The sequence below is a fragment of the Lutjanus erythropterus genome, chromosome 8, assembly GCF_056507025.1.
Source record: "Lutjanus erythropterus isolate fLutEry1 chromosome 8, fLutEry1.hap2, whole genome shotgun sequence".
NCBI classification, from domain to species: domain Eukaryota; kingdom Metazoa; phylum Chordata; class Actinopteri; order Lutjaniformes; family Lutjanidae; genus Lutjanus; species Lutjanus erythropterus.
The window spans coordinates 19,646,751-19,705,000 of NC_139324.1; the positions used below are offsets into that span (position 1 = coordinate 19,646,751).

The window sequence follows — 58,250 nt, forward strand, 5'->3', positions numbered from 1 at the left end:
CACAGACTGAGAGTTCACACCAGGCAACAGTCGGGACAAAAGGCCTTTTTTCACTGTTGCACTCGGCCCAGAGTGCAGAGTGAGTCTGTAATACACCGGCAGTGGAGACAACAGCAGGTACAGGCAGAGGTGTGGACATCAGATATAAGGAGGAGGGGCTCATGTACTCGTACTTCAGCTCCAGACATACAGCATGTAGAATCCGCAGGAGGTCAAGAATGAGCAACAAACCGTCCCAAATGAACTCTCCTGATTAAAGTTCCTGTTAAGGTTCATTGTTTGGGGTCAGCTGGGTCAAGAAACACGATCAGGCAGGCAATCGGAGTTGAAAACAAACCAACGCATTATCAAAACAACTGATAGTAGTGAATATTACCTGCATTGCCTATTTCTTGCCTCAAATATTTTCAGAAAAACATTTTTGTGTAATTTGCGACCGGGATGCCATTTTTTTTCCTGCTTGAAAACCGACCAAATACAGCCCCGGCTTGCATGTGTCACTCAGTACCATGTCACATGTTTCATGGCTCTGATTGGCTGTAGACCAGTCCTAAGTTGTGCATCTTTTTGCTCAGTGCTCCAGTAACAGTTGAGAAAGCTTGGTACCCGACAGACCCTCAGTCGGTTTTCTCCTTTCGTGTTTCCTGTACTTGGATATGTGCTAGGCTTGTCGATGTTGAAAGGAAAACAAAACTTTAAAGATGGTTAACAGTGCTAGAGAAGCAATAGTCACATCTTAAGTTAGCTATGGTTAGCAAAATGCTAGCTAGCTAGCTAATCTACATCAATCGTTAGTTAGCTTGTTACAGAAAATGTTATCAAAATGCTAGCTAATGTTTAACATGTAATGTGACCTTCCATATGTGTTTGTTTTACTCACTGCTATTGTTGTTTTTCATGTCTGGTGGACTGCATACAGATTAGCCCACCACCTCAGCAGACAATAAAGACTAATTCAATTCTATTCAACTAGCTAACTAATCTACATTATTCGTAACTAGTTATATATGATAGCTAGTATTAGCAAAACTCTGGCTAACTAGCTTACTAATTTACAATTTATCAATCATTAGCAAGCTGGTTAGCTACTGTTTTGCTAAGTTTAGCTAATTTAAGATGTGATTATATTGCTTTTACAGGTCCCCTTAGAGACAACCAGCTTGAAATGTTTTCTTTTCAGCAAAGATGAGCATAACGAGACAAACAGACAGGGGGATCGTGGGACTTGTTGACATTAACAAATACATAGAATACCATCAGCCTTGTCTTTTCCTCTTTGTTCACTTTGTAGTTTGGCTGTTTGCGATGCTGTATGTAAGGAACAAGTTGAACATGAGTGCTGGGACGTCTGAAGGAGGACACCTGGGGGATTATTGTCCAGTGTTGATATGACATGACAACATCTGCAGTATTATTCGTTCATGGCTAAGGACGTCTGCTGAGTTTTCTGACATCAGGTTTGTGCTGGTTAGTTCCCCCAGTGGGAGGAGGAAGAGCGTCTTGTGTTCAGAGATTTGTTTGGGCAGAACCAACCCCTTCCAGACCAGACATCTGGTCTCCACACAAGCTGCAGCAAAACTCAGCAAATTACTGGCACCGGGGTGTCATTGTCACTAATTTGTCAGCATTTTTACCAGGAGCAAGTTATAGGATTGACTTTTTAGATTCTGCTTGTTGATTTTGGTCCTGATTCTGATTCTTGTTGTCTCAATTAAACCCATATATTAAAAAAGCTTTATTTTCAGTAGATTCAGGCTGCCACCAAGAGTCATGAATGACGAGGTACTTCGGGGTTCTTTTTGGTAAAAAGGTCGAGGAAAGAAAAAATTAAATATTCTTTATGTTTCCATGCACAAGTTGAACATTTCTCTTGTTTTTCTTCAAGTTGTTTTAAATCTGGAGCATCAAAATGACACATGGAGGTGACAAAAAAGCTGCATACTGATTTTTTTTCCATACCACTTGTTGCTTTCTACAAACTCGGGACAATTATGTCATTTTTCCAGGATTCTTCCATTACTGCATTAAAGAAATCTCAGGTTTTCCAGGATGTGTGGGAACGTTTCAGCCTCTGTTCTGTTTGGCTTCAGGTCTGTGGTTTATTTAAAGCAAAGAGTCCATTTCTGGATCAGATAAAATCATCAAAGCTTGCTGTCAGGTAAGCTGATGAAGAAGACGTCAGATCCAGACAGAAGGAGGAGGGTGAGGAGAAGGTTCTGTCCTCTCATGTCTCTTTTCAAAGCCTGTGTCAGGTGACAAGGTTGCAGGTTTGAATCCGTGCAGCCATGATGGCAGAGCTGATGTCTCCTCTGGAGGTCAGAGGACGCCGGTTCGACTCCCCACAGCCGACGGTGCCATCAGTAGGGTGTGAAGAGAATTGATCCTTGGCTCGTTCTGATTGGTCCAGGAGCCGGACGCAGGAAGGAGGCTGTGAAGAGGGACGAGGAGACTGGAGGGCGAGGGTGGAGAGAGATGGCAGCGGGGGTGAGGGGCGAGGAGGTGGTGGTGAGGAGAGGAGAAGAGGAGAGAGAGGAGGGAGGAAGTGAGATGGTGGAGGTGAGGGAGGAGGGCGGAGGAGGGAAAGGGGTGGAGAGGAAGGAGGGAGAGAGGGAGGGCTTCACCAACTCCTTCTGAAGAGAGGAGAGGAGAGGAGAGGAGAGGAGAGGAGAGGAGAGGAGAGGAGAGGAGAGGAGAGGAGAGGAGAGGAGACAATGGAATAAAAAAAGGAGAGGAAAAGAGGGGAGGAGACACGGAAATGGAAAAGAGGAGGAGAAAAGGAGAGGAAACAAGATGGTGATTAGGCAGATGAGAAAGGAGACAAAAACAGAAACCAAGGGGATTAGAGAAGGAAAAAGAGAGGAGAGGAAACAAGGAGGTGAGGAAACAGGAGAGGAAAAAAGAAGAGAGAAAAGAAAAAAGAAAACAACAAGAGGAGGGGACAGGAGACAAGGAAAGAAAACAAGGAGAGCAGGAGAGACAAGGGAATAAAGAGAGGACAGGAAACAAGCAGAGGAGATGAAAAACAGGGTGGAATAAATCCAAAAGTAAATAAATGGATAAATGGATTAACTGATTGTGAAATTATTTTTCACATTGACTTATATCATCATCAATCTATTGTATTGAAGAACAATACTGTGCAGATTGGTTCTTATCAATAAAGTTTAAAGACTTTAAATTAGCCAGAGAGTGGTAGAGAGACACTTACAGTGAGTGAGCTGCGCTGCTGTTTGTTATAAGGGCTGTATTTGGGTTTGCTGGGTTTTCCTGCCACTCTGTCTTTGTGCCTCCTGCTGGAGATGTGCTGCAACAACAACAACAAACACTGATGACAAAGCTCGAGACAGAAAAGCCTGTGACTCGTCATCTGGCTGAGTTTTGGAAATAACAAAAGTGCAGAAAGAATGAAATACCAAAAATTCAACATTCAATATTCACTGATGTTGGCGAAGAAGCAGCAAAATATGAAAACATCCTAGCCTGAAGATTAGAGGTAGGGCTGGACAAGCATGTTGCTTCTTCCTACACATTTGTGTACAAGAAATGTTAGTTTTCGTTTGTCACTGAAAGTCTGTTCATTATTTTGTGTTTGTTTCTGTTTTTTTCCACATATATATTTTATTTGTTTAAATGTTTGAAATGAATCAAATCAAAACATAATTGGACTCTTTTTGATTTTCATTAGATATTTACTCTTCTTTTATGGTTCTCACTATTATTATTTTTAATATTATGTTATTATAATGACACTGTTAAATGGAAAGTTCAGATAATATGAAGTGGGGTTGTAGACAGCAAATTATTGCTTTCTCACTCTTCATCGGCAAAATCACTAATTTTACCTCGTAGAACACAGGAGTTGCTGATCTACCGCTGCCATGATCTGTTGGTTTGTTATTGTGTGACTTAAGTGAATCTGAATTAACCTCTTAAAACACTAAAGTCACACAGTAACATTGTTTGTGGATCTGAACAGGAACAGTCAAAGATTTGATAATGTTATTAACCGGTCTCTGCCTGCTGTGTTTCTACCTGTTTGAGCTGGATCTCAGAGTTGACATGGACATCACATATCTGGCAGTGGAAGGTTTTGTTCTGCAGGCCGGAACCTTTCAGTCCGGAGGTGCTGCCGTTCTTCATCTTGGCGCCGGGTCGAGGATAGGCCTTGATCGGCCCAGCACCGCTCCGAGCCTCCAGCATCGTTTTGTGCTTTGAGCCTGCAAACAGGGAAAACAATGTCCATGAAATAAGAGAAATAATAATAAACAGCTCTACACAGTCTTTCCATACATCATCTCGCTCATCCTCACCTGCATTATGAGCCTCCAGCTGAGACAGAGAGTTGACAGCGACTTTACACAGAGAGCAGTACAGTAGCTTCTTCGCCTTCTCCTCCTCCGACTCCACTGAGAGAGGAGCATCCTGGGAGGAGGCCTGGGAAGGAGCAGGAAGAGGAGGAGGAGGAGCAGGGGACAACGTGGAGGTGACAGGAGCTGGAGGAGGGGGAGGCGGAGAGGCTTTGGAAGAGGAAGAGGAGGAAGACGAAGAGGAGAGGCCCGGGGCAGGCAGAGCGGAGGGAGGACTGGAGGGAGGGGGCTCACTGCCTGCTCTGCTAGAAGAGGGGGAGGATGAGGAGAGAGGGGAGGAGGAGGGGGGGGCCAGGAGGAAGGATTTTAGAGGAGAGGAGGAGTCGATGAGGCTAGATAAGAGTTCTGGATGGAGGATGAGTAAGAGGAAGAAGAGGAGAAGACAGAAAAAGAAGAGGAAGATGATATGAAAAACAAACCCATCCACCAAAATAAAAGCATCATTGGTAACAATATCCAGATTAGTGTTATTGGTAGATAAAATCAACCTGCGTGCTGATTGGTGCTGCTGTTAGTTGAGACAGGAGGGGCGTGGCCAGCAGGACTGTTCCCATTGGACTCTCCAGTGACTGACAGCTTGGCCTTGGCCTTGTTCTCCTGAGACTTGAGCTTCTTGGCGTGACGACTGCCTCTGTAATGAGCTTCTGCCTGAGACTGAGCAAGAGACAGACAGAGAGACGAGACAAGTTTTATTTTTATATTTGTGCTTGTCTGTCGCCTGGATGTTGCTGATGTCCTGATGTCACTTCCTGTCTGGTCAACTCTTCCACTGGTTTCTGAGACAATCCTTCATTAAGGGTTTCTTTCACCAAGATTGTGCCACGTTCCTGAGGTTTACAATCAATGTTGTTAAGAGTTCTCCACCGATTTAAAACTGCATTCCAACAACATTGTTGCGCTGATGAACAGTTAAAAAAAACTGGCCCCTATTAAACATTATCCACAATGCAACTCAACCACCACCACCTTTTGTAACATAAGGCCCACTTCTGATTGTTCAGAAATTCTGAGGACCACCTTCCCAAATAATTGAGAAAAAACATGACAAAAACGGAGGAAAACAACTGTAAAGACATTCTTACTAAGACCTACATGAGCAGCAACTATAAATTTTGATTGAGGTGTTAATCTTGTAATGACTTTCTGTTGTGCCTTAGGCCTGTCTCTTTTCCTTCAGAAAAATTATCTTCCCAACACATCCTAGGTACTTAGTGTCTCTGAAGCATTTGGTGCCTCATTTGACAGGATATCACCACATTCAACACACTGTACCTTCAGCTCAACATCACAGCCTGCCATTATGAATCCAAATTTAATGCATTCAGGGTCATTCCTCACCGCACACTATCTCTACAACGTATCTTGCAGATATTTATAATTTCACAGAGCTTCCTCTGGAGACCCAAAAGGTTTTCTACAACCTTTTTTACATATGCAGTAGTACGCTTCAACACATTTAAACAGACTTTGGTGAAAAGGATAACTACTTATCAACTTCTGACAAGGTATCGCTGGTATCCACACAGTCTCTGCTGTCTAAACAAGACTAAGACTCTACAGTGTCATCATGCTAGCGGGTCTGTGAGGTTGTGCTCGAGGACGACAGTACTTTGAACTAAATCCCAATGTCAATGTGCTAACTTGCTCACATTGCAAGCATGTACCATTTACCCAGTTCACCACCTTGATTTAGTTAGCATGCTGATATTTGCAAATTAGCAGCTGATGAAAACGCCTTTTGCAAGCCTTATGCCAAAAACCAAAGCACTGACAAGGGCACAGATCTCATTACAACTTACATGTTTTATGTAACAAGCCAAGAGAAGTAGAAAATAGTTTGGTTTTAGCTCCAGGTTTTATATTTTATATGAGTATATAACTCCATTCTATAAACAGGTTTTTTATGGTAGGGCCAGTATAAACTTCAGTCACACCATGTGTGTATTGTTTTGATCCAGATAAGATATTAAAGTACAGATGGCATGCTAATACCAGGTGAGATTATGTCATATGGTCTGCTCAGTCACTGGGCCAGTATATCATTAACAACAAGAGTCTGAGTGCACCTGTGTTGGGATGTATATGGAGCCTGAATTGTGATGCATTGTTGTGATGTAGTGCATTAAGAAATTATCTCTCCCCTTTAAAAACTGTTCGTGTTAGGTGTCACCACACAGTGTAACAAGCCCAGAGTAACAGTGTGTCAGCACACTGTAACAAAGCTCCAGGTTAACAGTGTCCTCATGCGACTGTCTGGAAGCGCCATGACTCAACTTGTATTCGGCTTATTAAACTGAGTTAATGCTGCCCTCTCTGACTCCTCTCCTCTCCTCAGCACTGATTCCTGTTTTCATGTTCACTCATGAATAATTTTACCAGCTCATACATTAGTCATGATTGATTGGCATGCCACTAACGAGGCAGCTTGTTACCTCTCAGCAGTCATTATGTGAATGAACTGAGTGTCACTTACACAGCACTGTGTTAATATAGACAACGGATAGAGGTTACACCTGATTATACAGGTGCTATTATTATATACAGTATTGGCTGTTTTGTAGGAACATCTGAAAGAATAATTTGATACATATAAACAAAATAACAAGTATCACCCAGTGTCAGCTGCATTAGACATCATAAGAAAATATATTCATTAGTTCTCTGCAGATAGACATGTCCTCTGGAAAGCTCCTGGAGCATGTTGTGTAACATTTTTGCATTAAAATGTCTATATGTTTTGTTGAATTGTGTACATTATCCCAAATGTGTCCAACAGTGGTCAAACTCAGAGAAATCATGTGTTTAATTTGGTCACCTGTTGCTATACCTTCCGGGGAAACACGGGATGAAAGGTGGATAAAGGGACTAAATGTAATGTGAATAAAACCTTAATACAAAACCATAAAAATTATTTCTTCCTGAGTCATGCCAGATAGATTTTCATTGGCTATGGTGGTTGTTAAACAACGATAATAATTCCCATGATCCCACACTACTTCACAACGTCATCAAACTATGCCTTTTGTTATGTTTTTTGGTTTTTTTTTGTGAGTGAGACCCCGAGTGGCAGACATTACATATACTATATACATTTCAAGCAACAGTCCAACATCAGCTTCAGTCAGTTTCATCTCTGTGTATCTAGAGGTCCAGGGTGTAGCCTGTTTAGCCTATCTTAGCAAAACCTTGTTGCAGGGGAAACTGTTAGCCTAGCTCCAGCAAAAGTTGAGAAAACTGAACAACTTTTGGCATCAAAAAGCATCAAGAAATACAACATTATGAGATAGTGACAAACCTGCAAGAAGTACAAAGATACGCTAATATGAACTAGCAGGCTAATTGGTGTTTTAGAGCCTTGATGCTATTTTGCGATCAAGAAAGCAGGGAAAAACTGCTAGCCTAGCTCCACCGACATTGAACAAACATGCTTACAACAACCTCAAAGCCATCTGATTTGTTGGTTTTAGGCTTGGGCAACTGGATGAATATATTGGATATCAGCAATTGACTGAGTCCATAGGATTCATCAGCAGTGATTCTCTCTCTCAAAAGTCCTGTCTACATAGTTTAGTTGCCAGATTTGAGAAACAACATGTAAATCAGGCAGCTTAGGAGCTGCTGGAAAGTGGAGTATTCAGACATACTGATAACAGATGGATCACATGACAGAAAGTTGATCACAGAAACATGATCAAACTAACTGGAGGAGTTTGAAGAGGGATCAGATCTAAACTTCACATACAGGGAAACACAAAGATGGACACTCACATCAGAGTTGAACCTCAGCTGGCAGACATTACACGAGATGACCTGTTTCTTCTTGGGGACCAAGGTAACACCAAATGTGTGGTTGATGACAGCCTTCTGCACCGGGTCCATCTGCAGGAGACGTACAGGGGTCAGAGGTCACCAGCCTGCTCAGGATTGGGTGAACAGTGATGACAGAGTGATGCTGACGGAGTGACAGGTCTCTTTATCACAGTCGGGCTGTACTCCTGGCAGCTACAACACCCTGTCACTGTTACTGTCCCTCACACACACACACACACACACACACACACACACACACACACACACACACTCACACACACACACACACACACACACACACACACACAAAGTCATACCGTGTTGAAGTTTGGGAAAAGTCCAACTGGCGATGTCGTCTCGACAGGAAATGACAGGAACGGCTTCATCATCACCGATGGACCAGTGGCGCCTATGAGCCCCGGCAGCGCTCCGCCCACTGCACTACACCCACTTCCTGGAGAAACAGAGACACTGGGAGTTTGAATGATTGATTTGAAATACCTGAACTGATGACAGTTATTGATGTGAGTGCACTTCAGTCCCTGTGGCAACAATGAAGGGGACTGATAGTCAATTCAATGTAAAAAAAAAAAAAAGTAGATGATGCCCTTTTAAAATGTCTAAACCACTGACAAAGACGGACAGCATAAGAGATCCCCCTGCAGCTCCAACTTTGATCACTACTGCACAGACTCTGGCTTGAAATTACTTCACCTGTTTAAGATGACAGGAAGTGGACACTATACCATTCCCAATGGGTGATATATCATATTTTTTAACCCAACAGCAATGATCAATTATTGTGAAAAAGGTCTCAAATACAACAATAAAGGGTTACCTAATGTAGGCAGGACCAACCTGGGGGTGAGATAGCAGAGTCCTTTATTGGATATTTACAATTGAGCCACGATCTGATTGGACTAAATCCCCAACAGGCTTGTCTGAACTGGAGATCCTGTCTGACTGCAGTAACTGGTTATTTGAAGGGACAGCAGGAGTGTTTTCTTCTCAAAATAACTTAAAGCTACAACAAGGAGTTCTTAACTGGTCATGAAACAGTCTCAGTTTAATACTGATGCCTCAATATGACCTACATAAGCAGCCAAGAACATCAGTGAGAAGACTTATTAGTTCTATATAGTTGTTCTTAATGGGTTGGATTTTCTGTGAAACCAGATGAAAGGAGCCTGGGTTTATGCTTTCTGAGCCAAAGTGACAGTGAGTAGTACGTTTGCCCGTTAAAATTAAGCAGGAGGAGATTTTTCTTTACACTTTTTTATTTTTGATGTCATATTTTCTGTTTATTACGGTGGAAACACCACAGATTTTGTCTACTGGAGCCTCAAAATTCCTTGTAGTAGCTTTAAGTTCAGCTAAGACCCCAGATGAACAATTAGTCTGCAGTGATGTACAGTGCTGAGTAGTGGTTTTGATAGTTGACTACACTGTGAAACCACTAGTGGAGACGTGTGGTCCATCTTTATACAATCAATGATCTCAATACATTGCCCTTTTCCAAGCTAATTTTAGAGGCTCCACCTCCTCAGTTCCTTTTCTCATTTCTATTTTTATTTGTGTCTTTCTAAAAGAATGCCGCTGGAGCCTTCAGAAAATATCAAAAAACACTTTGTGAACTCACAGTTGTGTACTTTCTGGCCGAAATGATAAAATATTTGCCCAAGGCAAAACTAATGTTTAAATGTAACATTTCAACAGACTGCATTACTCCGCTCTTTTTCTTTAATAGAGTGTACGTTATATCTGTTCAGTCTGTGGAAGTATTGCAATTAAATGTTGGTTTTGCCGCAAGGAAAACAGAAGACACAGACTGCTGCTAGATAACATGTAAAAACTAAAGTTTAGACTATTCCTCTAAAGTTTAAATAGGAATGTATAGCTGAGGTAACAGATGGGACAATATACACTGAGGTTTTGATGATAGAGAGAAAGAGATTATTTAAGGTTTAAGATAAACCGCTGGACCAGTAACCATTTATGTTAATGTAAGCAGGTCAGAAAGTGTATCCTGAGCTGGTCAGTTAGCGACAAAGACACTGAGTTGGGAAAGCTTTTGAAGAATGGAGGATGGAGAAACGGAGGAAATCCATCGCGCTCTGAAATTCATACCATTTCAACCTGGAGACCTGAGCAGCTCATCTGCTGTACAGTAACAACATAAAGAACATATGGAGCTGAGCAGCTGGAGGCAGAGAGAGGTAATAATACTGAGAAAAAGAGCAAGAGGAGGTGAATGAGTGGCTCACATAATGTGTCCATGTGTCCAGTTGCCACAGGGCCAGTAAGAGTTTCTCTGTGCATCTGAACTCTCCTTCCTCTCCATTTAAAGAAGTGGAGAGAGGCTTTCCCTGCGTCCTGAGTGTCATTCAAAAAGGACTTATCATAACCTGAACTAATACGTACAATACACATTTAAAAATCACCAAGAACAATATTAAAACATTACTATTGTGTCAGTCAGGTGTCGTGTGGTGGGCTGTTTAAAGGAAAAAATAAACTTGCTCCCAGCTGTGTTTGTTCCCAGCTGCATATGAGGTGTTACATATACATATACAGTATACACAGAGAGCAGATCTGACGAGGGAATAAGCGTATTTCTTCTGTCCGTTTACTTTTATAGTCACAGATTGTAGAAGCCCTGCAGTGAATTCTTTCATAACACAGTGTGGGTGGAAACACTGAGAGCAACTGAATCAGCCCTGACAGAGGAGGAGGAGGAGGAGGAGGAGGAGGACGAGGAGGAGGAGAAGTTTTGGTCTTATTGGTTTCGTCCATCTGTCCAACTTAATATAGGTAAACCCATTCTTTCCTATTCCATTTAAATACATCCCAAAATGCATTATTAAATGCAATATAAGCCATTTGACTACCATTTAAGCCATTATAATCCCTCCTAAAAGCATTATAACATGCCCTAACCTACTGTAAATTTCTTATAGCTCATATTAACCCAATCCAAATGCCTTATAACTTGTCCTAACCTGAACACGATCCCATTCTACCTTACTGTAAATACTTTGTAACCCATCCTACCTACATTGAAATGTCTTAGCATAACCCAACCTTAAACCCACTCTAACTCAATCTAAATGCCTCATAACACATTTTAACCCACTATAAATGCCTCATAATTTATCCAAACCCTCTAAAAATACCAAATTTTAATGCCTTTTAATTCAACCAAACCCAGTATAATTGCCTTATAACCCATCGTAACCCAAATTAAATACCTTATAACCCATCCTAACTCAATATAAATTCTGTATAACCCACCTTACCCCAATCCAATGCTTTATAACCTATCCTAACCCACTCATAATACCTTTTAACCCATTCTATCCCAGTCTAAATGTATTAAAACCAATTCTGACCTGTCTTAGCCCTTGCAGATGAGGATTTCTGAGACAGATTTATATGACTATCCTAACAAACTGGATGGGGTCTTAGATTTTGCATGTACCCGGACAAGGCCAAGTCAGGTCAGTGTGTGTGTGTGTGTTGTGAATGATATTAGGTTAGCCATGGATTAGCTGTGTGCCATGGTACTGCTCTCTGAGTTTATCCTCATATAGCAGAGCTGTGAGTCAGTGTCTGAATTTATCCCTACAGCTCATCATTAAGTTCAGAACAGCATGACACAACACAGTGTTGTAATCAAACACATGTAGCTGGACACACAACAGCTCAGATCAGTGTCTGGATTAGCTGTTATTAGCAGGGAGATTATTTATTATAGTAAATACAGATTCACGTCTATTTTCGAAGATGGTGTAATGTGAATATTGCTGGACCTGCCAAAATTAAGGCTTTGTCTTCAACAATAGAATCCATTTTATCACCAGTCTGACCAATTCTAAATGCTATAAAATTAATCCCAGTTAATTCACATCCTACAACTCATTGCACTATAATTCCCTCTGTTCCTTTTTAATGACACTAATCAACTGATCCTAAATTAAATATAACCTATGGTATTACTATAGCCCATTGAAATAACTGCAAACCATTGCAAAGGAACTAACCTACTCTAAATTATTCTAAATACACTACAACCAATTCTAAACCATCCTAATTTCTTTGAAACTACATTTTACCAATTCCAAATACATTAAAAAACGTTCTTGCTAAATTAGGAGGTGAAGGTGTAACTACAGTACACCACCACTGGACTTTATTTAAAATTATTTTTATGAACATGTGAGTATGTGCATGCACATTATGCATTGCATTGTGGGACAAAGAAATCTGTGCAAATTCCTGAACGACCATGTACACCATCTCCGGAACATTTTTTTTTTTTTTGTCATTTAAGATTTTTATTGATTTTAAAGATGCAATTCCATATATAGAGAGAGAGAATTTACATGTGTGTTACAAAGCATCTTATCTCCGGGAATATTTTAACCACAGTACAACCCACTAGAAGAACATTTCACACTCAAACGATAGAAAAAACAACTGAACGACTGAAACCACCAGGAACCCTCTAAAACACTATCTGAGATCCCTCTACTAACCTGGAAACTTTCCTTCAAGCAGCCGTCACCTCTCAGTCTTCCAAACATAGCTTCACTTTTCCCCTGCTCCCAGCTCCAAAGACCACTGAAACCACCTAAAGGAACATTTGAATTTAGGGCCTGCTGAGTCTGCTCAAGGATTACTTAAACCACCTGAAAGACCATTAGACTTCCTTTATGAATCCCTGAAATCTCCTCAAGGACGACTTAAACCACCTCGAGAACCCCTTAGAACATCCTGAAGGACTACTAGGTCATTCTCCCAGGCTTCTTTGGCCTTTACAAACCATTTCTCGCTGCCGCCTGACCTTTTTTCAGGGTCAGCGTTTCAGTGTCAATCAACACCACACTCAAACATCCAGTGAGTTTTAGTTTAGTCATTTTTTACAGATTTAATGTTCTACAATCTGAGTTATATTTAGTCTGCAGTCAGACATGGTTTCCTATATGATCAGTTTGAATTAAGGAAATCTTTCAGTGTGTGTGCGTGCGTGTGATGAATGGCGTGGTGACAGAGTCGTCTTAATTCTGTCCTTCTGTCCTCTGAGATCTGGTTACAACACACACACACACACACACAGAGAGTAACCCTTCTGTCTTACAGTAAGTTGCTGTTCTAAGAGGGTGCTATAAATACTGAAACACATCTGCTACTGCTTTCACATGGAAACAGTCTGTAAACCAGTTTGAAAATCAGCCAACAACGAAGTAACAAGCCAGACAGTTTTATTTCAGGCTGTTGGTGATTGGCCAGAAGATCTGCCACCTGTAAACAAACACTCTCAGTCTCACAATCTCGGTTTAAAGTTTCTTCACAAGTTTATTTAAACAACACTTTTCCATCTGCAGTCTACAAATATGAAGAATGAAATAAGCAACACAAGTGCTGAGAGGTTTCCTAAGTTACTAAAACTGATCAGTCAGACCAATTTGATACTAGAACTAAAGCTGAGCATTTTACACCAGTTTGATACTGGAACTAACTGGCTTAGATCAGTCAGATGGAAGCAACACAGTTTAGTCTAACACTGGCAGAAGGAGGTACTTGTTTCGACCAGTCCGATACTAGAAAACAACCTGACTGGTTTAAACTATTCACTGTCCACTCCACTCTTTTGTGAAGCAGTTTATACCCCAGAGGAGGTTAAAGGCCCTGCACACCCTCACGTGTCCTGGCTGATGAAGACCTCTGCTCAGGATGAAGATGGACATAGCTATGCTGGGCAGCAGGTTATGTGAGGTCATTGGGCTGCAGGCACCAATGCAGCTCAACAGTGAGGCTCCAGAGGCAAAAAAAAAACTCCCATTCATATTATTATGCTGCTTTTTTCTGTTATTCAGTCTTTTTTTTTTTTTTGCATGAAATTAGATGTTGTTAAGGTCAGGATTCATCTTGTAGTTAGTTGGTTTGTTTCCAGGCTTAAAACTCTTTATATAAGGATTTTCTGAAACATCATTGGAGTGAAGGAATGGGAAATTCCCTCCAGATACCGGCCTGTCACGACTATATTGGTTGATAATTTGTATCTGTGTATATGTTTTCTGAAATGTACTGTACTAGAATATCCCATTAGGGGAGATATAATCATCATTCGTCTTAAACTGATATAATTTTCAACAGTTTTTAAAGGATGACACCAAAATTTGACTAACATTTATTGAAAAACTCCAACAAGTCAGGGGGAAAAATAATGTTATTTATAATTTCATATGAAATAAATAACATGAAATGAAAATAAGTGTCAAGCAATGAAGATAAATCTCTGTTATCTCTGTTAGTGGTACAAATTCACATGTCAAACTTTTAAATAAAAAATTTTTGGAGCTTTTTATGCCTTTATTTGATGGACCAGCCGAAGTGAGGACAGGAAAGAGAGAGAGAGAGTGGAGAGATGACATGCAGTGAAAGCCTGTAGGCTGGAGTTGAATCCACAGCCTCTGTACATGGGGCATACTGTCTAAATGAGCTACCAAGCCACCACACCACCAAAGTTAACTTGATGATAAGAACTGACGCGAGAGAATCCACTAATCACAACGATTCCATTGAAATTAATAGAATGTGCCACTGAACCACAACGTTTGAAATGCTGGTGTGAGCTGGCTTTAAATAAAATAAATAAAACCAGACCATTTCACCATTTCAGACATGTTTCACATTTCTTTGATCTCTCCTGGTGCACTGTTTGCTGATATCAGCAGCTGCTGAGATTAAATGCTCTATAAATTGATTCTAAACCCTTTCTAATTCCTAGAGTCCCGTTTCCTGCTGGTCAGTCCAGTTTTATCTGCAGCGGTGCGATTTATGATTCTGGCTGAGGTCAGAGTCATCTCTGGCATTCACACCTCATATACACGCGCAAACACACACACACACACACACACACACACACACACACACACACAGAGTCAGTCAGTTCTGTTTGGAAGCTCATATGATAAAGAAGCAAGAAGTAAAATCTCACACAGTGCTCTGCTGTGCCGTCAGCTGCAGACTGAACCTTCTGTAACTGATCTGAGCTGCAGAGCTCTGTGTCATCTGTCACAAACCACCCCCATAATTTAGCCAATGGGTGGGGTTCCAAAAAAGCGTGGCTGATATTTAATCACTCACATCCATCCCCCTCTCTGCATGTAAATCCAAATGGGGCTGATTTATTTGTGCAGAACTTTGCAGTTATTTGCAGGAACTAGCACACCGAACATCTGTGGTGTTTCCAACAGGTTGGAAGCTTAATTTGTAGCCTGTGGAGGTGTGAGGAGGTGCACCGATGAGCCAGTACGCATCACAGCAGTTTCTTAAAGATACCCACCAGACATGTTAAGACATTTAAAAATACTCTGCATGAAATAGTAATTTGTGTTGGTGATGCTTTCTCCAATAAAAACTAAAAACTAAAAGTTTGCCTGCTTCTGTTATGGCATATTTAGGTAGGTTAGAATACACATATGGATTATACTCACAAACTGGGTTGCACCAACAGAGATCAATTAAATCTAAAATTAGCTCTAATCTTTATCAAAACTAGGTTTAAAATAAAAATTGACATAGCTCTGCTTTAAAAATTAAACAGAGCTATGTTGCACAAATAAAAACTAACCTCAGTTTGGTAAGCACAAGTTTATTGATGAAAACCAAAAGTGAATATAGTTTAATCAATATGGAGATGTTTGCCTACTGAAAGTAAATATAAATGAATATGAAATAAATTTGGGCACTGAGTTAACAAAACTTTACATCATTTGCTTGGTAGCTACAAGGATAGTAAAATGTTATATTTTTCAGGTACTTGTAAGGTGTGTGTCTGAATTTGTTTCATGTCTGGAGAAAGGCTTGTGTCTGAAATGTCAAATGGTGTTAAATTCATAAAAGTTCATAGTAGGAATGTTAATGATCATTCATTCATCTATTATGGCAGTAATTGCCACCAAAAATTTAACAGATTGGACCATCGCTTTGGTCTGCCTTGATAGTCTAGAGAGGGAAGTTAACTGTTCCCAATTTGACATTATTTTGTTTGGCAGAGTCATTTGATGAATAAGGACAAACAGACAGAAAGAGCTTTATTGCTTTTTTTTATTCTGTTCATTTAAATAGTTTGAGGATCATGAATAAATGCTTTGCTTTAATAATGTGCTGCTATAATTGTTTAAAAGACTTAAACTGAGAAAAAGAGAAGCATTTTGTATTTTAATAATGATCGATTGATTGATTAATTAATTAATTGTTAACAACTATTAGTTAAAATCCACAAAATTAGCAGTGCTAGTTCACTGTTTTTTTATACTTCTGTCTAACACCAAATGCTTATCGCATTTGAATGTGGATGTTTTTTGTTTTACTTTTTGCATCAACCTCTTCTCCCTCACCAAAAAAAGCAAACAGCTTAACATTTATCAATTCAACAGCTCAGTATGTTGTGTGTGTTACCCAGCACACTGCTGATCAGCCTGAACCTGCTATAAGACGAACCAGAGCTACAAAATGACGTACAATCAGTCACAATCAGCTGCATGTTGGTTTGAGTCAAGATAGAAATGAACAAGATGAAGCATCTCATCAGGCAAACTGCCCAAATAAATCTAATGAAACTCTGAAGTCAGCTACACACACACATACACACACACACACACACACACACACACACACACACACACACACACACACACACACACACAGTGCCAGATAGGTGTAATTAAAATAAAACAAGCACATAGCAACCAGTCAGCCAATAACAACTCATGTTTCCACTGCACTACGCAATTCTTATGCGTGCATGTGTGTGTGTGTGTGTGTGTGTGTGAGAGAGAGAGAGAGAGAGATAGAGAGGGAGAGAGAGAGAGAGGCTCTGTGAAACTAACACTGTTCTTGACACTCTATATATGTTGAAGCAGATATCAAAGCGTCATACCAATGATGACCGAGATACTTTGATATCCTGCAGTCGAGGTGAAGTCAGTTAATCAGCACGGCTCTTTTGTTGTCATTGACTAGAGCTTTAAAGTAGAAATCTGTATATTTACAATACTAAATCATAAAATGACCATGATCAGATGATGTCATCAGGAATTGAGGAAACATGCTGAATTTAAATACTCACTTCTCTGCCAACGACTGATAAATAGGATTTCAACCTATTTAATATCCCATCTACGGCTCCAACTTGCTATTTAGACACCAGTACTCAACCCATGACCCATGTCACAACTTTAACACATACAGTGTTGCAAGTGAAGAAAGCCAGTGCAGTTTCTTTGGCTTGAGTTCAGCTTTGGTGAACTTTTTTTTTGGTATCTTTGTTAATAGCTGTGTAGACACATCTGACCTTTGAGGGAACAAACAGCTGGAAAGTCCAAAATAGAGGAAGATGTCGAAGCCTGTCAGCTGTGTTGCACCACCCAGTTTTATCTAACACTCTCATGTAGAGCTCTTAAACTTTATAAACTTTTAAACATTATACTCAAGAACTGCATTTAGGTCTGACACTGTCCCATAACAAATTACAGTGAAATTAATATTATTAATTGAATATTTTTTGTGATAAATACCAAAGCCTAATCAGTTTTCTGATTGGTTTTACATGAGCTGCAATATCAGCAGCAAATCTGGACCGAGCATAAAAACATTTTCTGCATCACCAACTAAATGCATGTGGGTTCCTATGGCGACACGACACATACAGACGCTGCAGTACCTGCACAGCTTTGCATTATTCATGTATAGCTCAACATGTTTGCATGTAGACCCCTTTGGTGTTGGTAAATATGAGATAGTTTTTTGTGGGCGGAGCTTACGTGGTGGCAAAACAATCCTCTAAACACGCTACCTAACACTAGCTAGCAAATTCTGTTGTCTTATATCTTGACAACGGCTGCAGAAAATGCAAGTTCTTCTGAATATGTATCATCACTCACCCTCCAGGACCACGAGTCTTGAACAAAGAATTACAAAACATCATTACTCTTGGTAGATAATACACATTTTTCAATAGAAGTCTAACTGACCATAATTATAAATCTACCTAAAATTTATCCATCATTGGTTAAAATAGTTAAGTAAACCAATGTGCAACACACATTTTTCTTTCCTAGGTGAAATTTTGCTGTGCAAAGACTTGCAACACTTTAAAAATATTTTCAGTTTTATGACAGTAAAAGTCTTCACACATATTCACACACTCTCTCTCTCGCTTATCCACATCAGCTCTCTCACTCTCTCTCTCTCTCTCTCTCTCTCACTCTCTCTCTCTCTCTCTCTCTCTCTCTGCTGCGACTCTGCATCATATTTCGTGATGAGTATAGATTTATTCCACTATCAAAAAGATTCGTGGCAGGTTACAAAACATTCCCAGCTAAAGCTCTAGAAGCTTGATGCTGATAATGCAGATCATGCAAACTAACAAATTACTCATAAGAAAAACTGCAAATACAAAATCTTGTCAAAGATTTACATAAATATATAATACCACTGAAAATTAATAAAGCCTTGATTTAAATGATATAATAGTAAACAAACCCTTATTCTCGTTCACAGGTAATCATCAAAACATTCACACTTTTAGCATGTATGTCAAATGTTTTTCTAAATATAATAAAGTACATTTTTAGAGAGTGTTCCGCAGTGTTACTAGACTTTGTGAGGCAGTAAAACAATACATCTAATGTTCCTCTTTTTTCAACACAGTACTCAAATCTCTTCCCTCCCTGTATGTTGTATACAGAGACAACGTAAACTAATCTGAGTTTGGTGAATAAAAGTGAACAGTGTGCTGGAACGTGTGAGCTGAGTATTTTCTGTCAGTATATCATCATCCAGACTGTTATTACAGCTTCATTAGCTCATCATCCACCTCAGCAGAGAAAAGAGAAACATCTGGTCCTGTTAATCAGACTGTAAAGTGATTTGAACGGCTGGACTTAAAGTGAAACCGACAGCAGCACAGACATTTCCCACACAGGCAGGCAGCAGGAAGTGATGAGGTCTGAGGACGAGGAAGAGGAGAATAGCAATGAAGGCGATTACATTTATTCAAATTAAAGGTTCCTACCTGAACCAGACGTCTTTTTTTCTTTATCTCGATCCAGATTTACTTTTCAACTTTCTCTCCCCTGACCGCCTGTGTATTTATTCTGTTCTACTGTACTCTGTCGTCTACTGTACTCTGCTGTTCTCAGTCCGTCTGTGTTTCTCTGCTCTCGTCTTTGTACGAACCAAAGAGCAAACACACCCACCACTCAGTGTGTGTGTGAGAGAGTGAGAGAGTGTGTGTATCAGGTGACTGGAGCAAGAGTGGCATGTGTCATCGCTATCTGAACCCCCAAACCCTGAGCGTCAGGTGTGTGTTTCTGTGTGAGTGTGTGTGTTTCTCTCTCTCTCTCTCTCTCTCTCTCTCTCTCTCTCTCTGTGTGTGTGTGTGTGTGTGTGTGTGTGTGTTACTCCTTAATCCCCTGCTGCCATTTCCTCCAGAGAGAAGAAACTCTATCCCCAGGGACGAGAGAGACAGGGAGAGTGAGAGAGAAAAGACGACCACACACACTACTTACAGATTATATTGGAGGATTAAAGATTATATTACCCTGTTGCAGTGACTTTTGCGTGTGTGTGTGTGTGTGTGTGTGTGTGTGTGCGTGCGTGCGTGCGTGTGTGTGTGCTTGCGTGTGCATGTGATGAGATCAGAGAGCAGTTGTTGTAGGTTCACACAGTCTCTTGTTACACAAAGTGCAGTGTGTGTGTGAGAGAGAGAGCAAGACACAAAAACAAGTGATTCACACTAAATAATATCGGTCTGCACATTAAAATAAATAACAAAGTGTGATATTTAGGACCGTCCCTGACTAAGAATTAGATTTGGCTATAAAATATGAATATTCAACGATTTGTTCTTTTTTTTTCTGTTAAGTATGCCACACTAAATTCCTATATCAGCCTACATGAGAATGTTTCACAAGTAAGACTCCATTTTAACATTTTGTCATGTGTTATGTGAAAACAAAAGATTTTCAGACAGTCTGGAAAAGTAAAAGCGTGTGTCCTCCTGTAGTTTAGGTAAAAAGTTAGTGTATCATGGAGCATCTTTCTCCAGCCACTGTCTGAGGTCACCTATCCTGACTGTGTGCTTCTTCACTCCATGAATTAAAGATTTATTTCAACCAAAGTGACCAGAGTTAGTGATTACTGGAGGAGTGGAAAGATCAACCAGTGTTGATGTTTTTGGTGAGTTTCATTTTGTCCCTGTCAAATTTAACCAAAACCAGTGATGATGATAAAATTACAAATCTGCAATCTGATGAGTATCTCGAGAGCAATTAAACAGCTTGCTCACTAAAAGAAGGTCTCTCACTGTGTGATGCTCTCCATAATGTTGTCAGACACAACAATCCGAGTATGTCAGATGTAAAAACAAGCACCTGCCCTGCAGGGTCCACAATGCGCTGCATGAGGTAAAGTGACTGACAGTACATCACCTGCGCTCCGTTTCTATCACTCCTCTCCAATTCGATCAATCTTAGTTTTGTTAACTTTTAAACTTGGTTTGTTATCTTTACAACCTGCTGTGCTGTTGCATTGCTCTGTGTATGATGATGCAGCTAAAGCTGTAAAAGCTGAAGCTTGTTCACTAACCACTCGTTTCACACTCTCTTATAAGTTAACCACAGGAGCATTTCATCACACGATGCTCTAGCTACTATAAACATATATTCACGATTATTTATAATTCTTCATTGAAGCCTTCTTACACAGAGATTGCACAATATTGCCACAGCGAAGGCTCGTCTGTACGCCAACTTTGTGTTTTTTTTACACAGGAGCAAACAACACTGCTGCCCCAGTGTCTGGTTTTAAACAGGATGCCAGCATTGCAAAAGAGGTGTGACATAAAACAACAGTGTCCACGTCTATTGTCATGGCCGCGCTGGTCAACAAGCCATTCAGCTCTTCTGTTGTTTTCTAATCAGAGTTATGTAGAGCAGATAACATCATCAGTTTGACTCTGACTAAACAGATCCGTAGAGGATGCCACAACCACCTCCCTCCACTCAGTCTTTAGGATGGAAGAACTCTATAGCAGGTCATTGAAACTGCACAGAACATCATTGGTACCCATGTAGCAAGCATCAGTGATATCAGGGAGGTGAGGTGACACTGGGTGATACTAAAAGACAACACCCACCCAGCCACAGCCTGTTCACCCTGCTGCTGTCTAGCGAGAGATACAGAAGTATCAACTGTCGTAACACCACACTGAAGAGTTGTGAGGCTGTTTACTTCATCCTCACTGCTCCATATAAATTAGCTTGTTTTATATTTTTTCTGTGCTTTTTTTTTTTATTTAATCTCTTCAGCCAATCCAATCAATCAAAGAGAGAATGTCAGTATCCAATCTTTTTGTAAATGATAAATAAATGTCCTTGTATCCTTGAATTATTGTAATGATTTGTATGTGTTCCTGGATAAATGTGAGGGGAAGGATTTCTCTCCTGTGTGTGTGTGTGTGTGTGTGTGTGTGTGTGTCTGCTTAGTGCATAGCCAGACTCATCTCCACAGCACTGTGTCAGCACTAGAGAAAGCTGTCAAATTTAACACTGTTTAGTGTTGCTGGTATGTATATATTTTAACTTTGGACATCAGGTTAGCTGTTTCTCTCTGCTTCCAGTACTTATGTTAAGCTAGACACGTCTTGACTCCAGCTCCATTCTTAATGCACAGACATGAGATTGATATGAATCCCGCTCTCTGAAATAAATGAATTCCCAAAAATGTTTATCTCTGAATAAAGAAATTGACCATCACCTTTACAAGTGGCGCTTTAATGGGCACACTTTTGATTCTGGACGTCCAATACAATTACAATCACTGGCTTCCCACTGCAGCTAAAAATCACTGCAGCTGCTGATGAAGGCTGGAAGAACCCACAATATTAATACACCAGTGATCCTACAGGGAGGAGAACCCGTCTTACTACCTTCATCTGCATCTTAAACATTCGTTATCCACAGAGAGGGAGCGTGGTAGAGCGACATAGACGGAGCGTGGTTTTGCTGACGGCAGCATTAGACATCACACTGCATTATTATTATGCACAGAAACACACACATTAGCATAACAAGCCTGTGTGTGTGTCTAAGTAGGTCACGTTCAGATCCTTCTTCATCCAAAATAACACACACACACACACACACACACACACACACACACACACACACACACACCAAGATACAGACAGACCAATCAGGAATATGAAGGCAGACAGGAGAGCTCCAGCCTGAGACTCAGTGGGAAACAGTAGAAAATAAAAGAAAGAACAGTGTAATCACCTGCAATACAAATTACAGTCGAGTTGTACAGTGCTGTATAGAACAAGCAATACACATTCTTATGCTTTAGATATTCTTTCATTAAAGACATAATACGCAACATATTCCTGAAAAATTCAATGTATAGACTTAAATAAACACAAAGCCTATCAGTTATCACTTATGACCACTAGAAGTGTGTGGTGGTGGCTGTATCTGCAGAGACTCTGCCTGTATTCCCTTATTTTCCAATTATTTTGTTGTGCTCTGAATGCTTTACCAACCAAAAACGTCTGTATTTGACATCCTGGAAATGAGACTCAGCTATCAACAATCTGTCTGGCATGTGTACAAACTGCTTGGACAAATCTGATTCTACCTTCAAGCCTGACCAGTAGTGGAAATTAAAGCGTCTGAAAGTTTGTTCTGAGGGTGGCACAAGAGGAAGGGTCGATATAATCTAAGACATTCTTCCTTTCCAATGGAAAATAAAAAAGCGGCAGATTTTTCGCCTTTGTGAAATATTCATCCAAGAGTGGTTTTCATTTTTGGCACACCAGTCATAGAGACTAAAATATCTGCGTGACAAATGAGTCTGGCTCTGACTGAAAGAGGCTACAGAGCAACTGAAACACTGAACAGCCATGTAAATTTAAATAACACTAAGCTAACTGGTACCTAGTGTGTAACTTTCAAAAAGACAAACTTTGACTACAGCTTATTCCAACTACTAGTTACATTTCAGAATTTACAGCTGTCTTAATTCTAGAAATTGTCATTATGTGTAAATTAAGACTTGTTTTAAACATAAAAACCATGGCTGACCAAGCAACTGTATCAAACCACTCAGCTCCATTCACTTAGGCAGTCCAACACTTACAAGGCTGCTTACTGTAAAAATTCAGTGAAGAGTGTAACAATAGAGAAATCTTCCAATAAAATCTCATTGCAGAGCAAAGCTGTAGCAGAGCTCAGATGCTGTAGCCTCTTAAGGTTCCCATGACTCGGCTCGCAGAGCTGGAACGTCTCTAAACAACGTTTTAGATGCAGCTAAAGTGATCCACGGATGTAGGAAGGAGAGCAGTCACAGCCTCTGAGACCACCAAGGCCAGTCTGATGACAGGGAATAGGCTACAGTACCAAGCTGGTTTTCTTGCCAGGTTTGGCTCCTGGCACTCCAGTGGGCTGAGTCATGACATACCAAGCTCATGTTTTTACTTTAGCATCAAGTAAAGCTATATTTACATCTGGATGCTCCTTAAACAACGCTGGAAATATTCCCCGTCAGTCTCTGAGGTTATGTTTGTCCCAGGGATCAGTCATGTTCACTGAGAGGCTGCTGAGCCTGGTTCTGCTGCCTGCTAACAGCAGCCAACAGTCACCGTTAGGCACTTTAGCAACAAGTAAGCTGCTAATGCTATCTGTCTATCAGGTAGATTAAATAAGTGAGAGCTGAAGCTTAGTCTTTGGAGGACAGAAGAAAGCAGAGAATATTTATTCTAAAAAATATGATTCAGTTTCACCAAAATCAGTGAATAAAATTATGATATTGTGCTTTTGTATAGTGAGAAATATTCCAGTCCGCTCCAGTGAACGGACATATTCTCCTTCCGTGCTCTGGCAGCGTCATAAATGAGACAGTCTTTCATTGAATATGAATTTAACATATGCCCCTGGGTGCAGGATGAGTCATCAACATTTTTTAATCATTTCCCTGGAACTCAGAAATATAATTAAATCACCTGATAATATCGACATTGTCAGTGTTGGGCCAGATAATGCAGATATGTGTGCTACATGTCACATATAATGATAAAAACACTTAAACATCGACTTTGACTTCATGGGAACTTTAATGTGGCAGGACTCACTACTGCTAACGCATCAGTCAGGCTCAGGAGGGTTTCCTCAGACAAACAAAAGACACAGAAGATGACCTCACTGTTGTATTTTTCCATCAGGTTACTTCTTTCTCTAAAAAAACTCTCTTCCTCCTCATTACTCGCTCCACCACATTGTTAGTAAAGCACAAATATGAGCCATGTTTTCCTTTTTGTTGTCATCTCATGTCACTGGTGAGCAGGTGTCACTGACTGTTACCATGGAAGCATGGCTCTTAGTTCAGAATCAGCCTAGAGGTACGATGGCTAACTTTTTTAGGTTTTACATAAGTCAGGCTTTATTATTGTGATTGTATTGTCAACATTGTCTAAATTTAATTTGATGAATCTAAACGCAGTCTAAAATATCTTTGTGCCTTTGTATGAACAGCCAAAGATACCACAGAATCTAAATTCATCAATTGTATCGTATTTTCATGAACTCTGTGTGATTTTGTAATACTCGGTCTCACAGAAAAACAGAAAAACAGAAAATATCTTAAAGAAACAGTGGGGAATGAAGCTCAAGTTTAATCTGCAGAACTAAGACAGGACACACACTGGACAAGGGAAACCATTGTGTGTGTGTGTGTGTGTGTGTGTGTGTGTGTGTGTGTGTGTGTGTGTGTGTGTCAGAGAGAGAGAGAGACACACCACACACACTGCGCTGTGGTGATGAGCAGCAGTGTGTGGGTAATCACAGCAATCACGCTATATATAATGAGAAGAATGTCAGACAGACAGTCAGACAGACAGGAAGTTGTCACTGATTCAGCAGACCAATCACAGCCTTTATTTGCTCCTAATCAGATACACAGTTTCTTCCAGGAATCTTCTAGAAGTTCTCTGTGTAAAAGGATTCATAATTTTTATTTAGCTAATGAGATTCCTGGAAACCGACGTTTCTGTGTGAACAGATGCAGTCAGATTTGCATATTGAGTGCACATAAGAAGATCATCACATTGAGCACATAGAGCAAGAGAGGCTGTGCAGTGCATTGTAGTGTTTGTAGCAGAGATCTGAAGCAGGCAAAACTCTGTTTTACAGACTAACGATCCACAGTCTATTGTCCAGGTTTCATCTACATGCTAATGTGCATTTTCAATTTGCACATAAAAGTCCTGACTGGAAATACTAGATTTTTGAGGGGGAAAAAATTAAAATATCCTTTTTTGAGGTGGAAAAGTTGGCATATTAAGAAAGAGAAAATGGTGACTGATGGGTTTTAGGCATGCTGGAAGCACGGCTCTATGGTTGCCAATGACTATCTGTCGGTCCATCAACCTATTTGGTTCAGAGCCCTGAAATTACCACTGTTGAATGAACTGTCATGAAATTCACAACAAACACTCACAGTCCTCACTGGATGAATCCTACTGTGGTGATCCCCTGATATTTCATAGCACCACCATGAAATTCAAATTTGTTGTTTTTGTTGACTTATTCCAAATCAAAAGCATATATTTTTGTGTCAGTTTTCAATCTAACTTAGTCTGCCTGAATCACTGAATTATGATTAGTCAAATTTTAACTCTATGTCTATGTGAGCATGGTTACACTTTATTATTATTTATATATGTACAGACTTTTAGGCATGTCTTGTGATACCAGGTCATAATAAACTTTGACTTGACTAGAAATATTTCAACAACTATTGGATGGATTGCCCTGAAACAGACAGTGTATATGTAATGGTAAATGCATTCATACATTTACCTACAAAACCAATGAACCATTTCCATCAGTTTCAGCTATATTTCCTGTTTACTGCTAATCAGCAAATGTTAACACCTAAACTAAGACAGTGAATAAACAGAACTGCTTAGCATCAGATTGTTAGTATTGTGACTGGGAGCATGTTAATATGCTGCTGTTGGCATTTATTTTGTACAAACTCACACAGAAAAATAGCTGTAGGCTGTTAGTCTTGTTCTAATACACATTGATGTTACAGTACCCCGACTATATCATGTACTAATATCTGAAGGTTAATATCAAGAGAAACAAAACAGCTAGCAAAATGTTTAGTTTACTGGATCTTTTGATTACACTGATACGTGATGAGTGAATGTTTCTAATGTTTCTTGCCTTTAATAACCACAGGTCCATTAAATCACACATAAATGTTTGGTGTCCAAATAATTTAGAAACATTTAAGATAAAAAAAATACAATTATCAAATACTTACTACTTATCTAATTCCTTGTTTTATTACAAATATCTAGTCCTGTAACATCATCCTTTATTGTAAAATCGACTTCCATCTGCCTTCATCACGTGTTCTCCTCATCAGTTTCAGCATTTACCCCTCAGCCAAGACAAAATAGTGTTCAGCCCAGCTCCAAACAAAAAAGATCAATAGAAATGGACTGATTGATTGATCAGATGAACTATAATAAAACTAAAACACAGCAGAAAATAGTGCAAGAAAATTAGGTATTTTGTTGTGATCTGAAAATAACTGTGTTAATATAATCAAACACTGATTCTATCTTGTCAGTGTTGAAGATAATGACAGACATTTTTAGACTGAACATATCACGAGCAGAGAGACTGACACCTCAGTTCAAGGTTTGTGTCCGGGTCATGACCTCCTGTAATGTAATCCCCACCATACCCCGAGAAACAACATACACTCACACACATGCGCACGCCTGCAGACACAGTGTATATATAATTAGACACCCAGACAGAAAAGACGCTAACACTGAAAACCAAAGTGGCTAAATTTGGAACTCAAACACAAATAGGCAGAAGAAGGATTTCCTACCTCGACTCAGGAAACTACTCCACATCATCGACTGGGAGACAGCTGTCTCACCTCCTCCTCCTCCCTCTCCCCTCTATCATCTGCTCCCCCGATAATAAAAAGCAATGAAGAGAGAACCCAAAACAAACAGCAGAGAATCGCCACCTGACTGTCTGACTGTGTGAGCACAGAGGGACACGTGTGTGTCTGTGTCTGTGTGTGTGGATGGAGGAAGGCGACTGACACTCAGCGAGAGAGAGACAGAGTGTACAGTGTACTTGAATCACTGAGGTGATGATATTCAGGGTGAGCGGTGATGACAGCCCCTCTGTCTCAATGGAAATCCCTCTTTCTCTGTCGCTGTGTCTCTGTGTTGCTCACTCGCGCTCAGCCAGTTCACGGCATCGTGATTCAAAAAGAGAAGAGGAGGAGAGGAAGGAGGAGGAGTGAGGAGGGTACAAGACTTTAGTTCATTCGCAAAAACAAAATACTAAATATACACAAAAATGAAAGAAAACAGCAAACAATTAAACAAAATAACCGAGTCCTCTACCAGTAAAACCAATCCTGTGTTATCTTTTCTATGTTTTAGATCATACAGTCATTCTAGCTGTACCAGTCATCTACCAGTTACATGAGTCCTACCGATTTCTACTTAGTCTTGAGTCCTACCAGTCCCTTGTCCCTAATCCCTTTACTAGTTATGCTAATATTACAAGTTTTATACTACATTCTAACTAGCTTCACAATACACCTTAACTAGTCTCAGGTCCACTAGTACTGGCAATTTTCTACCAGACATTGACTAGTCCTCCTACTCCCCTTTGTTTTCCACATGCCTTGCACTAGACCTTGACAAGTCCCTCAGGCTTTGTACTACATCTTGACTGATCCTAATTCCACTAGTCCTGCCCATTTTCTACTAGACCTTGACGAGTCCTTCTAGTCTCCTATTATGTTTTCTACAAGCCTTACACCACACCTTGACAACTCCTAGTTCCGCTAGTCCTCCCAATTTTCTACTAGACCTTAACTAGTCCTACCAGCCCACTACTAGTTCCTCTCATCCTATCAATTTCTATTTGACCTTGACTAGTTCAACCAGCCCTCTACTAGTTCTGCTAGTCCTACCATTTTTCAAGAAGACCTTGTCTAGTCCTACTAGCCCTCTACTAGCTCCTCTAGTCCTACCTACTTCTACTTAACCTTGTATAGTCCTACCCATCCCTAACCCCTAATACCAATCCCTTCATTAGTTGTACTAGTATTACCAGTTTTATACTACACTTTGAATACTCCTACCATTCCTGTACAATTTTTGCTGGTGTTACCAGTTTTCCACTAGACTTTGACTAGTCCTTCTGCCCAGAACTTTGACTACTCCTACAGTCCCAAATCCGCAGCAACAATTCCTTTACTATTACCAGTTTTCTATTACACTTTTCAAGTTCTACCACTTCTTACTTACTATGCTGCCGTTGCCATTTTTTTCACCAGACTTTGACTAGATTTGGCAGTCTTCTACTAGTTTTGCTAGTTGTACCAATTTTCTTCTAGTCCTTGACTCATCTTACTAGCTGTCTCTTAGGTCTACTAGGTCTAAACCTAACCCTACCATTTTTCGACAAGACCTTGACTAGCCTACCCCTCCTCCGCTATATATGCTAGCATTACAAGTTGTCCGCTAGTTTGACCTTCCTACCATAGACTTAAGCTAATAATAATGTTTAGCATAAAACAATTGATATGCCTGGGAAATTGATTATCACCGAGCAGAATTTTACACTTTTGTTAAATGTTCTTGTTGTTAAGTCGTGTTTTATGTGAGTTAGTGGAGCCAATGTAAAATAAACTAAGGTTGAATTAGAATAGTATTGTTGAAGAAATATTGTATCATTGTCCAAAGAATCAATATGATATTGAATTGTGATGAAACTTGTGATTTATATCCCTAATGAACATGTTGGATGATTTTATATTAGTCCTCTAATAGCCCTACCAGCCCTCTACTAATTCCACTTGTATTAAGAGTTGGAAACTGGTGGGCACAGATGTGGGTCATGTGGACGCAGCATCTCGGGTTCAACTCTGGTCATACACCAGTCTCTACCCTCTCTCCCTCTCTGAGCCTATTGTCACCACTGTACAGCACTATGAAGACTGTGAATCTGTCAGCTGTGTCTATTCATACACTGAAGAACACATCAATGCAAAACCACACATCAACACCTCAATCTCTCCATCGCTCACACACACTCTCTCACACACACACACACACACACACACAGCTAAATATGTGTCTATTAATAACTGTCTATTTCTCTGCTCATTATGCATGGGGTATCGGCAGGACAACATGCTGACCTTTATTAGCCCAGGAGAGCTAATTAGAGCTAGCTTGCACACACCACTCAGATGAAAAGGAAAGGAAACATAAGGTGAGCTGATTTTGACATTTCTATTCTACTAGAGAGAAAAATCCCATTAAAAGTACATTTTACATTTTACCCTGTAAAAAAAATAAATTTCAGTAGTCTCCCCAAAAGAGGCCATCTTCATACACAACATTCTTCAGCATATTTACTGCATTACAATGCAATAGATGGTCAAAGCACATTAGTGTTGTTGTCTGCAGTAACCAGCAGCAACCCTGCCCACACTGAATACTGAAAAGTACAAGAGCAGAGCACAGCAGAGCAGGGGAGACAAGCTTTAATATATAAAACGTTATTAGTCTCATGTGAGTTAATCTCTTCATTTGCACTGAGCATGTGGATCATGGGAATTCACTTCTTTCATTAGTGAATGAGTCTGTGTGTCTGTGTGTGTGTGACTGTGTATGTTGCCTCCTAGTGGTCACTAACTGCCACTGAAAAGAAAACACAACAATGAGTGCACTCAGCAAGAGCAAGCACTACATATGGCATGTCCCCATTATAGCTCCTCAGCCTGAAAGCATATCACTTTTGCACATTATGTGTGTTTGACAGTGTTGGAAATGAATTTAGTAGCAGTGTATTTTGAGTGCTGTCGGGACATAAAAGTATAAAAGGTGGGGAAAGCATTAACTTTTGTTTCTCCTGTCTTCCTTACCAATGCACTACACTGTTTACTAACAAGCTAAAAAGTTTAAAAAGAAAAACATTACATTGGCTGCATCCAAAATTCCATACTAACATACTGATACTAACCTATGTGTGATTTTTTAGCAGCCTACATCTGAAACCTTAGTATGAAATCAATAGTATGCCAGGTGCAGAGAATATTACAGTATGCAAGCACTTGACGCTACAATGTTATAAATATCCCACAATGCAATGGAGTATTGACAACAACATCAACAAACTTTTCTCACTCTCACTTTTCTGTGTGTAATATATTTTTTAAATTAGTTTATTGTAGGCATGGGTTACCACGGTTGCATGTCTCCAACCAGCAAGGAGGCTCTCAGGAAGCAATGTGATACATGCTGAGCAGAGCATTCAAAAGGATGCATACTATTCTTGTATTTACTTAAAAGTATGTTGAACAATAGTACACTAGCTAGCTAAAAAGTTAGCTAGCTAGCAAACAATCTACGGTGAAACAAGTTGGAGTGCAATAGTTTTAGAGTAAAAACTAAACTGAGATTAAAAATTAAGAAAGAATTTGTGGATGAGGGAGAGAAAGGGAGTGAATTCAGAAAGTGGTTTAAGTGTTGATTCTGCAAATTTATATTGATTGATGTATTTTATGAAATCATACAGAATGTAGTGATGGAGATGTGTAGTGCAGACCATGAAAAAGTACAAGTTGTGGGGAAATAAATAGGGACACACTCCTAGTCATGATGCAGATTCTTGCACTGTGACTATGAGTGTTACAAATCCTGGATATAGACTGGAGTCTCTGCTAACAACTGTGTCATATAAACAGCTCCAACACTGATTGAACACTGCATGTTGGTATCCACATATACTTTTGTCTCCTGTGTGAAATGGCTGTAAACTCACTGCCCTGCTTCAAATGCCACTCCTTGTTTATAACCCTTTTTAGGAGGTGTGTTTAGCTTGCTGCATACTGTGGCTGTGCACCTACACACAGTGTGGGCAGATGGACTGAAAGAACATTTCAGAGGGAACATTGTACTTTTTACTACTACATTGTACATTTTGCTACATTTATCTGACAGCTGTAGCTAGTACTTTGCAGATTGAGATTTAACACACAAAGCATATGATAAATTGATAAAATATAATGCGTTGTTGTAGATTAACAGTACATAAAGTAGTTACAGTTAATGCCACATTCGCCAGTTCGAACATAAAATGATGCTTACATAATAAAGGCATAGTTTGTAGTATTTGGAGTTGTATGAGGTACCTAGTAGTAGTCAGTGTATTAACTATAGTAGGTACAGCTCGACACGCCCCCAGTTTGAAGATGGAGTACCAGCACAGAAGCTAAGGAATGTACTGCTCTGGGTCAGTAGCAAAATGTATTTTAGCCACATAAAAAAGTGCATCTAAAAAGAAAAAATCACTATCAGTTTGAGTGCACACTATATTTTGAATATTTTCACTGCTTTACCTTGCTGTCAGACAACCTTTTTAATGGGAAACTGCCATTATATAAGCCAAATATCATTCTCTCTCTTACTCCCTAACGAAATCCAGTCATTTTACCTCACAGAACAGAGGAGTTGCTGGGCTACTGCTGCCTCAGTCTGTTATTGTGTGATTTCAGTGAATCTGAACTAAAACACCGGTCACACAATAACACAAACAGACTAACTGATCAAAGCAACAACAGACCAGCCACTCTGGCCACTATTTACTGTAGGTAATACACTGACTATGAATAACTACCACCTACAACCCCACTTCAAATAATCCCATTAATACATCAGTATTAAAAACCCAGTACTATAATACATTCTAATATTACCTATTGATGACACATCAGTCGACCTAATAAGTATTTTTACTTTTGATACTGTAGGTACATTTTTATGGTGATACTTACATACTTTTATAGGTAAAACTTCATCGTCAAACTTCAACTTTCATCGTAATTCCCTCACTTAAAATAAAGGATCTGAGCACTTCTTTCATATCCTACAATGCATAGTTTTAGCCTTTAGGTGCTGACAGTGGGTAGTGTAAGTTCTATTGTTAATGTAAGAGGAAAAAGAAGAGAAGAGAAAAGAAAAAGAGATAATATAAGCTGATTTTATAGCCTATAAACTGAGTGATCCCTCCAGCTTAAACAACACACAATAATCCATTCAAAATAACTGGTTCTAGCAATTTAATGTGAACATCATTGATTGAGGAGCTCACAGATCTTGTTGACCATCCCCTTGTAGCACAACTGTTTGTATTGGCTCTGATGTCATCTGACCTGACTGCTGATAGGCTGCTCAGCCAGCCAGGTCACTGTCACACAGTCACACACACACACACTCAGCCAGGCCTAGTGGAGCTGAGTTCAGGCCAAAGAGCTTTTCATGGTCGAGGGAGCATCACGTAATAGACAGAGAGAGAGAGAAAGACATGACCATTCAGGCTGAGTGGTGTGTGTGTGTGTGTGTGTGTGTGTGTGTGTGTGTGTGTGTGTGTGTGTGTGTGTGTGTGTGTGTGTGTGTGTGTGTGCGTGCGTGTATGTGTGTCCAGTAGAGAGAGATTTAATCTTTAATCAGTGTTATTGTAGCCTGTACACTGATATGGACACACAGTATGTAATTACAGCTGCTACATACACACACACACACACACACACACACACACACACACACACACACACACACACACACACACACACACACACACACACATAACTAGGTGTGCGTGTGTGTGCGATTGTTCTTCGGTTTCCTGTCTCTCGTGACATCATCATCTCTCTTAGTGTAGCCCTAAGTAGGTGTGTGTGTGTATATGTGTGTATTGTATGTTTGTTTTTATTTACCGTCGCTTCCTCTTGTTTTTTTTATTTTTAAATTTATTTCCTTTAATTTAATCAGTTACGTTATTTACACTGCCTTTAACGTGGTACAGTTTGGAAGTCATGCCCACTCAGGCCTGAAACAGCAGATTTCCATTGGAAGTTCTGTTTTGTGTTTTTGATGAAGAACATAAAGACAACAAACTGCAGCACTGTGTTTTAAGGTGATTTTTTTTTTTGGAGATAATAGGGACAAACACCAAATATAATGTAAGGATAAGAACTGATGCAAGCAATGTCTTTGAGAAGTGTCAGTGTGGTTTTGGAGCAGTGCTCTGTCCCAGTTTAATGACCTGCTGCTGCTGTCTGCTCCACTTTAACTCCTTTACATCTCACGGCACATTCTCACTCTGTTGACCAGCAGTTTGACTTTAAAAACTGGGTCTGACTCACTGAAGACACTCTGAAACTGTTCCAGTCACATCTGATCACACAACCAGAGAGTGCCAGGCAGTGTGAAGACTTTCAACAGTAATTTCAACAGTAGATGGCGCTGGAAGTACTTAATAATAATTTATATAATAGTTAGTGTGTATAATAGTTCAACATTTTGGTAAATATGATTATTCGAGACTTAGAAGAGAATACTGATACCACTCACATGTCTGCGCATTAATTTTGAAGCTACAGCCAGTAGCCAGTTTAGCAGTTAGCTTAGCTTAGCATAAAGACTGGAAAAAGAGGGGAAACGGCTAACCTGGCTCTAAACATAGACCTTTTTGGCTGTCAAGGTATTTTTTTGTGTTTTCTAATGTTACTGAGTGACATTTCATCCTCCAACTACAACAAAATGCAAATTTTAGCCACTGTGTTAGACATGATGCACCAGTTACAAATATTTTAATTAAAGAATGACAAAATAAACTATAGAATGATGGGATATTCAAAATTATAAAAAAAAAAATACTGAGGAAAGAAACAGAAAAAACTACTCTGGATCTACATACGACCTTTTCGTGTTTTCACAAGATTTGCAGCCACTGTAATGTCCTGCACACAGAAAAGGGTGAGGTGGGACAGTTGTCATCTGCAAGCTCACTACTAGGTGCCTCTAAATCCTACAGACTGGTCCTTTAACCTCATAGTCATTGATTATTTGCAGAAACAATACGATGAACAAGACTACAGCTATGCATGCAGCTCTGTGATGCTGAAATAAGCCACAGCAGTGCTTTGAGCTAAATGCTAATGTCACTAAAATGTTCATAACAACAATGCACGCTGATGCTAAGCAAGGATAACATTTATCATGTTCACCATGTTAAAGAAGCATGTTAGCATACTAACATTTACTATTTAGCACAACAGCATTAGTTTTGCAGGTATTTGGTCACAAACCAAAGTATTCAACAAATTAAAAACTTGACCTAATGATGGCGCTAGATGAGAACTTACCTTACTTACTTACCATACCTAAAAGCAAAGTTAATAACAACAAGTTAACAGTTATTATAATTCATAATGAGGCCATTCATTGCAATTCCACGATTGAGAAATAAAAAAAAGAAACACAAATTTCAACTTCACGTTGATGCTGGAGGAAAAGTCACCTGATCACCACAGTCATTAGGATCCAACGTCTAGGAACCATGAAAGTAAACTTTGTGTCAGTGCATACACTAGATGTTTATATATTATAGAGGAAACATGAACACTGTGCTGCTAGCATGGCTAAAAATTTCAGCATGTGAACATGACTGACAGGTGTTTGGATGGAGTTAAGAATTCCTCATACAGAGGCTGAATATAAAACTGCAGTGATGAGCTGAGTTAATGCAGGGTCAGTTTATCTTTTTAGCGGTCAATCTGAGATCCAACACACACTCTGACCTCTCCCCGGGGACAGCAGCTGTTGTTGATGGATGAGCCAAAGTCACTTTCACTCAGCAGACAGTCAGACGCTACAAATTGATGTCCTGTTTGGCTCTTAATGTCCCCGTAGTTACCGTGACAACTTGCATATTTTTCTGCGATGTTGTTTGTACTAGGAGCCCAGACTACTGAGTGGGTATTTTCTCTCATGGAGGTACAGAACAGACATGCATGTCAGCTGTAGTCTTTGTGGTCTGTTCTTCTCTTAACAAAAGAAATGAGGTGACTCAAAATTTAATTTGATGAATCACTGCCAGCACACTACACCAGGGGGAGTAGAAGCAGAACTCGCACTGGTCCTACCTGCAGTTGTGCTGGATGGAGTGCTGAGGCCTGGACTGGGGCCTGGGGTCGGAGTTAGTCCTGCAGGCTGGGAGCTGACCCCTGTGGCCTGGGGAAGAGACCTGGACTGAGCCCCAGCTGCAATCAAAGACATCAAAAAAGCACACAAGGAGTTGACAATAATAAACTACAGAAACTGGTGCTAGTAGTCGAGCTCCTGCAAATTCTAATCCTGCTGCTACCACTACTAGTGGTACTGCAGCTACTACTATATTACTAAAACCTCTACATCTGCTTAGACTTCTGTGACCCAACCTGACAAAGTATCTTAATGAGATAAAGTTAAGAATAAATTGTTAAAAATGATTCTTAAAAACTACTCATGCACATACTACTGCTATAACTATCATATGACAGTTTACCTGCAGCCTGTTGCCCTGTCTCTCCAGCTTGGAGCTGTCTCACTCTCCGCAGGTGAGACCTGCCATTGTAGTGCAGCTGAGCCTGACCAGCAGAGGTTAGCTGCAGGTTACACACCTCACACAGCGAGTAGGCCCCGCCCTGACCTGTAAGAAAACAACAAGGATCGGTCAGATTACAGGAGAAAACTACACACATGAGTTAGACTGTGAGAGAAAACTGCGTGGATTGGTCAGGTTGTTAGGTTTGGGTACTGAACTCTGCACACCGAATTACATTCATAGTACCACGTTAAATCAATTGGTGCCAAATTTCGGGTGAGAGAATAACTGAGAGTACAGAGGGAAAAAGAAAGAGAGCTTGTTCACAGCACAGTGAGTCAAGGTGACAGAGAGCTGAAAGCAATTGTAAGTATGATTAAATTTTTCAAAACTCAACACTACAACACTCTCAGCAATACTTGTAATGGAAAATTGAATAGAAAATGGAAATGGAAAGGGTAACATGTCTAACCAAACACAAAATATGTCTGAAAGCCAAAGAGTGTGCAACTTACATTAGCACACCTGCAGCCAGGACCTAAAAAGTTTAAGTAAACAGTGCTGTACCAACAAAGACTCCTGTAGCTCAGATCAAACTGTCAAGTTAAACCATATAATCAAAAATGTTGTAAGCTTATTTTACTAAATTTCCTATTTCTCATCTAAAATGTTTGGTGTTTAGTTGTAATACAATAAAATTACTCCAGGCCACCATGTTGAAAATGGATGTGGGGAAGCCTGAGAGGGACACACATGAACATGCACATGCAACTGTCCCGGCTAAACCGAGAAGCTCGGATGACAGCACAAATACAGGGAGTGTAACTATATCTTTACATAGCAGATAGCAGTTGTTTTCTGACATCTTATGAGGCTGAATTTAGCACCTTAAACCCTCCATTGACAACAAAATTTATAGCGAGGCATCGCCAACTTCATCATCATCTTCAAGTGATTAATTAGCGTAGCTTAGCATTTTCACTAGTGCTAGGCAACAAACAATTGGCTACATCCAACTTTCCTATGTAATGTATTAAAACAGTAAGTGAGATTTATTAGTATGTCCAAAACCTTAGTATGAAACCACTATTTGTGAACTGCATAGTAATTACAGCAAAATATTACAGTATGCAAGCACAGCAGTGGTAACAGCAACAGCATAACAGGGAAGATATCACAGATACAACAAGCTCACAGCGCTACATGACTTGGGGACACCCTGCCAGGCTGGAGGTTGTAGGAAAAGATTTTGGATTTTATTTCACATGGTGTGTAAAATGTTCTAAAGAAATAACAAAAATGTTCTAAATAATTAACAGTATCAAAATTTAAAAGTTGAGACTTATTTTTTTTTACAACTGAACTTTTACTTTTGTTTGTTATTACAGAGTTAGAGTTAGAAGATGGTTGAAAACTACAAGGATCAGTATGGGAGAAAACAAAAACGATGGGTTGGAATGAAAGGCAATAATACAGAGCATTGGTGCAGGACTGTGTCAATCACCTGAGGATGGAGTCTGTTGGACAGAGAGACTGATGGTTGTAGGTGTGGGCCTGTCCATCAGCTCTTGACACATCCCTCCAAAGGCAAAGATCTGCCCGCTCTCCAACAGCTGAGAGGGGCTGAGAGGAGTCTTCATCCCTGAGGAGGAAGAGGAAAACAAGAACAGACATGAATATCCATCACTGATGTTGGACATCCTTAATATTTTATAGGTTACATAAACTATAGAAGAAAAAAAAACTAATTAAAAAAAAAAAACTTAAGATGCCCCCACATAATGTAAGATAATTAACTAAAATAAAGTAATCCATAGCGAGTAACATATCACTTAAAACACTCCTACACTATTTAAAATTTATAAGCACTATATCAAGATTTAATAAATCCTCTATAATGTAGTTGTATGTAGCTATAATGTCATTTTATTATCAGGTATCATTAATGTACAGTCTGTATCAACAATTATAACTTCTCCTATGAAAATGTATTTTATACTATTATAACTGTTCTAATTGTCATTTATAACCTGTTCTTAGACCAGCCACCAGTTTGGGATCCAACAAGGGGAGTTATGGTTGTTGACAAATGCACACAAATAAGCATTTTATCAAATGTTTATATAGTTTTTATAAAACACAAATAAGAGAGAACTAGAGTAAACATTTAAAACAGGCAAATTCTGCAGTTGAAAAAAATATCTGAATGCAATTTGCTACAACTTGAGGATTCCCTGTTTTGTTTTGTTTTTCCTCCGGTGCATTATCAAAGAAATACTGAGAAACATTGCAGAATAACATCAAAACCACTCAAGCTGTAGAACAGGACACATCTCCACTAGGTAACAGATGGTGAAGCACCTACTGCAATGCCACCACAACTGCCACATGCAACCAGCGGAGATTTGCAAAATATTGTATGATGTTTTTAGCAGATGCATACAAAGTTTTTAATAGAGTGTTTTGTATAGTATGGTCTTCAGTTTTCAGAATAGTGTAATGGTATTGTAACCAAGCAACCTGTGTTCATCTAACAGTATAAACTTAATAAGGAAACAATGAACAGGACCATGAGTCCAAACTTTTCAATTTTTCAAATTTAGAACATTTTGTTATTTATTTAGAACATTACAAGCAACTAGGCAGCTTTGTAACAATATAATAGATATAGAAATCTATATTATTGGAGAACCTCACAAAAGCTGAAATTATAAATAACTGACAGTTGATGTTGCCTGTTTAAAGATTAGAGCCTTCATGTACCAGTGGAGTTTGTGGTTACTCAGGTTTATGTTTTGGCATAGAGCTGTAGTAACTGAATTTGATCCCAACAAGTAACCTCTACGCATTCAATTTTCCAGGTTTACAAACAACAAAATTTCATGAAAATCGGTTCAGAATTAAGTGAGTTACAGTCAATTTGTAGTGAACTTTGCGCCTCTTATTCGTTTACTCGCAGAACTTGAACGCTACAACACAAAGCTTTATAGTGGAGATTTTTGTAAAGCTTATAAAATTTAGTCATCTCATATTGTGCCTAACTTTAATACATCATAACATATTGGGGATGGAATTAATCTGCAGGTCTGATGCTCCAGCTACAGAATAGGTAAGCCTTGTTTTTAGTGAAGCAGTTGTTGTTTACTTGCACTCCCTATGATTAAGAGGAGTCAGCAGTCAGTATAAAACAGAGCAGTCAATAAAATAGGTTTTTCAAGGTTTTTCAAAATTGTGAATTACTGAAACCTCAAGAGGTCTTTACAACAGTCATAAAAGTACACAATAAAAGGTCCAGTAGTACGTGAGATTAGCTGTGGACAGTAGCTCCAGCCCTCACACACACACACACACACACACACACACACACACACACACACACACACACACATTATTGTAGTGGTGGTCCAACACAGCAGCAGTGCACACAGTGTTGATGTCAAGGTGAGACTGAACATCCAGGAGAACATGTAATGACCTAAAAGGACACACTACCTGAGGGACAGACAGGTGGACTACAGACAGACAGCAGACAGACAAATTGACAGACAGGAGTGAGGCCTGAATGACACCGGATGCAGAGTGTGAAGCACCAAACGCTCACAGGGAGTGTGATGAAGTAATGAGTAAGAGGAGAGAGGAAGGATGACATATGTGTGCGTGAATCCAGTGTACAGACTGTGTGTGTGTGTGTGTGAGAGTGTGTGTAGGTCACTCCATGACTGTGTCCATCTGTTGTCCTGTCAGCTCTGCCAAGTCACATGACCTATGTGACACACACATGCGCACACACACACACACACACACACACACACACACACACACACACACAGCTTGTTCATATTCAGTTATCTTTATTACCATGACCTACATATATTACTACTCTATACGCGCTCTGGAGGGGATTTAGATCAGATTTGGATCAACTCATTAAGGTTGTCAGGGCGCACCACTGGCTAATGGCACAGGAGAAACTGTGATCTAATGATAATCTTTACTTCATTAAATGGTAAAGCAGCTGCTGGCGCCCATGAGGCCTGCACTGAAGAGACAACCAAGGTCTCAACATCTCTGGTATCAACATCACACACCAGCTGGACCGGCTCTGCCGACTGGCTAACACGTATGGCCTCATGGGTCAGCCGGTGGGATCTACTGAGAAGAGTACAGCAGCTATGGTGCAGTGTTTTTCTCCTGACTGCAGTAACAAAGTGTTCTGAATGTGCCAGAAAATTAGGAGTCATCATTACATGGTTCTCAAGTGGGAAGAGTTTTTTTGTGCACCTCTGGTTCCAGAAGTAAAAGTCCTATTATTTTTTTCCCACAGACACTGAGCCCCATGTAGCAACATTCTCTTAAACTGTCTCATATATTCTCCTAATAAGAGAGAAAAAAATAAGTGAAGTCAATTCCAGATGCACCAAACGTCCTTTACCAACCAAATTTGCTCTGGATGAATCTCACTTGATGATGGACTGGAGGGGTGTGCCCAGTTGTTTGTTATTTGCATATGTAATGACCCTAAACACTATAAGGGCAGGTGTTGTGCTGTGTGCAAACATCCAGACTGTTTGCACACAGCACAACATGGCACACATGGCCAAGAACTGGAGAAACTACAAAAGTCTGCAAGAAGAACTTCAGCAGCAGTGTAAGCCACATATCGAGATGCCGTGTCAGCTGAGAGACACAAAGTAACTGAAGTGAGGGAATGAAGGAGTTAAAAAATAAGATTTAGAATTAAATACATTTAGTTTTCTTATTATTTAAATTTTAAGAAATGGCTGTTAGTAAAGGAAAAAAAATTAAAGCTTTTTGTTATTTATTACCAACTGATCAGAGCTTAAAGGAAAAGGATTTATACTTCTTTTCACACTTTCTAAAAAAAATATTTAAGAAAGAGTATTATTTATTAAATTGTAAATGTAGTTATATATAATATAGTTTAAATAATCATTCTGTATGTTTATATATATTCTTTAAATTTGTGTTTCTTGCATCGGACAAACAATTAGTTGATCGTGACAACAAGATGTCTTTCTCTCATCCTGGTAAAAGTCCTCTCAACCACTCAAAATCTTCTCTTACTTAAGAGAGGAGCAAAATTAGGAAAACATGAGTGAATCCCAGAAATCAGTGGGTACAAACAACATAAGAATAAACCATGGATATGAACAAAAAGAAAAGTACATTTGTTTACAAATTGTTTCCTGCATGAGGCTGATAAGGATGATTATGGTTTTGTAAAGGGAGTCTGGCTAGTTTGGGGAGAGCAAAAAATCATCTGTTTCTGGTTAAACAACATTAATCTTACTCTTTAAAAACAGGCCTCTCACTGTAGCGATGCTTTCCATAATGTTGCTACACACTTAGAATAACAATCTGAGTCTGTCAGTAGCAAAAGCAAGCAAAAGCAAACAAGCAAGCATCATCTGCCCTGCTCGCTCTGCAGTGCGCTCTGGTGAGGTGGCTAACAGCAACTTGTTCACTTGTTTACCAACCACTCATTTTATCCTCTCTCATCAGTTAACCACCAGCACATGTTGTCAGGAGTTTTTTTTTATGTGCCAGCTAATGTAAAATTATATTCATGATTCCCCATATTTATAATTCTTCATTGAAATGTCATCCCTGTGCTTTTCTGTAAGCTTCTATCTGTTTATCCTGTTACTGTAATGCAAACTGACTGACAAAAAAGTAAACTAAAAGGAAAGTCTGATGTCAGGTAGTGTTACAGATGGTCGTATAATAAACTTATAGCACGGTTCAGTTATCCATGAGACTCCAGTGCTTTCACACTTCCTCTCTCTCTCTCTCTCTCTCTCTCTCTTCCAGCTGGTTGTTAGAAGTAGACTTTATGTTCTGCAGACAGCTGGTTAATCTGCCACTGTGATGAATTAGCTACAAAATACACACACACACTCACGCACAGAGCCAGATGATGCTGACATCAGCTTTAGCGAAGGAAGGATTAAATATATCTGCTGTATTGAGCTGGGAATTACACACACACATACACGCACACACACATACACACAGGTAAATACATACACACACATGCATATGGTAAGATGCAGACAAAGAAAAAGCAAGCCAATGAACTGAGCATTAAGCATCAAAGTGAAATGAAATATGTGTATTTACCTTTTCTGTGAGTGTGAGAGTGTGTGTGTGTGTGTGTGAGAGAGTGTGTGAGTCTAATCCAGGCTGACCAGGCAGTCAGTAATCAGAGAGGCCAGCTGTGGGTTATAATCCCACACACATACACACATACACACAGACACACACACACACACACACACACAGAGAGAGAGAGAGAGAGAGAGAGAGAGAGAGAGAGAGAGAGAGAGAGAGAGAGAGAGAGAGAGCACTCAAGCAACAATGTGATTCCTGATTGAAGGGGAAAAAAACAGAAATATTTCTTCAGCGTCTGATCAAAGCAGGTCAGCGCCTCACAACAACCTGAAGAAATAAATGCCTCCATCTTTAAAGACTTCAAAGAGACTCAACAAAGTGTAAATAAAAACTTGACAGCGTTTCAGTCTCCATGTCTTCAGTGTCAATACATGGTGAAATATAATACCATGCATTCTGTGGTCCAGCAGCTCTGCGCTGCACCTTTCTAAGGCTTTTGATACTGTTGACAACTGCACTTTACTTAAACTGCACTGATGTGGCTCAGAACTGGTTTCAGGCATATTTGTCTGACAGAACACAGGTGATCAGGGCTGCATCTCACTATTATTTATATTTAATGATTAATCCACTCATTATTTTCACAATTAACTGATTTGTTGTTTAATCTAGACAATTTAAAAAAAAAGGTAAAATGCTCATCACAGTTTCCCAGAGCCAAAATTGCTTCTTTTGTCCAGCCAACACTCCTCATTTACTGTCATTAATGATGAAAAAACAACAAATCAATAAATTTAAGAATCTGCAACCAGCAATTGTTTGACATTTTTGCATAAACATGACAATGATAAATCGAGCAGTTGGCAACTAATTTTCTTCTGATAACTGATTAATCAACTAACTGTTGAAGCTGTGCAGAATAATAGTGTCATGGTTTTTCAAATCCATGATTCCATTTGACTTTCAAATTTAAGGTCATAAATAGATTAGATTTTTTCAGTTTGAGCATTTTTTTTAGCACTGACAGTGATGCCTATGGTAGACTATCAAGTCTTAATTTGTGTAGATCAACAGATCATTGGTTTTATACCCTGACAACTGTCATTTACATTTTCAAACTCTCCTTTAAAAAGTCTACAGAAGAATCTCCAATTCTGCTTTTCCATTCGATTATTGAAACTGAAAGCTTATTTAGATCCATTTTTGATTTAATGTTAAAATTGTGGCAACCCTAGTACAGATGGTCTCAAAACAACCTCTCTTGGGATAAACGGGGCACCACAAGGGTCTGTGGTGGTTCCTTTACTCTATACTATTACTCTATATGAATTATATAATCTCTCCAACACAGACTTAGAATATCAATTTATATGCAGATGACACAGTCTTGTTTGTATACAGCTCCAAACTCAAGATATCTCAAGATTACAGTCTGCCTATAACATTCTTCATACATCTCTGCATAATCTCAAGCTTGTACTGACATTCAGCTGACAAAACAAAATGTGTTTAATTCTAAAGGCCCTGTAATTCCTGCCCATCTCTCTGTCATCCACACAGTTAATGGTACTGAAATTGAAACTGTCTAATCTTATAAATACTTGGGATAATGGCTAGCCTGCCGTCTCATGGCATGAGAACATGTGGAGCAGCTGGCACAGAAACAAAATAACAATCTGATTATTGTATGAAATGAAGCATGTTTCTGTCTTGAGGACAGAAAAATGATCATACAGTCAACCATCATGTCTGTGCAGTAAATATTCTTTATTTTGATGCTGTTCACTTGATGACAACTTGATGCAGTTTATCATTGTGCTCTGGTTTCCATTACAGGAAGCAAACATCATCCTCATCAGTGGGTACAATGTGAATTAGAAAATATCTGAATTTTGGACTGTCTAGTCAGTTTATCACATCTCTTCTCAAATCTCAGGATTGTTTAACTCCTAGTTACCTCTTAGGTAAATACTGAAGTTGGACAGACTAAAGAACATTTTAAAACCTGAGTGTCTCATCCCACTGGTCGACGCGTTTTTGTTTTATCTGGCTATGTTTGTTTTTCTTTCTCTCTGCTGCACTCAGGTCTGTCTTGCAAAAGTGTGTGTACTTTTGAGTGCAAATCTCAGACTGTGCCTCAGTCGCACTACAATGGCTGACTTCTGTGCCGCTCAAGGGCAAATATTAAATCTAGAGGTGCAAGACTGTAGGTGGAGGTTAATGCTCAATGCAGGAGCACTAGTCAGACCAGACCTCTCTCCACAGCTCTCAGAGCTGGAGAAATACACATTCTGCCATAGGGGTAAAAAATGCCCTGCCTTGTTTGCATTTCTTTAAACCAATCACAAACATTTGGGCAGCGCTAAGCCCAGAATGCAGCAACAGTGCTACTATGAAACAGTGTCACAAGGGAGCTTGTTTGGGTGGGAGGCAAGTTCTAGCATTAAAAATACAACATCACATTATTTATTTAGTTATATTTTCAAATAAGCAATCTGATTCATTACAATTTGACCGTATTTCCATTAAACAGCAAGAACTACAGCCACCACCGGAGGAGAGTCAGGGTTACTTTTTTGCATCTGACACAGAGGTCAGACCGCCTGCAGTCTCAGCGTACCCTGAAATCCCAACATGAGTATCTCAAGTCAGGTCTTGAGATGGATGTATTGAACAAACAAATCAGTTTCTTCTTAGAGTCAATACTCCAACATCATTCAGACCAGGACACTGTGGAGAGGCTTTTCAGCCTTTCAGAACTGACTAACTGAAACACATTTTGAGATAACAGGAGATGAACTTCTCCTGCATTATAAAAGAGTAAACTATAGAGAACATTGTCTGGTTGAGTCTACATGATTTGAAAAGCCTGTGCACTTTTCTAGTTTGTATGTAGGTACGTGTTTTGAGAATCTTACTAGGTCATTAGTTTCCTGTTGAAACATGATGTTCTGTAGACTATAAAAGTTCTATTGTTCTATTGTTTTCAGAAAGGCAGCTGTGTAAAATGCCTCTGACTAGTTTGCTGTCAGATCATCAGAACAATATAACCAACAGTCTGAAATATATGATCTTGAAATAATATTTGGTTAAAAAATGTAGTGCTCTTTATGTGAGGTTTTATTTGGATGGAGATCGTAACAGGTCACATGACCAGAGTTAAGTTAAGGGCACAACTGTGGCATTATGAACCACCACGTCTGCAGAGGAAGGACATACAACTCCAAAATAACCATATTCTGCACATGGTCCAAGAAATGCACATGGTAATTTGTTGTTATTTGTATTTTCATTTGTATTTTCATTTGTTTTATATTTGCACATGATGTTTGTTGGCGTGCCATTACATGGACATTTCTAGTAATTTTTTTTAATCACTTTTCATATTTGGGTCTGTTTATTAAGGAACAATTGCCTGAGAGACTTTAAAATGACTGTGAAATGTAGATTTTAACTTTTATGTTGTTTATGTAGTTTTCATGGCATTTCCTGACAAGAGAGAGGGACAAACTAAATCTTAAAAAGATATCTGTATGGTGCGTGGCCATTATTTCATTGGACCAGTGTTGTTACATCATTCATTTTACCTAAAAATAGCCTAATTAGAGGAGCAAATATATTAATGATATCCAATTTATCCACTGGCAGCTCCACTCATCATGATCTACCACTAATACGATTTGACTGTTGTTGGGTGAAAACCTTTTATGTCCAAAATGTATGTCAAGGCAACTGCAGTGTGTGTTATTGTTCAGTGAGGTATGAAGGCTTTTATTGTTCAGGTCTGAAGAATGTTTTCAACCCACTGAGGCGTTTTACCCTTCGGCTTATCAGAAAACATGTGAAATCACCAGACATGGAGATACAAGGTTTTACATCAGCATCAGATATCTTATCTAATCTGTTTTTATGTCAGCGAGGGGACAAATGAGAGGCTCCTCTGATTGGTCCAAAGCTCTGAATCCTGCTAGTGTAAAAGATAAAGACAAGGAGATATTGAGGAGGGCACTAATGTAAGTCCCTGTTCCCTGAGAGAGACTGTACAACACACATACAATCACACACGCAAACACACACACACACACACACACACAGTAACCTGAGGGGACGAGAGGACAAAGAAACTAATGGAGATGTGAAAAGACAGAGAGAGAGGTCTTAGAGTGGCTGTCTCTCACCCTGAGGCCAGTAGCTGGTAATGGCACTGGTCAAATACACACACACACACACACACACACACGCACAGTAAACAGAACAGTGGCCAGCAGCAGCAGAGATGCTGAAACAAACCACTAGACACGGTTTGATGTTTATATGCTCGTCCCTGCAGGATTCTCAGACCCTACAATCAGAAGAAAACTGGTGAAACCTCAAAGTACTGCATCACGGACAGCTTTGTTACACATTCATATATTTCAGGGAAAAAAAAACAGACTTGACCAATCATTTTCATTTTTCTCACACATTAATCCTTTGCAGAACTACTTGTATAAATTCAGGTCATGTAAAATAAAATCTCGACTTTAACAAACTGTTTCTCCAACAGAAGCATTAATATCTGACCCTGCTTTGGCTGCACTTGCTCCCAGGCTGTGTGTGACCTCCAACAAGTTCAAATCTCATCAAACCATTTCGTGTCTAACCTCAAAACCTAAACTGGAGCAGCTCTGACCTGAAACCATAAACTAACACTGGATTTATGAAGCTTGGTGGGAAGAAGAACTAGCTGACAGGCTGAATTCAGGGCACAAACTTTTACACAAGTTTCATTTATTTTCCTGGCCCACTCGTCGCACAGCCACCAACTCACATTCTCCTTCTAAGACAAAACTGCTCCAGGGTTAAATGATGATACTAATCTAAATTTACATGTAAGCATATTGTTTGTCTGATCTCTGGGACTCAGTGTCATGCAGACACCACGCTGGATAAACTTCAGTATTGAAATGTAATTCATCTTGTTTGTGTTGCAGATCTATGGCCGCCCAGAGAGCTTAACACACCCAAACAAAACACAATCAAAAACATTGTCGCCAACACATACGTATCAGAATAAATGGTGCCGCAAATACAAATAACTCAAAGCACATAGAGAACCGAGTTGTTCCCAGGGGACACACCAAGCCCCCCGGCTGCACTGAGCTGTGTCTCATCCTCACTCATCACATACTCGCAAATGTAACCGCCCCAAAGTATCTGATATTGAAGCACAAGGTACCCTTTAGCAGCTGAATCTGTGGCAGTCAGAAAGCCTTTTTAACAAGTGATTAATGCTGTGAAATTTAACATATTTTGGCTAGGGTTAGGCGCAAAAATGTCACCCATACGTTTTACTCTGCCTTTCCCCATCAGATAAGTAAACTGTGTCTTATATAAATAGTAACAAATATAAAACTGTACAAGTTTCACGGTGACACACAACAACAGTCTGATTAGATCACATTCATTCATGTTCAGACTGCAGTGAACCTGACGACCTGCAGGAGGTTGTAACCTGAAGACACCCTGAGGACACATAAGTTGCTCTCCATTTAGTTAATTATGCTTCCTCTCTTCTCGAGCTTGTGACCCAGAAATCAATCGAGGTTCGCCGTCGTCAAGCATGTTACAAAACCTTAAATGTGTCTCAGAGACGGGGAGGAGCGAAGAGGCACAGGTGTATCCTGTCAGTGTGATGGCAGCGTCCTCTCCGTCAGTTTCTATTGAGCGATTGGTCAGCTGATCAGATGAGATACCAAAAGGAGTGGCTGGGACGCTAAGCAGTAGGACCCTGTCATCAGCAGTACATTATATCGCTTCCACGCTGGTGCTCATCTCTGCTTCTCCAAACTGGTGGCGTGTCAACCGACATCTACTGTGCATAATACACTGACTATGGATAAGTACCTCATACAATCCCTCTTCATATAGTACAAACTACTCCTCGAAACATGTCTTGTGAGGAGCAAGGAACCACAGGTGTATCTGATGAGACACTAAAAGGAGCAGCCAGGCTGCTATGGAAACAGCTTTAACTGTAATATTGATGTTATTGCATCATTGTTTTTCTGTTGGGTGGACAAACTGCCTGTGGAAACAACAACTTAACACGAGCACCAACGTTATTCATAAAATAAATATGAATACGTGTGTTTAATCTGACTCATGAATGAATCATAAAAACACTCTGTAACTTTGTGCTCTTTTTCCTTGCTGCCCAATTTTCTACCTCTTCGTCTTATCTGTGCCAAGTGCATCTTGGCTTATTCAGCAAAAGAAGGCTTCCTAGCCAAATATTTGTCCTAAACAGGCGCACAGTCGCGGTTATTATGAGTCCAATAATATCAGCCTAAATGTAAAAAGTATCTTATGGTCTGCAGCCTTTCAGAAACAAACTATAGATTGCTGTTTTTATCCTTTGCTCGCTTCTCTTTCAAAATAAACTCATTTTATTTGTCTGTTGGTGTTTTTTCAATCACAAATTTTAAGCGTCAGTCATCGGGCTTCAAATGTTTCTACATATCACAGGACTCATATGTGTCTCTCACATCTTCAGTAGGAGGAGTTTAGACGTGAGGAAGAGACACAAATGAGGGTATCGAGGAGCCACATTAGCCACATGGAAAGTCCTGAGTCAGACAGGTGGAATGACAGGTTTGCAGATGGTCCAGGCTTCTGTCTGTCTGTTTTCTGGTTGTCATGGAAGCGTGTGTAGTAACACCACAACTGGTGAAGTCACTGTGGTCAGTCCACTGGAAAACTATGACACACACAGAGTCAGACGAAAGGTGACCTGCGGTCCCTCTGTTCTCCGTCCACATCCTCGCTTTTCTGTCCAGGTTGTGTCTAAATGGTGTCTGTCCAGCACTGAGCAAACAGAGGGGAAAAATAAAAAGTAGAACAAACAAAAAGGACTGTTAAATTTCCTGCTCTTCGTCAAACAGAGAGCTGGTTCATCAGCCACTGTCAGCTCAGCAGTCTGGTTGGATTTAACTCTTTGTCTCAGCAGATTTAGAGTTTCAATACTTAAGATTTTCATGAAATCAAATCATCATCCTGTTCATGGTCGGCATTTACTGAATACACATTCAGTGTATTTACATTCAGTAACTACCTCTCTTGTTCAATACTAGCGGTGGAGTCAACCTTTCCCTCATACAGATGAGGAATTCACAGGAAACGATGAGCCTCATGTAGTCTTATTTTAGCGTTCACGGTAGATTCAGCAACTGCTGGGAACTTCATGTAACTGTAAATTATCCACCTGTGCATATTTGAGCACATGTTCATGAGACTTTAGCATAATTAACACCCCAGTAATATTATACAAGGCTACCCCTCCTGCCCCGTACGTCAGGAAATGTTCATTAATGAAAACAGCATCAAAGAGATCAAAGATTGAAGTTGTACTTTCTGAGATCCTTAAAAGAAAGTCTATAATTTGAACAACGTCAGCAGTGGAATTAAGGGACCTGCTAAAGCCAAAGAATGGGAAAAAATATAGAGCTGGTAACGCTGTGTCACCTGAAGCTCATACTGTCACTGATATAAAGAAGAAGTGGTTTGATCTGAAGAAACCTTTAAAAAAAATTGCTGATTGATGACTGCAGCGGGAAGAGGGGATCAAAGGGAAGCCTCCATCACAGAGACAGAATACGTTCAATCATAGATGATGTTGCACTGTCAGGCACTGATATGGAGGATATTGGCCTGGACAGCAAACGACTTGCATAAACCTGCAAGTGAAGATACTGCCTAACAGTAATGGTAATAGTCAATTTAAATGAATGATGATATCATTAGGCTATATGATTAAATTTAGAGTTTTCAAATAGTGGAGTCAAACAGGATAATGTCAACATAATCCTGAAGTGTAATTTATATTGGATTTTCAAACTCAGCATAGCTCAAAAATGACAATTAATTCAGGTTTGGATAATAGCAGACTAATCACACACGACTCATATGACATGTCTGCACCACTTGTGAATTGTTTGTACCTAAGAGAAAATTCAAAATACAAGAAAACTGGTGTATGTGTTATGTTCTCCTAAATCACTTGTACAAAAATGAATCTGTTTGTTCAGGTGGCTTTTGCATGAGGCCCACTGTGCAATCCAGCTATAGACTGACTGATACTAGATTTTTAAGGCCAATATTATTCTTACCATAGAGAGTGAGATAACTATATTGACCAATAGTAATTAGTAATATAAAGAATTTCCTTCAGGGTCAATAAAACTCTTATCATAAAAGACAATAACAATAAATAAACAAATGGTAATGTACAGCTTTTCTAGTCTATCAACAACTAAAAGCACTTTACAACTACAGTTACATTCACCCATTCACAGACTGATGGTGCAGCCATCAGGGGAATCTGGGGTTCAGTATCTTGCCCAAGGACATGCAGACAAACCACCGACCTTCTGAGTACTGGATGATCTGTTCTACCTCCCGAGCCACAGCTGCCCTAAACACATATCATCAGCAATTTTCTCTGTGATTTTAAAACCTTGGATTTATATGCTCCCCTCACAAGTTTCCAGTAAAATACAGAATTTATTACAAAAGTTGACTTATTACGTACGTATGTTACGTTCTAGCTGACAAAGGCTTTTAGTCAGTTTCCTGTTCCTTTTTTTTCTTTATTTTGGTGATATCCTTGCATGTGTAAGCGTGTATGCGTAAATGTACATACTTTGTATAGTTGTATTTTTCTGTTATGTTCTAGGAGACGCTGTTTTGAAATGACCTACAGTCGTCTGGCAGTTCTGGACTATATATTCTTGTTACTTATCAGCTGATTTTTACATGATAATGTTACGTTTTATATCAGCAAGAAACTGATATCGGCCGACGTATGACTTGGTCGAACTCTAAATCCAGCGTTACTATTTGTAGTTTGATGACATTGATATCAGCCGCACTGTTTACTGTTCGCTCACCTACAGCCATATCAGAGCTGTATTAAAATACTGCCAGTGCGAACACAACATTTCCTTCTGCTGCTGCTTCATGTGGTGAAATGTGTCACAGGAAAGGCAATGTGTTTGACTCAGAAGTTAGACTGTCAGCAATCATTCATAAAATATGTCTAAAAATGAAGAAAACAGTCATTTTTGACATATTTTGACAGAGGATCTGTTGATACAGAGATGAAATTACATTACATTAGATGGTGGTTACAGTGATCACATCAGTTAATATGACTGAATGTGATTGATAATTATTAATGAGTCATCACTGATGGCTGGTTCCAGTCTGTTGCTCTCAGTGTAAACAGACAGTTTGACAGAATCAAGGATTTAATGTAGGATGTTTGTATGTTTCTAATCCTCTCATGTAATACGAATGACATCATGCTGTATGGTTTACATACTGCAGCAGGGATTACACACATACACACACACGCACACACGCACGCGCACACACACACACACACACACACACAAAGAGTAAAAGGTACAGTGAGGTTGTCCTGTCCATCCAACCTTCACTTCAGGACAATGTGACTTCTGTTCTGTCTTTAAATAGCTGCTGTGCTCCATCAGGACCTGACACTTACTGTTCAAGGTGAAACTTGGCTTTCAGACTTGAATCCAATCTAAAATCCAGCTAACAAAGGTGCAGACCTGAGGGGCTGGGTCACCTGACACACGGCACAGCTAATGAACCAGTTCACCGTCTGAAAACTGGAACTGAACTCAAAGAGGAAGAAGAGATGTGTCTATCTTTCTGTTGCTTTGGTGTTTCAGAGGATAGAAATCCTTTGAGTCACCAACAAAATTCATTTATTTATTTATAAAGGACAACACACATGAATCAACATTTCAGTAAACGTGCCAGTGTTCGCCAGCTGGCTCATTTTCAACTGCAGTCCTTTGGCGAGAAGATTTGAAACCGATTCATCTGAATTAATAAAGACATGAAGTGAGACTCTTCACTAAGGCTCCTGATATACTTGCTTTTTTAATGTCTGTGTAGATGTTGCAGAATGCAAACTGCTGCTATCCTCACCTCACATCTTGATATTTGACCTCCACCATTCAGGTGCTTAATTTTGCACTTAGTTCAACATTTTGGGAAATGCTCTTTTTTGCTTTCTTGCTGAGTGAGAAGAATCCTATGTGGTAAATATGAAGCTACAGCCAGGAGTGCACAACAGGGAAGTTAGCCTTCAAATCTTTCTGACAGAAAGGGCTTTCTCATTCAGTGAATTTACATATACATTTTTCACTTTTCCCTTAAATCTAACCAGGTAGTTTTTTTTCCTGAACCTATCAATCTGCGACAGAAAACCGAAATTGCATTTAAAAAAAAAAGAAGAAGAAGAAAAAAAACCCACACAAAAAAAACCACTGAAGATAAAAAAAGTCAACAATAAACCTCACATGGGAGTCAAACCATTCATTCACCACAGCCTCCTCCTGATATGGACTTAGTTGCTCTTCACACTGTGTCACCTAAAGCCTTTCTGGGCTTCTGGGACAGAAACCACTTCTGGCAGAAAGGGTGTAAGAGTTACTTAAATACATCATATTTTGGTACATCTGTTGTGATTACATGTTTTGTATGTTCACGTTTTTAAATGTTCACAATAGTTAATGTACAATTTGAATATTATACATTAAGTTTATGCCCTTATTTCTCTTATTCAGTCTGAAGTGTTAGAATACATTTATTGTCGTAGTTACATCAGGTGATCAAGTCGTAATACTGTGGTGCAGGTTTCATACGCAGAAAGTTTTAGACAAGGTTACAGTAATTAGAAGACAGTGGAGGTTTGGATTGCTATTAGTTTTGACCATGTGAATAAGAAGATTTAATGGAGTGAATCAGAACATGAAGTCAGTGATGGAATGGGCTAAGCTATAAGTTTGGATCACCTGCTGCTATGTCATATGCTGTATTAATATTAAGTTAACCTGCAGCGTGGATACATCGGGTTTTCATGAAAAGGAATTTAATTGTGTGCGACACGTGTAAAAACAAGATACTCTGCAGATTAAGTGGCCTTGGAATTCGAAGCATGGTAAAACAGACACTACAAAGGGCTTTCTGATAGAAAGCGCCAGTGTGCGCCAGTGATGACTATCTTAGCTTAGCATACACAAATAACACAAGTAAAGAGGTAGGCTTGTTCTGTCCAAAGATAAGAAAATGCACCTACAAGAACCTAATTAGAACACCATATCTCATTTATTTAACCCTAACAACAAAAAAAAAAATGGGGATTATTTCTTGCCATATTGGAGTATTGTCACCACTCTGAGGTTGCTAGGCAACCAGCAGAGACTCTAGGACGTCACTGCACCTGGACAAGAAACCCACTTTAGAGGTGCTGGTAGGTGGATTTTGTTACCTTTGGACAGAGCAAGGTGACCTTTTTCCCCCTGTCTGCAGTCTTTATGCTAAGCTAACTGTGTCCTGATTGTAACTTCATATTTAACGTCTTAACAGAGGGTTGATATAAATACATACACTGTTTAATAAACAGCATTCATCCTGCATTTGTTCAAGTTGAGTATTTTAATATGGGGGTCCAGGGGTATTGCAATAAGAGGAACTGCAGTTTTTGGCTCTTCTGCATTAGCTTGACATTTTAGCACTGGAAGACGGTTCTTGCCAGGCAACCAGCGGAGACTCCAGGATATCACTGCACTCTGCCAAGATACAATTCCACTTAGTGGTGCTGGGAGTTGGATTTTGTTACCTTTGACAGAGCAAGTCTAGTTCTCTACTTGTGTTTCCAGTCTTTATGCTAAGCTAAGCTAACTATTACCAGACTATAACTTCATATTCAGTGTCTTGCTGGAGGACTGAGATGCATAAACAGCAAACAGGCCATCGACCAAAATGTAAATGTAGTGAAGCATTATTGGAATTGCTAGATGAAATGTAGAGTAATTACTTGATTTAAAACTTTATTTTATTCACTGACGTGTTACTACACAACACCCAAAACAAATTATGACCCGAAGAACCAAGAAAAAAGGAGTACAAGTGCTGGTAAGGACATGAAAACCTGTTCTTGTCAAACAGTTGTGAATTAATTTGTGATTATATGGAATATTTGTAACCGATTCTGTTTCCTGCCTGAACACGAACCAAGATAAACCAGATGTTCCTCTATTACAAACTGTCAGGGATTAACACACACACACACACACACACACACACACACACACACACGTAGGTTACCCAGGAGGCTGTGCAGGCTTTGGTGGGACATGATTGGTTGACCCAGAAGGGGATTGTGGGATTGGGATTATAACCTACAGATAAGTGTGTGTGTGTGTGTGTGTGTGTGTGTGTGTGTGTATGTCGTAGCTCAGTTAGTATAATCTGTGGTCTAATAATAGAGATTACCACTCGCACTCTTCTGAACGTCTACTGACAGTCGTCTGACTTTGCCCCCTCCCTGCTCAAGTGTCCCTCAGAAAAAACACTGAACTCCTGTGACCCGCCTGTGACTCATTGTGAATGTGTGTGTCACTGAGGTGAGCATGTCATCACATTACACACTGATTTATGGTTGTGCATTAAGGGGTCACACGAAGGCTGGGGCAATAAAATGATAGCAAAATGTATCAGCGATAGTAGGGTGACCAGATCCCAACAAAGCCAATGAGGGACAAAGAGTTTGTTTGTGTGGGACAATGTGGGACATGTCACCAATGCTGAGAAGCAGTCTCAGATTTTGATATTAAAAAAATAATAATTTATATTATGTCCCTTTGCTCATAATGTCTCTGTGCTTTGCTGCATTTCTTTTTCATAGTGGGTGTTTCAATCATGTTCTACACAAATCTGCACAATTTGTGACTTTGTGCCGACTCACGATTATCCCCATCGGATGTAGGTGGCAAAGACTGTGACATAGCTGACGTGCACCCCCTTAAAATATAACTACATGTTGTGGCTACAGAGATACCACAGAGAGAAGGGAAGAACTGTGATTGGTCAGCTTTGACTGCTTGGAGCTAGGTCACAATATTGTGTCCAATCGTGGCCAAAGTAACGAGCGATATGTATGGATAATTTGAAAAAAAAAAAAAAGTATAATGCTCTCAGTCAAATTAATCTTTAAATTTGTCTTTTATGTGTTTTGTCTCTTTTTTGGCAAATAAATTACGATACGAGTTTAAGGAGGTTGAGAGGGAGTCTGTTACCATAACTGTGCAAAAGCGCACAAAAAGTGCAATTACACAAAACATGAAAGCAATATTTCATTTTCTAGACATTACAGTTATCATCAATATAGTATATCATGACATCTCTACTTGGAGCCACACTGAAGCTGGAGAACCTGGAGAACTAGGGTCTAACTATAACTATCCCATGGGGAGTTAATAACATATACAGTAAGTCACCTTGTATATTTGTGTCACAGACTAATATCCCATCTCTGGCCCAGTGCATGCTGGGATAGGCAGCGCACAATGACCTTAATCACCTCAAACAGATATAGTAGATGTACACGTGTACATGCATGTATGGATTATTTAGATCAGGCTGTATTCCTCCGTATTGCTGGCCTGAGTTCCGGTGTTGATTCTCAGCCCAGTTCAACTCCTCCACAGCCAGCCAAATCCAGCAGCAACATCTGGGCCACAGACAGATCATATTCTGAGGGCAGCACGCAGCAGAGTGTGCCAACACTAAGCCACAACCAACCTGACTCAGCTTTTCAGCCAATTCTGTTACTCAACATGTTTTTGTGAGTTATTTTATCACCATGGTTATAGGGATGCCAGTATCAGACAAAGTCTGTCAACCACTTTGCTCCAGATTGAAACATCTCTACATTGCCATGACATTTACATAGACATGGTTCCCAGCTGATGAATCCTTATAACTTGGTGATCCTGTGACTTTTTTGAAGGCACAGTGCTCCACTCAGTGACTGCCGACCCTGTCCATGGTGCTGAATCAGTGGGGTGGTTGCCTTTAGTAGGTTATCTTTCTGTCAAGTGATTTTACTGTCACAGACAAATTGCCAGGGTCATGAGGGTTTTACCTCATTTGGTGCATGCCCTCTTCACCAAAGTAAATCACCTCTTTATTGTTAGGCTGTCAGACAAATGGGCCCATGGGACATTTTTCAGACTTATGGGGTTTCGGAATAATGGTCTGGGGGAACAATGGCATGGCACCAGCAGTTAACGTTTGGGTGATTATACGAATATATCAGCTATCAGCGATTGGTCCATTGGTGGTTGTTTTCTTTGGAAAGGAAGAGGAGACATTCATTTTATTTTTGATAATGGTCTGCAGAGTAAGAGCCAGTGCTGCGCAGTGTTGCTCTCTCATTCAGATGCACGGTACATTTTCACTGAGCCTGTAGAGCCAGAATACTTTCACATGTAACGCAGTGAAGGATTTATTTTGACTGAACCAGAGTCAGTTATTGTTGAGACAGTAGAAAGACTAATCATGACTTTTGGTAAGCTTTATTTAGTTTTTCTGTCAGGCTTGTATGAAGTTTTACGATGAGTTGACAAGGCAGTTAAACTTGTCTTTGTTCGGTAAAATAGAGAAACCTGAACTGAGAAGATTATTGGTTGTATGTTTTGTATGATGAGCAAAACAGGGGTAAGAATATTTAATTTCTTGACACTTTATTGTGTTTATTTATTGGATGTGGTGATCATATATCGAGTATGTAACGTATCTCCTTACTGAATCCCGTGAGGGGGTGCAGGGGGCACAAACACCTACAGGAATATATTGGCAATTGCCAGTTAATGGGCTGACAGAGCGTGATTAAAAATTTATAACATATTGCTTGCATTTAAAAGTTGCTTGTATTTAGTTTGTCATCAGCAAGTTAACAAATACAGTGCAGAGGTTTCATCACTTCTATGACTAACATCAAAGAAAAGCTGTGAACATCGGTGTAAACTATTTTTATCCACAAATTCCTTCCAGACAAGTACACTCACAACATGAGTACTACCATCTATACTACTGTACTGCAAGCACGCTGTTCTGCATAGTGAGTACCAGTATTCACAGTTGAAGATGAAGACTTGAAGCTGCTGCCGGAAAACATTAACCCGGCCCGAAACACGAGAAGATGGCCATGACATCACTTCCTTCTCAACATGCTGAGTCATCAAACATTCAGCAGCGACTCCACTCAACTAATGGAAGAAGAAACATGAGACAAACTCACAGAAACACACACCTTGGTAGGCAGGTGGTTTAGGTCAGGACACACTAATTTGTTTCTACGCTTAAGAGTTTTTAGACTACAGACAGAAGTTTGAAGCTGACAGAGGAGAGGACGTAGCTCTGACTAAAGTTATGTCTCAGTTCCAGACTTACCATAACCTTCATATAACAGACAATGTGACTTTGTGTTTGACAAGATTAACTTCACTGTAATTTTCCTGCTCACACAGAAGCTGTCTGTGAGAATAATGTCACCAAGCCAGCTAAATCTGAAAACAAGTCTTTATTCTTTCCATTTTTGACCCTCCATCCAGATTAAGCCAACATTTTTTGGCGAGAGTTTTTCCTTCTTGATCTGAATTAAGGGTCTAAGGATAGAGGGTGCCATATGCTGCACAGATTTGTGATAGTGAGCTATATAAATAAGTTAATTCAATTTAACATTTTTCAGTCCTGAAAACTGAAATTTTGAAAGAAGTGTCAATAGTGAATGAATCTACAAACACTGACCTTGTAATTTACAGAGGACATGGAGGCATGGTATGGTTTGAAAAACAAGCTTCATTGTGGCAGTAGTGTTAAAGGGATAATTCAGATTATTTGGTTACATGAGGTACTTATCTTATAGTACTTATAGTGAATTATATATGGTAGATGACAGTTCCCAGTTTGGAGAAGCAGGAGTACCAGTGTAGGAAGCTAAACAATGAACTTCTGTGGACAAGATCAGCAGGAAAAGCCACCTAAAAAAGACTCAAGGCTTGCGTGTACACTATATTTAGAATATTTTCACAGCTTTATCTTTCCATCAAACAGCCTTTTCTGATAGGAAACCACTGTTATATAAACCAAATATATAATCTTTCATTCAACCACAGTACATTGGCAGAATCAGTGATTTTACCTCACAGAACACAGGAGTTTCAGGTCTACAGCTGCCTCGATCTGTTAGTTTGTTTGTGTTATTGTGTGACTTTGGTGAAACTGAACTTTTTAAAATACAGAAGGAAGGAGTAAAATGACAGATTTCATCAGTTGAGTCTGGTTGATGGTGAGAAAGCGATATTTGGCTTGTATAACAGTGGTTTCCCATTGAAAAAGACAGTCTGACTTCAAGGTTAAGTGGTGAAAATACACTAAATTTAGCACACGCACACGTTTTTTTTAAGATGGGTCTTTTTTTCATAAATATGTTTTCCTGCTGACTGTGTCCACAGCTCTACAT

The 58,250-nt window shown here is 39.6% G+C and overlaps 1 protein-coding gene across 1 annotated transcript; it reads right to left on the reverse strand.

The window, feature by feature from the left end:
• Window positions 1-1,737: 1,737 nt before the first annotated feature.
• znf385b (zinc finger protein 385B) lies at window positions 1,738-37,990 on the reverse strand. Its single transcript, XM_084724049.1, has 10 exons — window positions 37,239-37,990; window positions 35,696-35,839; window positions 35,295-35,411; window positions 8,495-8,631; window positions 8,136-8,246; window positions 4,856-5,021; window positions 4,311-4,712; window positions 4,033-4,217; window positions 3,209-3,304; window positions 1,738-2,630 (listed from the first exon to the last, which is right to left on the reverse strand). Exons 1-10 carry the CDS (start codon window positions 37,432-37,434, stop codon window positions 2,358-2,360), a joined length of 1,827 nt encoding a protein of 608 aa, XP_084580175.1. The 5' UTR covers window positions 37,435-37,990; the 3' UTR covers window positions 1,738-2,357.
• Window positions 37,991-58,250: the final 20,260 nt, after the last annotated feature.

Coding starts and splice junctions, on each gene's coding strand:
- znf385b (XM_084724049.1), bottom strand. CDS start 37,434: ATGTCCAACATCAGTGATGGATATTCATGTCTGTTCTTGTTTTCCTCT. Junction 35,840..37,238: donor CCAACAGACTCCATCCTCAG/GTGATTGACACA, acceptor GTTTTCTTACAG/GTCAGGGCGGGGCCTACTCG. Junction 3,305..4,032: donor CTGAGATCCAGCTCAAACAG/GTAGAAACACAG, acceptor TTGTTGTTGCAG/CACATCTCCAGCAGGAGGCA.